General features: G+C 38.5%; 1 protein-coding gene across 2 annotated transcripts; it reads right to left on the bottom strand.

The window, feature by feature from the left end:
* Positions 1-3,622: 3,622 nt before the first annotated feature.
* LOC121673261 (tyrosyl-DNA phosphodiesterase 1-like) lies at positions 3,623-47,761 on the bottom strand. Of its 2 annotated transcripts, none has more exons than XM_042046423.1 (16): positions 47,638-47,755; positions 46,385-46,935; positions 44,842-44,885; positions 44,146-44,201; positions 42,117-42,213; positions 40,974-41,008; positions 39,793-39,885; positions 38,016-38,186; positions 36,336-36,414; positions 33,320-33,505; positions 32,535-32,583; positions 29,528-29,594; positions 26,629-26,736; positions 25,024-25,126; positions 15,110-15,224; positions 3,623-4,103 (listed from the first exon to the last, which is right to left on the bottom strand). In XM_042046423.1, exons 2-16 carry the CDS (start codon positions 46,929-46,931, stop codon positions 4,030-4,032), a joined length of 1,824 nt encoding a protein of 607 aa, XP_041902357.1. In that variant the 5' UTR covers positions 46,932-46,935; positions 47,638-47,755; the 3' UTR covers positions 3,623-4,029. The 2 variants fall into 2 exon arrangements, 1 of the variants encoding a protein (XP_041902357.1); XR_006019166.1 differs by lacking the exon at positions 3,623-4,103 and adding an exon at positions 17,709-17,861 and having other exon boundaries at positions 15,118-15,224; positions 47,638-47,761.
* Between the last annotated feature and the right edge of the window lie 16,247 nt (positions 47,762-64,008).

Raw genomic sequence — 64,008 nt, 5'->3', positions numbered from 1 at the left:
CGCCCCCCGCCCTCCCCCGCCGCCCGGTGCCCCGGGCCGCCCGCACCATGGCCTCCGGGCAGCCGCGGGCCAGGCCGGGCCGGGCCGGGCCGCGCCCCCGAGGGCAGCTCCCCCCAGCAGAGGCGCGGCCGCCGCCACCGAAGCTCAGCGCCAGCAGCGGGCAGGGCGGGCTGGCGGGGGACGGCTGCCCCGGCGCCTCCAGCCCTCAGAGGGACGGGGGCTGTCCCCCCTTCCCGCCCTCAGATACCCGGCCCCGGGCTGTGGGGCCGAGGAGCGCCCGAGGCAACGGGGCCTCTTAGAGTCACCGGGCGTGAAACCCGTCAGTCGATGATATGCCCCCACTATCAAAGCCATAAAAATTACCGCCCTTTGCCAAAAGAGGGCACCTCCTTCTCCACAGGTCTGGTTATCCACTGCCTTCCCGACAAGGTGTTACATCTCTGTCCTCCAGCGCTTGGCAATTGGGAAAAGGGAAATTGTGTAGGGAAGACAGAAGCAGCTCTCCAGCTGCAATGTGGTTTTAAAATGCGTTATTTGCAGGTTCAAATAGCAGAGCTCTCGATCCAAATCTTCTGGAAATACCACTCTAAGAAGGAAAAGCTAAACTCGGCAATATCTGGTCATTGCTACAGTGCTGAATTCTACTTTTAAATAACTGGGGGCTGGAATTCAGCTCTGCTAAACATATTAGTGTACAAGCACATTCTTTCCAGTGAAAAACAACCTACATATATGTTTCTAGAAAGCAGGTTAATGAGCTATAACATCTACTTCCCCTCCCCCCCAATTTTCTAATAACTGTGTTGCAGTCAAAATGAAATGAGAATGAACATTAACATCTTAGAAATCTCCCTTAATGGCAGATAATTGTACAGTCAGTGTAATAGCCATTGATTGTCTCGCAAGCCTGAAGTATATTTGGGTATTGGTCTGAGCCCCAAGGGTGCATTGTGGGCAGGGCCAGTGTTTGAGAGAGGATCACCACCTGTGTGGCAACAGGCACAGGGAAAAGATAAGTCTTTTTTCCATGTTGCACAGTAAAGCAGCAGCCAGGGATGGATGGGAGTCATGTTTCATTTTTTCCTATTTGTTGTTATTCATAGGTGATACATCACGTTGCAGGTTTTTATTCCCTCTTAATTAGTCTTTAGCACAGACTTCAGCAAGGAAATTAAAATTAGCAGCAATACTGGAAGATGTTAAATAGCCAAAAATAAGAAGATGAGACGCCAGCCAAACTAAGCAGACTCTGTGCCAAGTGCTAAAGGTAACCCACATGCTTCCAATAAAAAAATGCTGGTGTACCTTTAAAATTATTGGCAGTTCCTATCAGAGGAAAAAAAACCAAACCAACCTATACTTCCCTGCTTTGCCAGTCAGAAAGAAGACAGAACTCAATTAGTGCACTCTTAGCCAGCAAAGGCAGCAGAATTAAGTGAGCCTCCACTGTCCACACCAATGGCTCCATCCACCAAACCTGTTCAAGGGTGGCTTGGATTAGCACAGCAGGAAAAAGAGCCTTTAGCTGCTTGCACCCATGACATCATGAATAACATGAATAACATGAATAACATGAATAACAATAACACTACCCGAAGGACTATCCACAGCAAATTATTCAAAGTTATCGAGTTCCTCTTTATTTACATATTGTTTTGTTAGTGTGGAATAGTCATTTTTGTGTTTGTCCTGGGCATAGAGATAGTTATTGCATTAATGCAGGTTAAGATCATCTGGCAGTTTTGAAAGACATGTACTACTGTCACTGATCATCAAAAATTCCAAATTCCCTTATTTGTCAGCTTTGATCTTGGCAGTGATTTAACTGTCTCTTGAGAAAGCAGCTTTTTAAGGATGTGCTCCCTAGTAAAGGATAGAACAAGAGCAAGTTGATATTGACTGGAATCTTGAAAAAGAAAATGAAAATATGGCTTATTCTAAAGAATATTTTCGTGTAAAACAGGCGACCATTCCCACTGCTCTTGGGTGGATAGCTAGAAAAACTGAAGTGTGCAGAGAGCACGAACAGTGTAATCAGTCACACACCCAGAACATTTAAACAAGGTGGAATAAAGAAACGCAATGTGTTCACTGGCATAAGCAAAAAAAAAAAAAAAAAAAAAAAAAAAAAAAAAGTTAAACACATTGCTGACATTTAAATCAACCACACACCAAAGTTAACATCTTGTGAGCTTGAGCCCCAAATGCAATGCCATTACCCTCAGTACAGTCACTTGCACATAATTATCAGGAAACACAGTTTTCCCTACCCTGCAGCACCATGAGCACATAGCTCCCTAATGTCTGTGTGTGCAGGCATTTAGGGACAACAAATTGGTGGTGGTGAGGCTTAGCACAATCGTAAAATAATAGGAAAGAAACAAATCAATGTATTTACCAGTTCTGTTGATAATATTGACTGACAAACCTGTAATTAAGAAAGCTACATCACTGAGTACCCCAATAATGATTACTAGTAAGTGTCTGGTCAGAGTGGAATTATCATTAATGCATCATCAAATTACTTGGAAGACTCATGCAGACGTTTAGTTACTCTCATTGACAATGTCAGTACTTTTTAATTAGAGATCTCATTTGGACATGATTAGCTGGTACACTTAACCAAAACTCCCTGTTTTTCTTTGGTGAAGCTACGGAATGGCTGCAATGTACTCCTGAGCCAACTTTATACATAATGAAACATCCTGATAGAGAACCAAATAAAACAGCCTTCCATTACCTTTCATACTGAACAAAAATTCTTCTGGAACATAATAACCTTGATGCTATCAAACTAATTTGAAAAAAAAAAAAAATACAAAACTTCAGGAACATGAGAAACTGGGCATCTAGAGTAGGCTAAACTTTTCAACATTCCAATTGCTTTGCTAGGAGTTTCAAAGAAATTTCATCTTTGGAAGATTCCTTCTGAATGTGAAGTAGGGAATCATAGAAGTATTTAACATCATTTAGTCCAAACATTAACATAATAGTACCAAATCTACCACTAACCCATATCACTAAGTGTTATATCCACACACATCTTTTAATGCCTCCAGGGATGGTGACTGCACCACTTCCCTGCGCAGTCTGTTCCAATGCCTGACAATCCTCAGTGAAGAATTTTTCCCTAATATCCAATTTAAACCTTCCCTGGCAAAACTTAAGGCTCCTCTTGTCCCCTTGCTTGTTACCTGGGGGAAGAGGCTGATCCCCACCTGGCTATGACCTCCTTGCAGGTAGTTGTAGAGAGCAGCAAGATCTCCACTGAGACTCCTTTTCTCCAGGCTAAACATTCCTAGCTCCTTCAGTTACTGCTCAGAAGACTTGTGCTCCAGACCCTTCACCAGGTCCACTGCCTTTCTCTGGACATGTTCCAGCTCCTCAATGTCTTTCTTGTCATGAGGGGCCCAAAACTGGACACAGCACTTGAGGTGTGGCCTCACCGGCGCCAAGCATGTGGGGATAATCACTGCCCTGGTCCTGCTGGCCACACTATTTTTGATATAAGCAATGTGTTCCATTAATGGGATGCTATTGATTTTATAAAACACTTGGTAGAACACTTGCAAGATACAAGTTCCAACCCAATCTGAAATGTACACATTTAGAAGACAGAACAAAAGGTATTAACAAGATTGCCTTTATTTTTACTTAAATTTTACATATAACAACTTTTATTCCAGCTACTGGAGTCAACTGACAGTCTCAAAAACCAGTAATTTTTAAATTAATTACAGCTAAAAATGCGGAGAGACACTCTGAGAACAGTTCTCATCTTGAAAACCGTATTACAAACCACAGTAAAGAAAAAGCATATAAAAAGGTATTCAAAAATGCAGGTTCACGTGTAATAATACAGTTATAGATTCTCCAAGAATCTCTGCCTTATGAACATTTTAATGTTTCTTTCAACTATAAATCAGCCATTATAGAAGACATTATAGCTTACAGAACAGAAATTAGTTTTTCAAGTAGCATGGCAGGCTCAGTGTCAGCAAGTGGAATGTCACAGAGTACTAGAAACATTTATGATGGAACCCACATATTTCCATGTGTATCAGGGGCATCTGTGTAAGGAATATTCCAAATCCATGGTTGATCTGTAAACCAAAACAAAAACATAGTAATGACAAATTCATTTATCAAATGCAAAATTTGGTTCTCTTCCTCTTTTCCCTTTGGAGGAAGAGGAAGGTCAAAATTCCCACTGGTTTTCATATGAAATCATGTGCAATTTCAGTTTCGTGGAAATTTTTGTTCAGTTTTTTTTAACTGTAAGATACAGAGTGTTCAGAAGGCTTTGCTTTCCCCCCAAATATTATTTTAAATATAGTTATAACCCAACATGCTCCTCTCCAGCTGTATAAGAGTTGTACTTCAGACAATATACAAGTACAGTAATGCAGACAAATTTGGTCTGGCCTAGTGCCAGCAAGTTTTGTGCTGCATCTCTCTTAATCCAATGGAATTATAAATAAGCACTGTAACATATTAATATTTTTCACAGGGACAGTAAGAATTCAGTACCTAAGAATGACACTGCCTGACCTCTGAAAAGTTCAAATTTACCCCTCACTTCTTCAAACATTAAATCTTCAGATGAGCAACAGGTTTGCACCACACAGTTCCCTCCCTCCCACTTCTGAGAATACAGAAGCTCTTCCCGCTCTTGGAAAAAAAAGGCAACACACCAGGAGTTAACTGCTAGCTCTGCAACCTGCTCTATGCTCTTCCTCCTACCATACGTGTGGCAGAAATGCAGCTGTTCTAGGAATCCAAGTTATTATTCTACTTCTCTCAGGCTACTCCTACTGCAATAGAGAAAAAACCCTTCAAACCTTTTTTCATTGAGTTTTCTCAATTAAGAAATTTATATAAATCCAGCCTGCTTCTTCTCTCCATGTACAAAAAGAGCACTGAAGGAATACAGTGACATTAATCTGTACAATGCAGGTACTGTAGGTTCCATATGTTGCAGTGAAACATATCCCACCTATGCAAATGTTTTAAGAAGTGTCTGTTTACAGCAGGAAGCAGGCAATAGGGTAGTTGGTTGTTTTTTTGTTACAGTGGACAGGTGATTTCAAAGCATATAAAAAATAAAAGGCATCAGAAACCAGAAGAAACTATAGCACTTAACTCAGAGTGCACTGCCAAGAAAGCTCTCTAGTTTTCTGGCTCAACTGCAGGATATCTAGACTTTGAGTGATCTCTTAAAAAGAAAAAACATACAGCACCACTACTTCCCTAAGCTTCTTTTACCAGTCTCCTGCTGGAAAGTCATGTGTACCTTTCGTATTTTAGGTGAGTACCTTACCAGATAGTAAACATTAACAGTTAAAAAAATGGGTACAGAATAAAGCAAATGTTGGGGAAAGCACTGAGGATTTCAAACCTACATTCAGATACTGACCTCTATCTATGACATCAGAATAAATCCAGTCCCACTCAAGCACTGGAATCTGTCACTCAAGAGTACATTATGCAAATTCGACCTATTCATTTTCCCTACTTCCCTACCATCTGGCAGTTACTCTGCTTAATTCAGCAAACCATGCCGGCAGAGGAAAACTCAAGATGTACAGAAATAACTTCAGTCATCTCCTTAAAGCATGCTGAGAGGCCTCAATACCTAATTTAGTTTTTTCTAGTTGTGGCTATCTAAGTAAAGGTGTCTCAAGGTAGCTATTAATGTACTTGGAACTTTGTTCCGTTGATGGGATGCTGTTGATTTTATAAAACACCTGATAGTATTTTAATAAGTCATGTGTAGAACTGTTGCTGATGTAAATTATAACTCAATTCTTTTTAAAATGTCAGGTCCAATTTAAGGTTATTCATCATTACCAGCAAGAGAAAGACAATGGCTCTGTACAAATACTGTATGACAGTAGCTGCTTACTGTCGCACACAAAAGTGACTGCCAAACTTCTCAAAGTTAATTCCTTTGATCTTCTTGGGAGGAGGAAATAAAAGCCCCATTAAATAATTTTTTAAGTGTCCTTAACATGCTTACCTTCCACACATTTCAAGATTAGTGCTTCATTTCTGATACCCCAACTTTGTCTTGACTGCACCTCACTGGAGTTAGTGTTATCTACTAAGCTGGCACCACAGCTTTGCTCTTGCCTCATGTACAAGCAGCAAAACTCCAGCACTAGAGTCAGGACTCAGTAAAATAAACGGGGCCATTCCAGTACCACTGCTACTTAAACATTATCTGAAAGCTCAGGTGGGGCACTATTTCTGTTATACTCAGATTTTGAACATTCTCTCACAACTGAATAGACTACCACATTTTACTTAAAGGCAGAGAGGCTCTGGAGAACAAGACAAGTTCTTTTTGAGTTAACACCTGATAATCATTTAAAGAATCCATGCTGACAGGCCACCCCAAACCTTCATGTTCTCAAATATGACAGACGACAGTACAGTCAAAACCAGGAACATGCAATTGAATAGTAAAGTATAAACCACAATGAAAAGCATCTTTGTGATCCACTTCCTACAGTGTCTTTTGCACTCTAAGTGGAGATCTGGATGAGAGCATTCCTGGTTGATTTCTAAATCCAGAGACTGGATTCTTACCTCAAACTTAATTGAAAAAGGTAGCTTCAAAGCAACAAGTATTCACATATATAGAAAGGTTACCAGTAACCAGCATTCTTCAAGTCATTCTACATACACATTCTAACATGGCAAACTCACTCCCCGCTGCACCAATCTGGAAAGCTCTTCCTTAAGCATTTGCAAAAGGTGCACACTACACTTCAGTCTCTCTTGTCCCCTCCCTCTGGATGAGCACGGCATTTGAAAAGGAACTAATCTTGCTCCTCTCAATGCAAAAATCTTAAAGATTTTACTTAAAGATCTCAAGAAGGAGGAAAGGCAGATGGGGAATAGATGTGGGATCTATATTAATAGTCACAAACAAGGCAATGATTTCTGAAGGCCAGGACAATGACCACTTATTTGGGAAATAAAAGAGAAGCACAACCCAGTACTGCAGTTTTAAACACAGGATTTGCTTTGTTTCTCAAAGTGCTGGTGTGATGAGGAAAAAAAAAAAAAAAAAAAAAAGGAAGTATTTTGCACTTAGGATACTTGAGCCCTCCCCCAAACTGTTATAAAAAAACCCCTTGATATACTTATGAACTGAGTTTCAAGTTCCCTCCACAGAACAGATGATTTCCTCAGTCAGTAAACTGTGCAATATCTAAATCACAAATTAAGTCAAATTCCTCAACTACAGCAAACAACCTGTATTGGTAAGAGAGGTAATAGCAATATTGCAACTGAGATGTGATGATGGGAGCTCAATGAGAAGATAATGTTATACAACAAAATCGCAGTACTCATCTAAAAGATTCTACAAGAAGATAAAAATTTGAGTACTATCAAAGGCACAAAGCAATTTTATATATAAAGATATGTTGCTAAGTAAGATAGGCTGTTGTGTGCATGTTTCCCACACACCAGAGTGGGTAATTTTCAGCTTCCCTTCCAAGGAACTCTCAAATTATATTGCTGGTCTGATTCCTGAAGTGGCCACCTAAAAACAGAGGCTAGATAAGAATAAGGGAATAAAGGTAGGTATTTATTTGAAAGGCCTTCAGAGGTACCCCCCTGGGGTGTCCAGAGGCTACTGCCAAAATGGACCCCAAGAGGGAAGACAAGTCATGAGTTCTCCACACTTTTATAAGTCTGGTTCATTTGCATATCAGGGTTAATTCTCCAATTAAAGCATCAGTTAATGATGTAATTTCCCCAAGCTTGCCCCCCTCTCAAAGGCTTTTGGTTTATACTTTTTGGGCCTAGGATGGTCTGAGTATCCTTGGAGAGCAGGCCTGGGGAGGCTTTGTTATGTCTACCTAGCATGAGAGAGCAGAAATTAACAGGCTACAAGAAGCTTCAGAGTTAGACACTAAGCAGTACAGAATTTGAAAAATACAAAAGTTAAAACCTAAGGCATTGGGACTGCAAGTTTCATTTACCTTAGTATCTTAGCTTTGTAATAGTCTTTTCTGTTATGACAGCCTGAATCTGTTGGTTAACTACAGAGGCCTTCAGGAGACTGATGTATCTATACAGTTTATTTATCTAGATATTAAGTAGTACTGTTGGCTACCAGATAATTTTTTTTTATTCTTTAAATGTTTTGCCCTAAAGATACATCTCTGTCCACAAATGGCCTTCTGCTGTTCAGCTGACTATCGGAGGTGATCAACTGCAATTGCTCAAAACAGCAATATGAAAGGAGTCAATAATGTACATGTTGCACACAACAAATGTTATCTGCTAAAAATTAATGAGGGCCTTTGTCATGTCAGAATAGGAGTGATCTTATTCTTTATTTTAAAACTGCCAGATGTAAAATATGCATGTTATTCCCCACAGCAAGGAAACATGCAAGATATGTATATACTGCATAATACAACTCTTTTGTGCTGGTAATTTAAAGCATTTGACAATAGTCTAAAGGAAAAATGCCCAGGTAAAAGTCCTCTATGCAACCTTAACTCTGACCTGTCAGGATGTCATACTGTTACATTTCCTCAGACTTCAACTACAAATCTCTGCACAAGATGGCTCAAATCACATAGAAGTTCCAAAACCAGACTGGGCATCATATATCTACCCTGAAAAAGAATACCCAAACGAAACCACATTTTAAAATTCTTGACCTGACCAACTACTGAAGCAAAATACTGACCATCTGGTGAATTTGCCATGTCATGAGAGTGCTCTTACCTAATAATCTGAAGCACATCTCCCTGAGCCAACCATAAGCTTTGAGCTCAAATAAGTTGGCTAGCAACATGTGGCAAATCAGATCAGACAGTCAAGTGGCTCCTTCTGGTCTTCAAATCTGCAACCTGATCATAACACTACATAGAAGTGGCCAAACTAAATAGTGACTCTATAACTCAAGTTTCTTCTTATGCGAAGTGTTCACTTCTTCACAATCATTATAAACAGCTGGGAGAACAAGTGTACTCAAGTGTTACACTCGGACTCTGGGAGGCTCTCTGAGGACATGTCTGATGTCAAGCTACATTATGAGAGCTTCAAACTCAAACTGCAGGTTTACCAGTCAATAATAATGCTTTTGGTTCGGCTGAGGAAGGAAACTGATACCAACACAGATGAAATTGGTTCCAACCCCAGCTTCCACATCCTGGGATATGAATTACAGTGACAATATACACTTGCTGCTTGAAAAACTGCAAACTAAACTTCTAAACATACTCAGATTTGTATTTACCATTGCTCTGAATGTTAAGTAAGTGAAATATTTTCTGTTCAATCTATTAGAATCATTATAAACAGGACTAGCTTCTAGTTGTCATCTACTAAGAAGAAAGGATATTCTCGAAGACTTTGTACCATATTAAGCACACTGAAAGTACTTAAATTGCTCTAAAAATTCATAGAGGATGCTGCTAGTCTAGTTCTTTCAAACCCTACAAAGTACACAGGTTTCATGCAGCTCTGCAACATTAAGTAGAAAAAAAAGGTGGTCATTGAAAAACATTAATTACTTCCCCAGAAGTCATCTTTCTTAATTTCCTAAAAAATATTTTAACTACTTGACAGAGAAAGTGGAGCATTCTAGAACTTAGAACAAGAAACAAAGGTCAGAGAATGGTAGAGACCACACACAGTGACATTTTCCCAGAACTTATATGACCTCCTAAGGTACAGCAGGTCCCTGTGAGGGAGCCCAGAGTAATAAGGAATTCCTATAGCTTTTCTGGACAAAACACCGATCTCTTCTTTTAAGCACTGTGTCACTAGCACAAAGCAGGATAAATGAAAATTCTTTCAACTCTTTAGGTAACAGTTTAAACACAAATACCTAAACCTACCAGATCTGGAAGCAAATATGCCAGGAAGTCTTTCTTCCTTTTATCCAGCACGATAGTTTATATGTAATAAATGAGATGCAGTGTTAGTATAGTTTCCTGAAATCACTATAAATATTTACCAAATGTAATTTCACCATACTCCCAATTCCCACTCACTGAAAACCAGACAAAATATCAAGCACTGAATATCTGAAGTTACAAGAAAAAGGTCAATTTGCTCTTCCATGCAAGTGTGGCAATGGAACACTGAACAGTGAGCAAGGCCCTTCACAAGGGAGAGAGCTGACCTTGGGAGATATGTTAAAGAACCTTAACAAAATCACAGCTGTCAGAGGTTGAAAACTTCAGCTAGAGAACTAATGAATTGTTAAGTGGACTGTCAATTCCTGCACAATGCTTGAACTTGTATTAAAGATAATTTTCACCTCATTTCCCCACCATTCTTCCAGCATGAGATTTGACAGCTTTAGCCCCCAGTTACCCAGGGTAAAACAGATCTTCCCACTGGAACAGAATGAAATACATCTTAATACATTTTTACAAGTTGTGAGAATCATTCAGGAAAAATCTTCAACAAAGGGCAAAACAACCAAGGCAATTCACAGAACTGGCATGTAGACAGACTAATATGTAGCTTCACTCTAACTTTAGATTCATCGCAACTGAGTTGGAACCTGTCTTATTTTCTTGCATACACATTCATCTTCTATATACTACTAATCAACTAATAGTTTCTTTCTTTGATCTAAATACATACACTTAAGAGAAAATTAAATGAGAAACAACTTTTTAAAAATGCATTTACCCCCCTATTTTATAGGGCTCTCTTCCAGAGGGTTTAAAAGGTTTCAGAGCATTTTGAACTAAGAGCTCAGAAAAAGCTTTTATAAATTCCTGCTTGTAACCCAGTCATAACTCAAGAGCTGCTGATAGATTTATTTTTAGTTCATCCCCTTTTCAATAGTGCTTAAGAATACTAAGTACACAAGATACCTAAATCTAAAATCTGGCAGAATAATACTGCAGAGAAATGTTTCACCTGCTGAGGTCTCCCTAAAAAGGCAGAAAACAGAGCCAATTAAACAGAAATCTCATCACACTTACCTGTAACTAAAAAGTTTAAGTGCAACTCACTAGGAAAAACACCAAATGAAGTAGCCCAAAATAGTGTACTATAATACAACAACAATATATTTTTACAATACATGTAAAGCATAGATTCTCTATTCATTGAGCTAATTGATCATATAATCCATTATTTTCTAGCTATTTTTAGATCCAAACATATTTTTCAAGCATTATCGTGTTTGCTGGTAGCTTTGATTGGGTGGTTGGGTTGTTTTTTGGAGTTTTTTTTAATCATCCTGTGTAGTCAAAATAAGGTGCTTAAAAATATTGCTGGCATGATTCATCTCAGAAGAAACCTTACACACTCCCCATTGCAACTTCAAGTGACTATGCTGCTACCAGCTATGGTTTGAGACTCAGTTAAATTTTACTTTGTTCACTCAGGGAGATCAAATGACTCTGGCTAACAGAAGCAGGTAGAGTTTATCTGTTCATATATTGTACAACATATCACCGTGCAACCCTGAAATACAGCTGAAAACTAAACAAAAACAATGGCAAAATTTTAAATATGTGCCACACAGATAATACATTATAATTTCCCTACAGGTGACATCTTAAAACACATCAATGAATCCTTCAGTGAATACAGCTTAGCCTATGACTACGTTTCAGTGAGGGACAATCCATCTCTCAAGGAGAGAAAACCAGTACAAACCCAGGAAGTTATCTGTCTCACAATGATCTCAACTTACACTCCTTAGAAATCTTTGGAAGAACAACCAGAAGAAAAATCTTCTTGACTGTGTCTCCAAGAGACCCAATTTTTCTGTTTTGCCTAAAACTTAAGTTTTAGAATGAAACCTACTGACTAATGAGGCAAACCAGGCAAAGTAGGACAAGACTTTATCTTTTTCCTCCCTGTTATATTGGTGCAAGAAAAGTAGGGCAGAGGCCAAATTATTTCATTACTGTTGAACTTAATGGACTTTAAAAGATTGTGGATCAACCTCATGAATTATTGTGGCTGAAACCAGACAAATTATTTACATCATTTGCTGGTAAATTTATCATTGTATGTCCTGAGATATATTTTGTTACTTTTCAAGATGCATTTATTTCACTGTAACTGTTTCCATGCTGAATTTCTGTCCAATGTGATAAACACCAATTAATATGACAAAGTCTTTGTGACAGAATAACAAAGAATCTCTGCAATTAAATTATTTCCACAAACTAGGAAACTTTTCTTTCATTTTGTTACATTATATAATAATAGCGTTCCATAAGCATATCTGATCTATGATTAGAATTTGTACAAGTACAGGAAAAAACAATTTATTTTTTTGAATTTTGTAATCTTCTAAGTAGAACTCTGCATGGCAAATGCATGGCCCTGCTCAGGACCATCTCTTCACTATTCTACCCACTTCTCCTTCCTCCTGCCCCTAGTAGGATTTTTCTGATTATATGAAAGTGACATGTACTTTGTTTTCCCATGGTTAGAGAATCTAAGTTCATGGAAAATCCCCCAGAGCCTTTTCTCCTTCAATTATAAGGATCAGTCAATATGGTTTCTTTGGGGAAAGGCTATTACTTGCATTTTTGCTTCTCAAGACTATTAAAATACATCTATTTATATCACTCTCCAGAGAGTTGGGAGTTGACAACTGTATTGTTAAAGACAGATTACTTTATGAGCCCATCCCTCAACATGGGATTTCTTTAAACATCTTTTCCACCAGGAGGCTGCTGAACTGAAACAGAATATTCAGGGAAGAGACATGAAACGGCACAAGCAGCTAACTTCACTTCCACTGCCAAAGCCTAGACAAACCTGAATTCTGACATCTGTGCATATCCCAGCAGAAAGCTAGGACCCAAAACCAGAACTACAGTCAAACCAGTTCTCTAGAGAAGTAAGTTTTCCATGCAGAAAGTGAAAAAAGTTATTTGGAAAAGAGTCTTTACAGTTAGTTGAAATAGGCATAAAACTCACTAACGCAATAGGTTACATGTTGGAATTACAGCAAGGACAACATTAACTACACCAGTACATTTTTGCACATGGAAGATATGAAACTTTTGAGAATACACATACATGGATTCTGCTAATCTGTGCTTTAAAATTTCCAAAAATTTAAGTATGACCACTCAGAAAAACCTTCCTAAACCCATCAGTTTGAGCAGTAGTTAACAAGCAGAGAGTGCATACATATCCCAGAGCACAACAGTTAGTTGATCCAGTTGTAGTATATTCTTACCCTGTAGTTAGCTCAAAAGCCCAGCACAGTCCCTTCATGTCAGCTCCCCACAGCTCCCTGACATGACAGTAACAGTACTCAAACAGCGTGTTTTATACTGAATAAAACAACATAACAGTTCGCATTATCATTTCTACACTGGACAACTATTTTTTCCCTGGGAAAACTGAAACCACTTAAGAGGTCTTCTAGATAAGTAGTAAGCTCTTAGTGCAGAACAATCTTTCCAAGTTACAGAAGCTACAGAGCACACATCATATTGAGGAGGTGAATGCCTGACAGTGTAGCTGTTGATGTATTTAAGGTTTGGATTTGTATGACCATGGGTCTACTGATGAGAAGCCAGGCTTGTTGGAAGCTGAAGGGATTCACCTAAGTGGGGCATGAGCCTCCTTGCCAACAAGCTGGCCAGAACTTTAAGCAAAGGCTTCAGTCTAGACTTAGTAGTGGAAGAGGATGGAGTTTTGAGCAACATGTAAGAGCCAAGGGCTGCTGCTGCATTAGGAACCAACAGGAAAATACCTGTGAAATGCTGCAAAGCAATTAGGGCTTGCTCCTCTAAAAAAGTGACATGGTCAATGGCTCAGCTGATGTGGCTCTACAGGAATGCACACAGCATGGATAACACACAGGTGCTAGGCACCACTGTACAGCTAGAAAGATCTAATCAGTATCACTGAAACTTAGTGGCCTGAATCACATGACACTACAGACAATAGCCATAAGCTGTCCAGAAGGAAAGAAGACGGAGGGCTTTCCTCTCTACAGAGAAAAGTGGATTGACTACACAGAGCTGTGAAAAGTGAATGAGTGAAAGTGTACAGGTGAAAAACAGACGTCAAGCCAACAGAGGAAACCTCATGGTTGGTATTTACTACAGATCACCTAATGACAAATATGCTGGTGAAGCCATCTTATTTCAACTACAGGAAGAAGCATCAAGCTCATAGTCCGATCCTGCAGCAGAGCTTCAATCACCCTGTGCCTTCACTTTTATTTACTGCATAAGATGCTATTATAAAGTCTGTTGACTCCTTAGCTTTTAAATGTTCTTTCTCTCCACATCATTTGTTAGTTCAAAGATTCACTCAAACATCTGAGTTTCTATAAACTATCTGTGTTCCCATATCAAGCTCTGCGCTAGATGCTGTCTTTCTTAGACCAAGGCTTCTCAAAAAGGACGCTAGTTACAATCTTCTGACATTAGTTTTAATAACAAAAATATAAAACTTTTCTCTTCCCAAATACTGCAGACTGCACACCAATATTATCCTCAATATATTTTTATATTTTTCAGCCATCATCACCACCCCACAGCCACACTTACTTATCACTTTCCTTATTTGCATGTTCTAGAGATAATCTCAGAAACCGAGACAGTTGAGATTTTGTACACCTCTTCAAGTGTTATGAAATACAGAATGGATCAAAAGCAACCCTTCTTTCTTCTCATTTACAGCAATTCTTTCACATTTGCATGATAGTATTTCTTTCACATTCCACTTCCAGAGGATTGTTTTTAGCTCATGCCTACTGTCTTCCAAACATTCCCTTTTCAACACTCCTTCCCCTATTAGCTCTGCAAAAAACCATTTTGATTCCATAACAAATATCTATTTTCCTAATGCATATAAGAATCACAGAAGAGAAATAAAAACTAGCATTGAAGTTATTGATCCAAAACTTAAACAATAAAGAAAAAAATTAAAATAAAGAACCTTACAGTTGCTTTCTTTGAAGTCACAAGCAGAATGTGCAACTGGTATCACATCGCATATAATCACACCACAAAAAAAGTTAAAATAAATCCTTGGAACACAGCAGTATTCAACTGACTCAGAGTTACTCAACTAGCTTGCTTTATGTAGAATACAAGCCTACTTTTCTTCTGAAGTCACACCTTACCTTTGCTTCCATACTGTTCTGGTGGCAGGTCATAAGGTACAGGAAAATACGTTGCTGAATCTTTCCCTCCTGGAAGCTTTTTCCTTCCTACATGAAAGTAACCTCTGTCCAATCCCTATGAAAGAAGGGAAACATACAGAAGAAAAGACTTACTAGTTTTTCGGGAAAAAGACAAACTTAATCTACAATAGATGTTTTCTCAGTGAATTATTTTAATGAACAAAACCTTTTGCCTCCTTTACTGAGATTAGATGCTTCCTGAAGCCACCTTTGTCTTAAAAACTCAGCTTCTCTTACTTCTGCTATTTCAGCTCTTCTCTTTTTATTACATCCATTGGCTTGGCCCCACATGTGGGTCCATATTGGTTATGTTCTGCCTTCTCAGGCCCTTGCACATATGCCAACTTATTTGCATGTTCACTAGGTAAACACCAAAGGTGTTTAACATTTAACTAAAGTGAAAAGCTTTCTCTTTGCTGCTTAGTTTCATCCTGACCACATTAATTGGATACTCAGTATGTTTCATGAACTAAACTAGAAATCCCTTTGTGTTATAGAAGCAAGTCTTCAAACCTGTGCTTCCCAGACATCTTGGGTAACATTATCCACAGACACAAAAAAATTTAACGAAGATTTGAAACTGCTTGCATAAAAGCTTCAAAGACTACACTTATATTAGAATGACAGTATTACTGTCAAACAAGGTTAAGGACTATAAAAAGAAAAAATGCAATACAGTGCAAAGGCAGAGATTTGAAGTAATTCAAGTAACTTGGGCAGACGGTATTGCTTAGCCACTTCTCCAGAGAAATTGGATCCCAACTGTAGCGAGTTACACAAAAGCAAAATCTTAGTTCTGCGATTTCAAATAGCTTACTGTCAATCAATCACAGTTTGATTAGAACAGGCTAGAAATTTAAAGGCTATCAAGTTTTTTTATTTATTTATAAGACATTACTGACAATTATATCTCCTTTTAAAATCATATAATAGTATGGGTTGGAAGGAACCTTCAAAAGTCATCTAGTTCAACCCCTGTGCACTGGGCAGGGACATCTTTCACTAGCAGCAGGCTGTCAGAGCCCCATCCAACCTGACCCTGAATGTTCCCAGGGATGGGGCATCTACCATCCCTCAGGGCAACCTATGCCAATGTTTCACTATCCTCACAGTAAAGAACTTCTTCCTTAGATCGAGTCTAAATCTACCCTCTTCTAGTTTAGAGCCATTGCCCCTCATCCTGTCCCTACAGTTCCTATTAAAAAGTCTGTCCCCATCTTTCTTATAAGCCCCCTTTAGGTACCGAAAGGCTGCAATAAAATTTCCTTGGAGCCTTCTCTTCTCCAGGCTGAACAACCCCAGCTCTTTCTGTCTTTCCTCATAGGAGAGGTGCTCCAGCTGTGACCATTTCTGTGTCTCTTCTCTGGACTCAGTCCAGCAGGTCCTTCCTGTGCTGAGGACCCTAGAGCTGGGGTCCTCAGCACAGAGCTGGATGCAGCACTGCAGGTGGGGTTTCACCAGAGCAGAGGGGCAGAATGCCCTCCCTCATCCTGCTGCCCACACTGCTTAGGATGCAGCCCAGGACACAATTGGCTTCCTGGCCTGTGAGCGCACACTGCCAGCTCATGTCCAAATATTAACTTATACTTTGTTCAAGCTCTATGGTCCACCAGTCTGAGTTTTACTGCATTACTGTTTTGTGATAGTACAAGCAAGCATCTTAATTACCACTAAAAATCCTGTGGTATTCAAACACACATACTTGTCTGAATTGAGAGTCCCATCTATATACAATATTTCAAGTCTTTCTTCACTGAAGTTTTACGCCATCAAATGTTATCATTTTAAGTTGGAGATAGCAACATCCACATGACCACACAAAGCATGGGCATCAATGCAGCCTTGTACCTTTTTCTTTAATAGTCAAGAAGAATAGTAACCTAGAAAAAGGAGAGCTGCCAAAGAATGTCAGATAGCAGTTCTAGCAAGTTAGCTCAAGAATCTCCTTTAGAATATAGATGCTTCTTTCGTCTGATGACCCAAAGTATGAGCAAACTACAGGTTATAATGTAAGAAACACTGTATTATTTCAAGGACTAGGCAAAAGCCACTGCCTTTTAAATGAAAGAACAGAGGAAACAAACAAACAAGGTCCATGCTGAAGGACTGCATGAATGAAAATCCAGTTTGGACTTCCCTTTCTTACACCATTTAAGTCAGATATTTTGATAGGTCTTCATTAAAACCAGGCTACAGCATTTTGTGGAGCTTAGCCTTGAGGTAAAAAGTAACACATTCAAAACAAATCACTGTAAATATACAAGATTATTTTTAAAAGCTCATAAACATCTAAGGGTTTGAAGATGACTGAAAAAAATTCGTAATTACTTAGACAAAACACAACAATCAAGTCGTATAGCCTTACTTCCAACAAATTTGAATCACTCAGGGATTGGTAGAAATTTCATTTAAAATGCAAATAACCATACTTCTGTTTGCAGTAGAAAGAACGTGAAATATGCCACGGATTCTATAGCTCACAAACAACAGGAACTGTGTAAGTGGTGGTGGTGCCAAGAGATTTTTTTTCATAACTCACAGTAGTCAGGCTGCAGTTGGTGGGAGGGTCTGGGTGGTATGTATTCCTAGATAGTACTCACAAGATGACATTTAAATTGTCAGTATGCATGTGACATGTATGAGGCTTGATCGCCCAGACATCCCGTGAGCTTCTTTTGTCTTCTACATAAACCTATGGGAAGAAATGTGGAAGGGGCAGAGAAGGTTTCTCTGCTGTATTGTGAGATGGTTCTTATTCTTACAACAAACTTCATATGCCTGATCAACAGCACCAAATTACAAAGCTGCTGCCTGGCACCACTTGAGTTGGACAGTTGTGAAACCCTTGCTATCAAAAAGCACAGTGCAGAACATAACCTACTTCAGCTAGTAATATTTTTGTTTCTGCTTAATTTCTTCTACACTCCGTGCCCTGGTATTACTTCAGCATCTTTCTTTTCAAGTATTTTGCTTCCTTCTCTCATTCTACAACTTTGCTTTTCTCTGTCTTGTTCTTCCTCAGTACTTAGCAATTTTCCTCTCCTCTGAGAGCCTTATTTCCACTCTGATGCTGTCCTCCAATGCTGCTTGACTCCACCAGTTCATCCCAAAATTGTTTTATTTGTCTGTCAGAATTTAACCTATAGAGATCTTCCATTCAGGAAATATTCATCTAAGACAAGACATTTAGTTTTCCTCAAAACACCCTGGAGTAAGAGTCTAGTTTGTGGAACGCATTCTTTAACAAGGCTCTCTGAGGAGATTCACATGCTTTTAAAAATAACTCATGTGTCTATCTTCACACAGAAATTGAAGTTAAGTCACACACTTTGTTTTGAGCATTTCCTGAATGTTGACAGCTCTCATTGCTGTTTCCAAAAAAACAAACCAGCAGGATCTTGCCTAAAATAATTTTGTCTGACTTGTAAATTTTCCTCAGCCATATTCTATTCTTGCAGAATTTTTCCCTCTGCAGTTTTATTTGCTCTTTGACTGCTGCTTACAGCAATACATTTTGAAATGTTAATAGATACATATCTCAATGGGGAAAGAATTTTCTTTTTGTACTTATAAAACTTTAGGTGCCAATAGGGGTTCTATTAGTGCCTTAGCATCATCATACATTGAAAAAGCAGTCATTGGGAAGAAAAATAGGAAAAGGAAGTTTAACAGCTTTTAAAATACTGCCTTCCAGTTTTTGAGGGTTTTTTGCCCCCAACACAAAGCAGATCACAGGCTATAAAAAAAGAGATCACATAACATAAAGGTAAGAATTGCTAGCCCTACTGAAGTGGGAATTAAGACTAATATCATTAGAGCATTTTAATCCTACTGAAGTAACTTCTAACATGAGACAACTGATCGTTCCACTGGATGCTACAGGACTACTGTTTCCAATGCCAGTAAACAGAAAAATAGTCCACTCTTAGGCAAAACTATTTAAAAACCTGCTAGTTTGCGCAGCAAAGAATTAAGGATGCACACAAACTTTACAGCAGCCATGCTCATCCGGCCAGCAGAATACACAGCAAAATCCTTCCTCAACACTGGGCACAATTACTCAAAAGAGAGCTTTATTCAACTGTACCAGAGGATTTTTTTTTTTTTTTTGCTAAGAAGCCCACAGTGATAAATTCAGGTATCTAAACCCAAAGTTTCTTGGTTTGGGAAGTATGTGTCTGGCTGTCTTAACACTGGAATTTGAAAACCTTGTGGCAGTTCTGTGAACACTTAAAGCAAGGCTTAACATCCTGAAGTCTACATATAAAATCTTAGTTTACTTACATTGTATCAGCTTTCCCTCTCCCATTCTATTTCTATGGGATGAAAGACTTCATCCAAAACTAGAGAAACCAAAGAAAAAGGTGGTACTACATTGCCTTGGAGTTAACGTTACAGTGAAAGAGCTTAACTGACTTGATTTTGGTTTTGCTCAAAGTTGAGCTATGACTGAAGGTGCCTGATTCAGTTATTTGAACACAGCAAAAATTTAAGCAGTTCAGTTCTGAAAAATCACATATATAATGCCTGGTTGCTCTCTAATCCAGATTCAGTTCATACACCCAGCCCCACAGTCAACTACGAAACAGTACTTCACTGCAGTGAGTATTCACCATCAAATACCGCACTTCAGAATCTGAAATACTGTTGTTAGTTGTCTGGGTTTGATTATCTAGTTATAATTGTAGGATTTGACAGCACTAGGTAGGACATTATGGGTAAGTTCTCAGTTTAATAGTATCTGTTATATTTCTCTGAGCTTGTATTTCTGAAAGCTGACTGGGCTAGAACCATATTCAATGAACCTTTAAAAAGCTTTAAGTATTCCACAAATTTTTGTACTATTTTACAGGTCAAGCTCAATTTATCTTAGCATCTTATCAGACACAGAAGCAGTGAGGAAGAACTATTTATTTAAAAGGCTTTCCATTAGTCACTTCCAAGATTTTTCAAACAAACTAATTACTGGAACATGCATCCCAGAACTCCATGCTTTTTGGTCACTGCGTTCTCATTACATGTTTTATCTGCTAAAGATGTACTTTATTTCAGCCTTTGGAAAGGAATCCCCAGCAGCTGAAAGAGCAAGTTGAAAAAGAGATAGTGTAGATGTAGGAGGTGAGAAACAGAGATGGAGATGGAAAGGGAAATGTAGTTCAAACACAGGACAATCTACCCTATAAACATTATTTTTTACTCAATAGAAGCTTGTGATCTAATGCCGGCATCAGCTGATTTTTCCCTAAACACTAAAACTGTAAACGATAACAGCTGCTGCTATGTTGAGAACAACGATTCAACATATTTCTGAGAGTCTGTATTAGCACACCAGGCCAAGACCCAACCTCAAAGCATAATTTTGGAAGCATTTTTTTTAAAAAGACAAAAACTGGCAGTCAGCTGATAGCAAGTGAGGAACGATCCACTTCCAAATTTGTATTCAGCAGAAAATAGAAGGCACAAACTGCAGAGCTAGAGGAGTTCTTAAGATAAGTGACATTAAGCGTGTGCTGTGCAAGTACACCAGGGTAATGTGGCCAAGTAGTCAAAGATGCTGGATTAAGGCTCCAATCTCTTCTGGGACATGGGTTCGACTCCCATCACTGCTAGGGATATTTTAATGGTTGGACTATATGATCTTAAAGGTCTTTTTCCAGCCTAAATAATTCTGTGATTCTCTGATGCTAAGTCTTAACTTCTACCACGATAAGTGTCATGAACTTTGTGATAAAACTGCATGAAATAATCTACGGAAACAGAACTACCAGGAAATGGCACTATTAAATCAGCATTCTGATAGCTAGAGCATAGTTCCTCGGAGCCTAGGAAAGCTCAGTTATGTTTCAAAGCACTTCATCTAGTTTATACTTTGCGTAACTTTAGCTGTAAACCAACTTTTCTGTTTCTAAAAATTTTAGTCTGTTCCCAGTTCCCTGTTATCTTCACTTAAAACTACTTTGCCACATAGCATTCTAAAACCACAATGAACCAGTGTGACAAGCACACTAAGTTATCAAAGAAGCACTTTTTATGCAGAGTTAACTGCAGGGCATATGCGTAAGAAATTCATAAACTCAGCAGTGCAACTTGAATATCAGATGAGTGCATGTACATAAACCCAGTATCGGTATTAGATTTATCTGACTACCTCCTTGTTACCAAAAGAAAAGCAGCTGTAGTGTCTCTCCCTGCTTTGCTCCCACCTTCACCGTATCACGTGACTGATCAGGCGACTTGTTTTCTTCCGGTTGCCAGTCTTCACAATTAATTATCAATATGCAGGAAATTGGGAGAAAAAGAGCTAAGTATTCTCTTCCAAAATACATACTGTCATATATTCTTGCAAGTTTTAAATGAGTTTCAATTAAGTTGTGTTCTGAGAGGTCTGAAACTCAAACATAAGACTATCTTGTGCACACTGACAGGTTTTAGTACAGCCATCTGCATAGGAGCTTTCTATAATTCACAAAAATAAGAGTGGTGCGGGCTGTAGAGAGAAAGCATTGTATTTACACAATGGTTAACTAACCTGTTACACACCACTTTGTAAAAAATACAGCAGGCCAAACAGACTCAGTGAGGAGAACCTTGAGAACATCATTGTGTAAAAAGTTTTATACCTGGACCTCTTTCTCCAGAATCATCTTTGCATTTTAAGTACAACCTTTGTCCCTCCACTCACCACCCTCCCAACCCAAATGATACAGAGGAAAAAAAATTGAGAAAAGAAGTAAAAGTGATCAAAAAATCTCCACCCTAGGAAGAACTGAGCAGGATAACAACTCTTAAATCTAGAAACAGATAAAAGTCTCTGGGAAGAGAGGTATGAAAAGGATGATTAGAGATCACATGGTTATTGCATCTTTCAGTGCAAGAAGAGAAAACTTTCAAATGAGTAACTTTCAGAACACTGCTTCATGTGACATTATTAAGTTGTGGAACTCAGCCAGAGCAGACTGTGACTGCCAAAAGCTTACAGACATCTAAGAGAAGACAAGAGACGCTCACATAATAAGCCTGTAAGTTATGAAATATGCAGGGATAAACTACTACATAAATGTCTGGCCATCACACTTTTCCATGAGCATCTGCTTTTGACCACTGAGTTTTGAGATGTTCCTTTGATATGATAAAGCCTTCTACTCCCCCAACAATGGCTACTTTAAAGTAACTAGTGTGACAAAAAGGGAAAGAACAGGAAGCTCGGCTCTACTTCATACTGCACAATATGTTTTTCTTACCCAGATCTGAGCCGTTTATTCCTATTTTCCATCCAAAACTTCACAGACCAGCATTCTCCATAAACTCTGGTTTCAAAACCAGGCCAAAAGAAGGCTACCTCAATATGATTTCCCCAAATTGGAGCCATATGGATTTCAAGAGCGGACTGTTAGGAAGATAACAACTGTCTGGACAGACACAGCCAGGAAGCTGTGGTCAAGGGTTCTATATCCAGGTGGAGGCTGGTGACAAGTGATGTCCCTCAGTGCTCTGTCTTGGGACTGGTGCTCTTCAGCACCTTCATCAATGACACAGACAGCAGGACTGAGGGCTCCCTCAGCAAGCTCATCAACGACACCAAGCAGAGTGGTGCAGTTGACACACCTGAAGGACGCAATGCCATCCACAAGAAGCTGGACAAGAAACAGGCCCACAAGGACCTCATAAGCTTCTACAAAATAAGAGGAAGGTGCTGTACCCAGGTCAGAGCAATCCCAGACATGAGCACAGACTGCAAGAAATCACTGAGAGCAGCCCCTGTAGAGCTGCTTGGGGGGTACAGACTTGGGGGTACAGACGTGACCTGGCAATGTGCACCTGCAGCCCAGAAAGCCAATTGTGTCCTGGGCTGCATCCAAAGCAGTGCGGACAGTGGGGTGAGGGAGGGGATTCTGCCCCTCTGCTCTGCTGAGACCTCACCTGCAGTGCTGCATCCAGCTCTGGGGTCCTCACCATGGACCTGTTAGAGCAAGCCCACAGAAGGGCCACAAAGATCACAGAGCTGGAGCACCTCTCCTACAAAGACATGCTGAGAGAGTTGGGATTGTTCAGCCTGGAAAAGGAAAAGCTCCTCATTTCAGCCTTCCAGGAAGTTTAGAAAAAAGTGCATAGAGAAAATCCTGTGTAGAATGCAAGATTCAGGACAGAATGCAAGCCAAATGTTTCTCCCTGGGATTTGGAGGAGGGGGTAGTAGTGGGAGGTGGGAAGAGATTTTGTTTCGATGGGGTTTTTTAAGTGAAAAGTTTGCAGATTGGTACGATCTAAAACAGGTATGGTCCTTCTTGGCAAAAAAACCTAACTCAAATATTCCTGATTTTCTACCCATTTGAAGAATGTTTCCCGAAATTAATAATGCACAGAAAAGCCAGAGTTAGAACAAGAAAATTCAAATTACACTACATGACCGTGTAATTTGGTGATCAGCTATATTTATACAAAACCCATCATTTACTAGGTACAAATACACCAGTAGCATAAATTCTTTGCTTGGCAACACCTGGAGATAACCAACTGGAAGTTGGAGTAGCCAACTTCCAAGAATATTAATTTATCCCTTTGAGGTCAGTTGCTGTTAAAAGTCAAATTTTTGCACAATTTTGTTTGCCCAATGCTTCATTACTCTGTTTTTAATAGTTGTTTACACAAAATGGTATTTCTTTTTTTTAGAGCTCATTGATATAAAAAACAATGCTTCCTACTACAAGAAGCTGTAGAATTTTTCTTGTTTCACTCTCCGATAAACATGTTTTCTTCCACATAAACCATGCTGGAGAATAACATCTCTAAGGTTCACAATACCAGAGACCTCACTACTATGCAAACTCATAAATGTCAAGAGTGAGATACAGGAGTTCTTTAGCTGCAGTCAGAAACCATCAATCTTAATATGCAATCTCAGGAGACTACAATTATCCAGTTACGGTAGGCAAATATTTTTACAATGTTATTTTTACAATGTCATAATATTAGTAAATATTCATTTGGGACTACATTACTAATCAGCAGAAATGACAACATTATGTGATCATCTGTGAACGTTGTCTAGGAAATAAGTATTCTTCATCAGCAAAATATTTCTAAGGACTTTTAGCATACAAATACTTTTTCAGAGAAACTTGCAATTTCTTCCCTGGAAAGAAGAAATTTCACACAGGAAGAAGATAGAATGGTTTGTGATCATGGACTAACTGCTGTTGAGAATATTTTGGTACTATCAGGCTCACCAGAAAGAAGGAGGAATCAGCCATGTAACAAAAACCTCACATCTCCTCCCATCAGGTGATAGATGTAAGTATGACAAAACCCTACCTAAACAAAGAAGGAAAGATTTTTCTTAAATACAATGTACAATTAAGGACTTTCTACCACAGGATTTTGTAGAGGGCTAAAAACCAGCAAGTGTAGTTCAATAGGGAACTTGATGTGTTGAGACAGTCACATGACTGCAAACGCATTTCAGAGAATGAGCAAGAACAGCAATTGGTGCAGCATTGCTTATGAATTGTTTCTCAAGTTACAACACAAACACCTTACTTCAATGTGAATATACGCTCACAGCCTAGTTTTAAAAAGCACAAAAGGAGAGATTTGATCAGCCTTTCCAGTAACACGTAGAGTATACGTTACAATTTTAAAATAATATTGCCTGACAAAAGTCACAGCAATACCAAATCCATACCTCCTGTGTAGGAAAACAAGACTCTACAAATACTTCACATGCACTCCATTTCCTGTTAACTTTCCAATCTCAAAATACAGAACCTACTGATTGGATTATTAGTCATGCATGTATTCATAAGTATTGGCAGATTTTCATCATATCCCAGGATTTGTGCTTGAACTATGAACTTACAAATGCTGAAGGCAAGAAAAGAACTCCAAGTTCATAGGAACGGATCATCAGTTGGCTGCCATTTTTCTCCAGAGCTCCCCAAGCTGCTTTAGATAGATTGGCACTGAGAAGAGAAACAAAGCATACTAGCAAGGCACAATCTTCAGGACAGAAAATGTTTAAATTCAATCAGAATAGCCTTCTCACAAAAAGTGACTTGGGTGTTATTCCCTTATTGCTATTTTAACAGCACAGTGGGAGCAACAGAGACAATATGCAGAAAGGCATTCATACAACACATGTGGATAATTAAACAAGCCTATTTCTGTCATACAGATCTACAAGACAAATTCAGCCTTTTGAATCTTCTCGCACATTTCAGAAAGGAATTTGGTGCTGGTAAATAGCTTCAATTTGATGACTTAAGAAGATTAAAGGCTAGCTCAATTATGACTAGTTACAATACATTTAGTACAGAGTGGGTTTGCATTTTACATTTTAGTACAGAGTGTTAAATGGTATCCTTTGCTCTTGGCATTTTGTTCTTTGATCTATTTATGAAAACAAATACTTATCAAAGAGGTATTTTTGTTTCAATTTGCTATTCAGCACCATGCTGTAGTTAATCTTTCATCAGTATCTGCTACAAAGTAGATGAATTTGGGAGTCAAAAAATATGCAATTATGTTGTCAAAACCTACTTCTACAGCACAATACAAAACTTACACATGTTTTAATTGATGGACATAGCAGATGCTGTTTGGTAACAGCAAATGGTAGAACAGAAGAAACATGAGAAGAAAATAAAGCAACCATGAATTTCTGTGTTAGGTGGAGTGAGCACCACATTTAAATGACTTAAAACCCTTCAAAAGCACTTTAATCACTACCACTATTGCAGGCAACAGTATCAATGAGTGATGAAATTTAAAGAGACCAAATATAAAGAAAAAAAAAATTAAAGTAACTGAGCATTTAAGAGTAAGGACACAAAGACCATAATCTATAGAATATACGATTGCATAAAAATCAGTTTTATCAAAACTGAAACATATCTGTATTTTTCCATTCACAACAAGGCATTCTCCCTTAAAGTCAAGAAATTTCTTGCTTCCTCTTTTGGCTTCTTTAACAACTAAACAATAGAAATATAAAGCTTATACTTCAAGGCAGACTGCTAAACAACTCAATCTGACAAAAGATGAGATTCCGAATTCTAGGTATCTGTAAGTTTTGTAACAGTAGGGCAGCCCAAGGATAACTTTGGCTTAACCCATACCAATTTTTGTAGAAACCAGCACATTCATACCATACCACAGCATGTCTTAAAGAAACTTAACCCAGGATTTAAAAATATTTATCACCTTAGTTGGTGTTGAACTCCAAAACTGGCAGTCACAACTCAGACAAGATTTTAGTGCATTTACCAGCAATTCCTGACATAACCATTTCAATCTGCAGCCTCAAAAGGCAATGCAAAGGAGAAACATTAAATATGGACAAAAATTCATATAGCTAATTGAAGTATTATGAGGGTTAGGGCAGTAACTCACCTGTTACTGCAGCTGACAAAAACCCCACATATATAAAGTTCTTAAGTGAGAGCTGTATTGGTTAGCTGTTTACCTTGTTACTAAGAACCATGCAATCTTCTGGAAGTCAGGAGAGAGTCTCATGTATGTCTTAATGTGAGGTATAGCATGAGTTCGACCCGTGACCTCTGCTGACCATTTGCTAGAAAAACAAAAGGAATTATTTTCATATATGGTTTTACTTTGAGTTCTGAAAAATACTCTTCATACTACGCTGCCATAATTTCAGTAACACTACTTATTATACAGTCACACTCAATACTTATTTCTCCTAGAGAAGATCTTAAAATACCACATTTAACTGAACTGTTAATCCCAAATTTCAATTCTACTAGTAGTCAGAAGAGCAGGGGTTTTTTTTCTGTACAACCAATCCAGAGAGATATTCTCCTCAGTGTGTCATGCTCTCCTAACAAGTTTTTTCCATTCCTCCGTTCCAGATAGCACTCAAGAAGCTAAGTCTAAACTTCTGGCCAATATATCTTCTTTGAAGACTATTAATGGTTATGACTAAAACTGAATTTGGCACCAAACTAAACCTCGCTGAATTCCCCAAGTTTATTACAATTTATTATCCATGACACAGAGGCAGGGAGATTGTTAGATTGGTAGATTGTTGCTGCTACTCTTCCCCTTTCTGTGCCCCTAAGCCACTGAGAAACTTGAGAGCTTAAGAGAATAGAGGTCATTCTATGCATATATAAAAAACTTGTTTAAAATAATAAGCCATTGCTGGATTAATTCAGCATCAATGTTACAGAACTAAACTGTAAACAAGCAGTAAATATATGGATGTAACTGAAGGTATGCAGTCATGGCATTAAAAAGCACTTCTTGTTCAAACACAATACTTTATCTACTATGAAAGCTGATCAAATATTCTGAAAGTAGCAATTAACAGAAATTATTAAGCATTGCAAACCTGTCCTCGTCAATTAGTAATACTTGAAGGAAAAACCAGCAATAATACCAGAGAGAAAACTCTGCAAATTACACTGTTCACACAGTAGCTAATCTAACACAGCAGTCTAGTAATCATTTGCTACAATCAGAAAAGTAAAATCAATATTAAGTTTAGTCACATTATTCTTTTGAGAAATTACAGTTCAGAGCTGCATTATAGGTTAAATACACTCAACTGGCGTAAGAGAGAAAAACAGCCCACAGACACTATGAAAATTACATACCTGGGACAGACATCCTGCCTCTTCATGGGAGAGGCTACAGGACACCATTTTTCAACTCCATTAATCTCTCCCTACTTGCAAAAAGGAATTATTCCTTCTCCTTTACTGTAAACATAAAAGCCTTGTGGTTTTTTGTTTTTTCCTTTCAGCTCTGGTAGAATCCCTAGTTTCCTTCTGGTTTCATACTATTTTCCAGTATGAAGAGGAATTTTCTAAATTCCTCTAATCCCTCCACTGCCCACAGATTTGCATTATAGCAAGTCTTTAAAACAGCTCATCTTGTATTTACATCTATTGAAACCTGCTGTTTTCTGTGTGTCCCAGGTTCCATGGGTAAGAAGCTGCTGTCTGGCTGCTGCCCTATGGTAAGAGTTTGCATGCAGGCTCTCCTCAAGGGCTACTACCCTGCATTATTGCAGGGTAAGGACCTGCATCTGGGTAGTTACTACAGAGCAATTGTGCAGGGCCACTGCCATCTGCAGCCAATTTAACAGATGAACTTGAAACAGCCCTTTTGCTGCCAGAGCAGGACCCTGTATGCCCAATAAGACAGGTACATGGGCATTCTCATTGAAAAGGAATAAATCAATGAATTATATCATTCTTAAGTAACATTCTGTGTACTAAGTAAGAGACTAACTGAAAAAGGGTTACATCTTTTTTCTAGTAAGATTCTCACGAGGCATATGACTACAGAAACTGAATTAAGACTGCACAAGCACTCCCAGATTTATGATTTTCTTGCTTTTTGCATCATGACTGAACAATCCTGAAAGCTTCAAGTTGATTGCAGCTTTCTTCCTTTGCTGAATATGCTCAGAGCACACAGTTTAAAGGCAGGAGACAAAGTCTCATATGCTTTCTGCCTGAGCTCCATTCCTTAGACATTGACCAGCAAGGCTCACAACAGCCATCGCCTTCACTCCAGAATGGAGATGATCTCTGCAACTAGCAATTCTATTTCAGTCCCCTGAATACATACCCACCTGAACACAATCTTACTTAGTAAATATTCTTACCAGAGCAACCTCTGCCTGGAAGAGTTAAAAGTTTCTGATGAAAGGAATGGGAAGTTGTGGTCTTGTAAGAGGTTACAAGTTTTATAATTTTTTTTTGATCTTCGCAAAACAACTTTTCCCATTGTTCTCCAAACACATCTAAGTTTCTAAAGATTCAGCCTGAGGGAAACATCTGGCATGGAATGTGTCAGACTGTTAGAATTTGGCACAACCAGTAGCATGTAGAAATAGAAGTTCTTAATAGAAAATGTCAGGCATCTTTAACAAAAGATATTGCCATAAGGGACCAAGAATTTTTGCAGCTGGACTGCTGCACTTAGAAGAAAAAAATAAAGCAACCACCAAAAAAAGCCTTCCTAATCCTGTTGTGGTTCAGCTGAAATCCTATTAATAAAGAGGCACAAGTAGGGAAAGTGAAATACAACTCTAAGTTAAAAAAAAGGAGTAACATTATTCCAGTTCAGAGAAGAAACCTTAAATAAAAGTTTACAGAAACCTAAATCCAGTAGCAACGTTATCCCATATAATTTTTATAGATAAACAGCATGTTCTACTGTTGGACATAAGATGCAGCAGATAAGGAACTAAAGGCCTTTATTTTAAGGAGTTTAAGAATATCATACTTTTAACCGCTTCAACTTATTTGCTGTTAACACTCAAACATTACAGCACTGTAACTTTAAACACACAGTCCGAAAAAAACCCCAAAGAATTGAGTTCTACTTACTGAAAATAGGAATGCAACCACAGCTGTTTCTGTGCTGTCTGTATACTGTAGGGAAGTGAGCCACCAGCTTAAGAAAAAAAACAGAACATGTACATTTATTTTTTGAAAGACATTCTAAAAGCAGCAGGCATCTTGAGGAATAAGCTATGTGGGCTACCTTCATGAGTTACTTTCAGGAAATTATGAAATGCTCCAGTAGTATAAAATGGTATATACTTGCTGGTGTTTTTTCCATTCTTATAATTTAGCAAGTTCCTAAACACTACACAGCATATTTACACTAGGAAAAAGAGGAACTATACAGGGAGAATTATGGGTAGTTTTTTTATATGATACTATTTGACATCAACAGATTGGAATCATTACCCGTACAAACTATAAAGAGGAAATAAAACAAGCAGGTTTCAGGAGTAAGAACAAACGTACCAAACCCCAAACAACGTTATTTTAAAAAGCAAGTACTTCTATGATGAAATTGTATTTGTATTGATTTGGCCATTGGCTAATGCACCTTGTGATTTCTTGAAATGGATTTAACAAAGAAGAATCAGCCAGGCATACTGAATTATATTAGTGTTGTGTAGTAAAAGCATGATGCAAAGCCTACTCTATTCAACATGTCCTAGAAGATGCCATAAGAACCCATTACAAAAGCTTTACTGCTCTCAGGAATGCACTAACTGCTGTTCATTTGCACAAACACAGAATTGTGTAATTCACCAAGTTATTTCACAATGTGAAAGAAATTACAGTAAGAAGTCACTGGGCTGTACATAACCAGAAGTATTTAAAGACATGCTAACTTAATTCTGTGAACCACAGATACCTATAAATTCTCTGGCTGCAATTTCTACATATGTCCAAACACTAATCAGAAGAAAGACAAAGACTGCTGAAAACATTCATGCTAGCTCCATGTTCAAAATCCACCAGCGTTAGAATTCAAAAACTACTCTCCTGCATAGGAGCATAGGCATCCAGCTTGGAATAGGAACACTTTTAATGATTCAGCAAAGCCAAAGAATCACTGAAGTTTCTTGAAAGAACCCTCTGGAAATCATCTAGAACAATTTCGTGCTCAAAGCAGGGCTGAACAGAGCACACAGTACAACACTGTTCAGTACAGTATCCTGTCAGGTTTTGAGTATGTTCAAAAACAGAGACTCTACACCCTATGAGCAACCTATTCCATTTAAACATCAGAAAACAATTTTGCTATAAGGGTAAGTTGAGATACAGGAGATTCCCATGTACATCCAATGCCTTTTGTTCTTTCTCTGGTCACCACACAAAGCATCTGCCTCTACTTCGCCTCTTCCTATAATTTACATTTATACACACTGGTAAGATTTCCCAGGAAAGCATTCTTCTCCAAGTTCCAAGAATTATGCAGCTCTCTCAGCCTCTCCTTGTATGACACATGGTCCAATCCCTTATTCATCTTTGTGGCTTTTTGCAGTACTTGGTTCAGTATGTCCATATCTGTATTGTACTGTGAAGTCAACAACTAGACACAGCACTCCAGAAGCAGTCTTACCAGTGCTAAACAGAGAGGATAGGTCACTTCCTGGCAATGTACTTCCTAACACAGCCCAGGATTCAGCTGGCCTGCTTGCTACAAGGGTGCATTGCTGGCTCATCTTCAGCTTAGTGACCATCAGCACTACCTGGTCTTTTTCTGCAAAGCTGTTCACCCCTGGTTAGCCCCCAGTATGCGCTCATGCCTGGGGCTGCTCTTGCCCCAGCACAGTACTTTGCACTGCCCTCTGTCGCACTGCATGAGGTTGCTGTCTGCCCATTTCTCCAGCCTGCACAGTCCCTCTGACTGGCTGCACAATCACCCAATACATCAACTACTCCTCCTCAGCTTGCATTATCTGGAAACTCCCTACAGGTGTACTCTGCCCTACCACCAGGTCACTGATGAAGACATTAATGCATGACCCCAGTACCAGTGCTTGGCACACGCCACCACTAGTGGCTGACCTCCTGCAGGCCTTTGTGTCAATGCTCACAGCCTCTGAGGCCTGGCAGCTCAGCCAGTTTCCAATCTACCCCACTTTCCACTCAATCCAGCCTGGACTTCATCACATCATTGTAATGATGTTAGAGAAGACAGAGCTGAAAGACAAAGTTAAGCTAAACGACATCTAGGGGCACTCCTCATGCATCAAGCCACTTATCATAGAAGGACATCAGGTTAATGAGGCATAATTTCTTCTTTAAAAATCTATGCTGACTACTCTGAGTCACCTTCTTTGTCTGCCACATGTTTGAAAATTGTTTCCAGGATTCCTTGTTCCATCACCTTCCCAGGGATCAAAGTGAGGCTGGCAGGCCTATAGGGCCCCAGATCCACCTTCTTACCCTTCCTAAAGATAGGAAAGAATTCTCTTCTTTCAATACTCCTGGAATCTCTTCCAATTGCCTTGACCTTTTGAAGACTTGCTTTTGAGTAACAGAAGCTTCCTTGTATGAGAACACTACAGTACCAATTCCTGTTTCAGGCAGGTTGAGGCCATGCTTTTACAAATATAGTAACTTCATGAAAAGAAACATGTGAATACTGAACAAACAGTCGTATATTACAATATTAAAAAAAAAAGACCAATAAAACCTTAGCCTCCATTGTATCTGATGTGCAGAATGACACTGAAATCAAAACAGAAGAACTTGACACATTCAAACCTGAATTTTCTGCCAAAATGAAATGATGGCTGGAGTAAGAGCAGTGGGCAAGAACTGTTGCTTTTCTATACAGTGACATATGAACATGGCTAGGACAGACAAACGTTACATACCAATGCCCACAAAGCCCTTTCTATTCAATTACAATAGGACAGCTGGGGTCAGAGCTCTAGCAAAAGTAATAGGATTGTACTGGCACCCATTCTATCACATTCTCAGAAAGATGACAACTTCACGTTAAATGAACATCAACCACTAAAGTGATTTTGCAGGACATTATGACCACAAAAAGCAAATAAATGGGAATTCATCTGCTTACCAGGATAGCCTTCTAGACTTTGCCTCACATTGTTCACAGTAGGATAAACCTTCATGGAGGTAGAACGAAAAATAACTTTAGTAACACTGCTCTAAATAGGCTGTCAATTTTCAAACACACACCTTTAAAGGAAACTTGAGAAAAAAATAAGTATTAAAGGCTTCATTTTCCAAAATTAATAAAATTACACTGCAGCTTACAACTACATTTGTGCCAGTAACAAAGAAAGTCTAGTATTTTTACCACTCTTACAGAGCTAACCAAAATTAGCTAGCAAGTCTCAAGTAAAACTTCCAAGTAGCCAAAGCTAGTTCTTAACCTTACTTTATGAGATTTTAGTCTCACACCTCAAATATGAGATGAGTATGCAGGGGCAATTAGCACATGGTAAAAGCATCGTTTGACCATCATTTTTCCCTGATTTAACAAGCTCCTTCCACAAACTTTTCTGCTCCTCCCCTTAATTGTGCTAATAACCAAAGGTATTAATGACTAAGGATTCAGTTACATCTTAGAAGAAAAAACAGCTGCATCTACAAAACCTGATGGAAGACAAGCTATAGAATGAGAAGATAAATTTTGATGAGATGATACATAATCTACTGTCATGAAGATGGAAATTATGGTACATTTTTATAGCAAATCATACACAAGTGTCATATATATGGTATCATGATAAAAACTCCATTACTGTCTTCCAAAAGTTAAAAGCAAACCAATGACTAAGATTTCCAAAACAAATGAATAAGTGTTAAATGAAGGTCACTACCATTTAAAAGACATACCAAATGAATTGGGACATCACATTTACGGAAAGTTGTCACACTGCTGCCTGCAGCCACCAGGCTCTCCTGGAACTCAGAGCACAGCCATTTGGAGCCATCAGCTCCCATTGAACCGATGCTTGAGAACTGTCCAACAAGCGGCCAGGATTCCTGTGCTGGTATTGACAAAGCATGCTCCTTCAAAAGCTAGTGAGAGGAATTAAAGCACTGTTAAACTTCAACAGGCAAGGCATACCTTAATTAGTTTGATATCACTTTTGATATAATAAATCCTCTATAATTCACTTTTGATAATGAAAGATCAACATTCATACTACATATTTAACTTTGTCACTAAAAAAAAAAATAAAAAATTAGGCTTTCCAAATAAACTCACTTCAAGAAAAGATTAAACATCAAGTTTTATCCAAAAGCACCAAAGCCCACCATTAAATAATGGGTGAAAAGAATGTTAGCAGCTCTAAAACCATGAAACATTAGCTTCAGAAGTCACAATAAATTAAACAACCACATATTTTTTATATTTGGTGGTTTTTGGCCATAAAATTCCTCTTGTATCCTAAAGCCACGACACCCAGCTACAATTTATGCCTACAATAAGAGGGGAAAAAAGAACAATTGAAGAGGAAACTGAAATGATCCTTTTAGAGGAATTCTTCAGCTGTGAATGGAACTTAAAGCCACATTAAAAACAGATGGATATAGACAGATATTAAATTGCATGTAGTTGCCACCTTTATGCCACTCTAGATCAAACACACAATCTAATGGCTTCAGTCATCAATATAGCATCATCAGGTCTATCTGCATTGTCACTAAAAAACTTTTAAAATCACAGAAATATCTGCCACAAGACTATCTTTCTCCCTTACAGGCTTTTTCTGTTTTATTTTTTTTTTCATTCTGTGTCTAACTATGCAAAAAACATCAGACAACATGTACCAGAAAGGACAAGCTCTTAATGAGCAAAGGGATATCTGTAAGAGTAACCTAATGTTGAAAAGCAATGTGATACATAAATATTCTGTATGTCACAGAAGTTTGCCACAGACAGCAGTAGAACTCCATGTAAAATTCATGACAGTATATGAAATAATGCCACTTCAGCAGGAGGTGCAGGTCAAAAATTCTCCAATTACGAGAAGCATTTAATAGAGGACATGAAATACCTCATCAAATTCTGAAAAAAAAAAAACCAACCAAAAAACCAGACCCAAACAAGAAGGGTCCCTAAAAACTTAATATATGCAATCTTGAAGATTTACCATTATGGCTTACCTAAACAAACCTAAGACCTCTAGAGGCAATAGAGTTCAACCATTAACGTAACACTTCATATTCACCCCTAAACCATGTCCCTAAGTCCCACATCTACACATCTGTTAAGTATCTTCAAGGAAGGTGACTCTACCACTTCCCTGGGCAGCTTGTTCCACTGCTTCATAGACTTTGAAGGAATTTTTCTTAATATCCCAACTATACCTCCCCAGGCACAACCTGAGGCCATTTCCTCTTGTCCTATCACTTGTTACCTGGGAGAAGAGACCAATCCCCACTCAGCTACAACCTCCTTTCAAGTAGCTGTAGAGAGCAGTAAAAGGTGTTCCTGAGCCTTTTTTTCCTCCAGGCTTAACACCTCCAACTCCCTGAGCTGCTCCTCATCAGAACCATGCTTCAGACCCTTCCCCAGGTCTGTTGCCCTTCTGGACACAACACCTGAGGTGTGGCCTCACCGGTGCTGAGTACAGGGAGAAAATCACTGCCCTTATCCTGCTGGCCACATTACTGCTGACACAGAATGCCAGGATGCTACTGGCCTTCTTGGCCACACGCTGGCTCATGTCCAGCTGTTGTCAACCAGCACCTCCAGATCCTTTTCCACTGGGCAGCTTTCCAGCCACTCTGCCCCCAGGCTGTAGTGCTGCATGGGGTTGCTGTGACTCAAGTGCAGCACCCAGCACATGGTCTTGTTGAACCTCATACTTCACTCATTCAGTCTTCACTCACTGATCCAGCCTGTCCAGATCCCTCTGTAGAGCCTTCCAACCCCCCAGCAGATCGATACTCCCCCCCAGCTTGGTGGGCTCAATAAGGAGCCCTGGGGAACCCACTTGTAACTGTCTGCCAGCAGGATGTAACTCCATTCACCACCACTCTCTGAGATCAGCCATCCAGCTGATTTCCTACCCATCAATGAGTCCACCCATCTAGGCCAGGAGGAGAATTCTATATGAAACAGTGTCCAAGCTTTTACTAAAGTTCAGGTAGACAATATCCACAGCCTCTCCCTCACCCACTAGGCTGTCACAGGAGATCAGGTTAGCCGAACAGGACCTCCCTTTCATACTCATGCTGACTGGGCCTAATGACCTGGTTATCCTGTACATTCAGGATGATCTGCTTCGTAACATTCCCTGGCACCAAGGTCAGACTTACAGGCATGTAGCTCCCTGTATCTTCCTTCCAACCCTTCTCATAAATGGGTGTCAGATTTGCCAACCTCCAGTCAACTGGGACCTTCCAGCTCCCTCAGTGGATCCCATTTGGTCCCATGGACTTGTGTACACTTCAGTGTTGCAGCAGGTCGTTGCCCAGTTCCCCTTGGGTTATGGGGTTTTCATTCCACTCCCTGTCCCTGTCTTCCAGCTTGGGGAGCTGGACACATGGAGAACAGGTCCTGCTATTAAAGACAGAGGCAAAGAAGGCATCAAGCACCTCAGCCTTTGCCTCAAGCTTTCTCACTATGTCTCCCCCTGCAACCAATAAATGATGGAGCTTCTCATTAGTCTCCTTTTGTTGCTAAAGTACTTATAGAAACATTTTAAACTGTCTTTTTAATCAGTAGACAGAGTAAGTTCTAAGTTGCAAGCTTATATATGTTATTGATAACTTTAACTGTAACAATGTATTAAAAGACTGAGGACAGATGGAAAAATCGGAAGGAACTGAAGAATGCTCTCCAAAATTCTATTTACATTTGAAAGGATATTAACAAAAAAGGTTACAGTTTTGATACCTTTCTGAGCCTAAGATGACCCCACTTTTCTTTATCACTGCCTTGATATCGTCCAGGGGTAGAACCAAGCAGATACACTCTAAAAAAAGAAAAAAACAACAGAATTTTGTAGATCTGGAGTGCTTTGGTTTGTAAAGTAGCAAGGTATTTAAGTAAAACTTAGCAGCAAGATTGAACACGCAAGTGCAACCAGAAATATTTAATCTCTCTCATGGGTTTACAATACAAAGAAAACTAGATTTTCAGCTGTAAAATTTATTAACAGCATCCTATATGGCTGTCATGCACCATCAGGCTGTTCTACAGCCGAGACAAGAACTACATCTTTTTCAGTGTACAAAAATGCAGAAGACAGATGATGTTAGCAATACACACAAATAGCTCGTTTGGCACATAACTGGGCATGTGATTTGGAGTAAAGCCAATCTATTGCTACAACCAAATCAGCCGATTCAGGTATGAGTTTCCATTTGGGCAGCTGATAGTTCAGATGCAAAGTACAGCTTTTTCAACAGTCCTCCTAATAACGGGTTTAGTAACATATTTGATTTTGCCCTGAAAACAGGAAAGAGACCTGCTCAAAGTCACAACAAACAGACACTTTAAGAAGCTGTTCCCTACTGCATGCATCTTATGGCTAACTTTATACACGACTGAACATCCCCTACAGTACATCAAATGGCCAGGAACCGATCCTTATGCTAACAAGTGACTCTTTCCTAGCCCATGCATAAATGCCTATCAGCTAGGGCTCAACTCATCTGTTAAGGCTCATGTTGATGATCAATGCAATCACAGCAGCAGCTCAGGCTGTTAGCTCACCTGATTATATAAAGTACATACCTTTTTTACCCTCTCCAATCTTTTAGGACTCCATGTAAAGCTAAAAGCACCTTTTTATGTGTAAACTAGACAACATTTCAGTCTCTGTTTTCCACCACAGTATATGACCATTTCCAGATTTTCTTTTCAACAACTTTTGGTCAGATCATAAAACAGCAATTAAGTTGTCAGGGAGAATTACAATTTCTGAGGTAAATGCTCATATTTAAGTGGAACTACTTATTAGAAGTAAATTAAGCATCCTGAATTATTTTTAAGTAGTATCAGCAATGTGATAGTAGAGAAGACTATTCCAAGACCAGTTAGACACAACGCTGCCTACCAAAACCAATCCATACCTGTTATAGGCAAAAATAATATAGATATGTGGATTCAACTTTGCCTTATGAATACAACAGCCTATTTTGAATAAAATCCCCATTCCAGTAAGCTTTGTTTATATGATCACTCTTACATGACAAACCCAATACAACACAGTTTTTTCCACTGGTAATTTTACTGGAGTAAATACTTGAGCCAGACTGAAATGAAATCAATGAAATCAAGTCCTTATTACTTTACAGCTACTTTCTGAAAAGTTACTGCTGGTGCACCCTTCTTTCTTCTTTTAAAATGCATGCTTGTAGGACTAGAAGTTGGCCAACTTGACAATCTACATAAGATAGATTTTTAAAAACCGCAAAAAGTTTGTCATGTTTGAACACTTAAGTCTGAAACAAGATTAGCCTACAAAACAAGCACAAGGTCTAACAGATCCTAACACAGATATTTAATTTTTAGAAAAAATTAAAAACAACCCACACATGCAAGTTATAAAACCCACAAGATTATATATACCTTGTCTCTGATAAATCATGTTCTTGAATCAGATTTATCCATTCCTTGAGTGCAGGAGAACTGTAAGCTGTCAAGTAACTTATTAAGTCAGATTTAAAATTAGTTGCAGATTCACCAGCAGAACCAGATGTTCCCTTAGGTAGCCTTGGATATAAAGGGCTTAGCCATATTCTTAAAAGAAGAAAAAGAAAAAAAAAATATCAGCCATATAAACAAGGACTCCACACATTAATAACACATGGGTTTAGTACGAGAGTAAAGCACATCTGAAGGTCATCGTGATACTAACTATAGATGTCTTGTCTTTACATCTACAGACTTGGCTCATACTTGAAATCATAAAACTAACACTTTCAAATGAAAATAGCATTCTCATCATTTATCCACACATACACTTACAGCTTTCACCACTGCTAAACTGGTCAGGTTCAGACTTACCAACCACCAGTCCTTTCATCAACATTTTCTATAGCAACAGAACACTGCAATGTGTTCTGCTGAACTACTGCTTTGTGCAACTGCATAGAAAACCACCAATTAACACATCTGAAAGGTTTATGTAGTTTGAAGAGCAGTGCACAATGATATGTCACCTCTCAAGAACCTCCATCAGAGTAAAATGGGATGGGCACTATGCAGGGAAAACATCAGGCATTTCTTTTCAGTCACACATTATTGTAGCCATGGGGGCCAAAGATTCTGCATTATCAACTTTACAATGTGTTGATACTATCCTTTGAAATTCAGAAGCACCATATTGTGATACTGCATAACACTGCAGTATGCAAAAGCTAAAAAAGAAAAATATTTCTCATGTTTGACAAGTAGGGGAACTTGTTAAGTATCCCACTAGCTATTTTCATGCCTTCTTAGCTTTCTAAAAAGCTAACTGCCATAAAATACTAAAGCCATAAGATCTCATAAGATCTAAAGGCAAAAAAAAATCAGTGACTATTTTTGCCACTCAAAGAGCTTGTCTCAGACAAGCAAAGTCTCAAAATTCTGCCATATTTAATGGCAGCAAAATGGATGTCAAAGTAACAGTAACTTCTGAGAAGCAACTTTCCATTAGTTTGAAGAAATTTTATACCCTGATTTATTGTGGTCATCTAACTAAAAAATTGCTCCCATAAAAATAGCCAAAACACTGAAGAGGTTGAGGACCCTTATATTAACACGCCACTTAATCCTGTTTTTTGTGCTCCCAACAAAATTATGTCCCAAGGTGGTCATTAAGTTTAAAAACTTCTTCCAAGAAATAAAACAGAAAAAAATTCCTTCTCAGGAAAGGATACTGGGCAAATACTAGGTCATCTACTATATTACAGAACCAACAGTGCCCAACACTTATCAGACTACAGTCTAGATACAGTCACGACAAAACCAGATCATTTGCACATCCACATTATTCTTGCAGTATTTAAGATAATTTTTAAATAGCTGTTTCAGATCTATATATATGGTACTTAATAGCTAAGAAGTTTTTTCATAAAGAGACAGCACAGCACAATAAAATTTTGTATCAGTCAGACTGATTTTAAGCTATCAGCCAGCTGGGAACATGGTTTTGTTTACAGGAGAAAGCAAGTAGAGCTCAGACTTAGCTACCAGCATTCTAAGCTCAATTTTTAAAATTTTTTTTTTTTTTTTTGCAAAGCTCTATTTTAGGAGCATAAGGCTTGCAATACTAGATCACCTGACCTAGTATCCCATCTCCAGCAGTAGCAAACACCTATGGAAAGTATTAAACATACACCTGCTAGAGATCGTTGCTTACCCCTGAGTTTTCTGGTGCCAATCTTCAGCAATAAGATTGGATGTATGTATCACAACTCGAAGACCTTCTTCATATAACAACAACATCATTTTCCTTTAAAAAAAGATACATAAGTCTTCATCTATTTCAAGTGCAATGAGAGCAGGAGATAAATAAGCAACTCATTAAAAAGCCCCAAGGTAATTATTTTCAAAATCTATTGTGTATCATGCAAGCATTTATACTTCAATTCATGTGCATGCCAAGCTCACATGGCAGTCATTAGACTATTCCCATTTATTTAATTCCAGAGTACAGCTTAACATCTTATGCAACTAATTACCCACAGCAAAATGAATGCATGCAGAACACTTCCTGTATCTGCACAGATCTTCATATAAACTTATCTCTTTGCAGGTAGTTAGAAAAAGAATTAAGGAACACTGAAAGGCCTTTACTTATAGCTGAATTTATTAAAACCTAGTTACCTCCCCTTAAACTGACTTTCACTTTAAAAGAAGGTATGTATGTAGCTAACCATTGAGACGGCAAAAAAGCTATTTATTCATAACTCTTAACTCAAGCTACAGCACAAAGGAATTTTAGAACTAGTAACTGAGATAAACATGTATATCTGTATTTTTTGTAACAAAACTGCTCAAATTCCCCTATCCAAGTTTTCATTAGCTGTGTAAAGACAGCATATCCATGTGATCCCAAAGGATGAGATCTGACGCCCAAACTGAACCAAAAGATCTCTGCTAAAATGTAAGATTAAATCTGTTCTTATCTGTAGCTTTCTACCTACAAAATTCACTCTGTGACACTTCTATAATATCCAATTCAAGCTTTTTCTTTGAGATGACCCCCAAATTTGCTAATTTCCAGATCCTCCACAGAAACTGAAAAACACAACCAGTAAATCAGTGTTGTGTCTGCCCTGCCTATGTCTGATCAAGTCTGCATTACAGTTTTGGTATTAAGGCATGAGTTAAGAGCCAGGATCTGCAGTGCACCTGTCTCAGACCAGTTCAACTGTTTAACTTGCACAGCTTGTATCTACTCAATAGCTAATTTGTCTCATTAAATTAGAACAATCCTGTCATCCCTAAATATAAGATGTTTATGGAAACTTTAAGACTCAACAATTTCTGTGAAATCCAGTTTTGCTGCAGACCTTTCTGCTTCATAGTGTTACTTACGTATGGTGAGTTCCAAATGCAATATCCAGTTTAGCCTACAAAATTCAAAAGTTGATCATTAAAAATTGCTATTGTGCATTGCTTCTTAATTTTGTTTCATTTCACTGCTCTCTAGTGGACAGACCACAAAAACACATTATCTTCTTTCTCAATACTTCTAATGCACTCGCCACTTTCTACCAGCTAGACTTTAAATGGTAATGCAACTCTTGCTGGAACTGTTCCACAATTTGTATCTCTTACTAGCAGCATTTTCAGAAATAATCAGCAGAAAATAACGCAAGGCTCCTGCTGGACACCAAGCTGAACAGAAGCCAGCAATGTGCCCTTGCATGAAAGACAACTACCAGGGTCCTGGCCTGCATTAGAAGGAATGCTGCCAGCAGGTCAAGGGAGGTGAACCTTCCCCACTGCTGAACACCAGCGAGATCACACCTGCAGTACTGGGTCCACCAATTCAACAGGAAACTCAGGATTACCAGACTGCTTCAGAGAGAACAAAATTCCAAGATCATTCTCCTCCTAACAAAGAGCACAAACTCCCCATGATCATTAATATACTTCACCTGCCAAAATCTTGATATACTGGCAAGTTGCCATAGCCACATCCCTCCCCCAGGATGAAGCCAATTACTTCACTACTTAAGGACAGCAAAACAATGAACATAACATCAGAGATAAAATGGCACATGCCAGGAAGAGTGCTCACAGCAATTTTAACAGTATTACTGAGATTATTTGTATCAGCGTTTTCTTGTATAAAACATATTTGGAAAATAATAATTCTTTGATGAGACTTAAGATTGTAGTGACACTAGGAGTAAGTTCTGTGCTTTACACAAAAATAATGTTTCCTTTTCAGCCACTGTAAGAACTTGAGTGTAACATGTTAGTGGAGAAGGTGAGCAGCTCTTCCATGAGCCCTGTGACATTTTCAAGGGCAGCTGTTCTGTACAAACTTTTGTGGGTGAAGCCTGCCATAATCACATCCAACCAGGATCACTGCTACCATGTTCCTATGGCCCTGGCATGGATATTCCTCAAAGTATAACAAAAAACTTCCCACATAAGGTGTTTCTTTTCATCAGTACGAAGACTTTGATGGCTTAACTTCAACCAAAAGATGATACAAATGTTAATTACCTGACAAAAGCTAATATTCTCATAAGGCCGTGCTTGTGCCATTAGTTCAGCTTTAGATTCTCTCTTCTCACCATGAACTATCAGCAACGGCTTCTTCCTTAAACAAAAGGAGATTACTATTAAAACATCAAGTAAATCAGCAATCAGTCTAAACCATTCCTTCACATAGCTATGACATCTGGCCCCTAAATCTCATAGCCCAGCAGAAAGATGGCACTGAAATCAATATGCCTTATTAACTAACTCAAAATAGCAGTAACTACAATAGAACCTCTAAGGTAAAGACACTGGAAAACAGGAAGTGTGTAGTAAAGCAGACACCAAAATAGAAACTCCTAATACAAGATCATGAATGAAACTTGTCCCTATGGCTAGAAACAGACAAATGTAAGCTCTCAAAAGCATTGATACACACAATGTGGATCTAAGACAATTTAGTAATTATTACCTTACAGAGAAGATGTGATAGGGAAAAGGGGAGAGCTAGGTCTATTCTGGCAGTAATTTGGTGTTCACTTCCTAGAACTAAACTTCTGGTCCTGCCAACCAGATCAATCCGTAGGAAGGTGTGTTGCCTCCCTGGCGTCCAGGTAAAAGACGCCACCAAGAAAATTCCCACCTGGCTCAGCACACTGATTATCATGGGTTTTTCAAGCAAGTAGCAACAAAATCCCGTAAGACTGCAGACAAAGAAGAGGGATGTCAGGGCCTTGGAACAACTGGTCAAGACATCTGGAGCACAAGTTATATTCTCTCCTGCCAGTTAAAGGGAATGATGGCAGAAGATTGGGATAAACGCAACAAGTACAAGCAGCTAAAGACATAACCACAAGACAGGGCTATGAGGCATCCCTTTGCACCCTCAAAGGCATATTGGCACGCTCAAATACTTCTATAAAGCACCTGTATACCATAGAACAGGGAACGAACAGGAAGAACTGGAGATCTGTGAGCAGTCACAGGATTTTGATCTCACTGCAGTTACAGAGACATGGCGGGATAGCTCACACAACTGGAATATTGTCATGAAGGGCTACATGCGGTTTAGGAAAGACAGGAAGGTGCAGCAGTGGAGTTGCCCTCTACATGAGGCAACATTTGGAACATATCAATCAGGACACTATGAGTTAAGGATAAATGAGCAGACAAGTAAGGGTGACACTGTTGTGGATGCTTGCTGCAGGCCATCTGATCAGGAGGACTAAGTGGGTGAGGACTTCTACAAGCAGCAGTTCAAGCAGCCTCAGAGCCACAGGTCCCAGTTCTTGTCGGGGACTAACTACCCTGACATGTTGGAGAAGCAACACAGCAAAGCATGAACAGTCCAAGAAGTTCCTCGAGAGCATTGATGACAGCTTTCTGACATATGTAGTGGAGGATCCCGCAAGGAATGGTGTGCTGCTCAACCCAAAGTGGTCCCTTCCAGCCTTATCCACTGTAATTCTGTGAACTCTGGTTCTACTGCACTTCCAGTAAAATGAAAGGAACAAAAAAAAAAAAAGGCAGCACAGTATACACTCACTTACTCTGCAGGAGTTTGCAATTGTCAGAAAAGAATTTCAAGCAAACAAGAACTGCTTTTATGACAATACCCACTAACTTACTACATCCTATCAATGAAATCATCCCGATCCTTTTCATACAGTTTTCTTGTGCCCTTCCTTTCTCTTGCAATATCTGGCTCTTGACTCAGTAAAATGTATAGCAAAAAGCTTCTTGTTTCATCTTTACAGGTCATCTACTGCCCTGTCATTGTGGCCCAAAATGGGACCTCCTCAGTGTTAACTAATAAAAATCAGAGACCAGCTATCCTGAACTCTGACCATTTAATAGTCTTGAAGAGTCAAGAAATCAGAGAACTACAACTGTGGAATAAGAGTAGAAAGAAAACTAAGAGTCTATGCATATCCAATTAGTAACAATCATCTGCTACAGCAAACAAGTGTTTATCATTCACTTATAACAGGACCTTGTATGAACAGAAATGATCTGGAAATTGCGTAATTTCACCTTTGTAAAATAAACATACCTGAATTCCTGCGGGTACTGTCTTACAAGCCATCCCACATCAATACAGTAATTAAACTTGCATAGAAAAGAAAACAGACTCATTAAAAAGCAAAAAAATTTGCTAGATCAATGAACTACATCAAGTAAAGTCATCACACCTTACTGCTTCAATCATATACAGCATATTCTAAAAACAGGTGTATTTTTGACTTTTACATCCTTCCTTTCTTTTCTCTTAACAATTCAAGAATGAATTTAAGTTTCTTAAAAGTGTGCATTAGTGCTCATAAAATTTACCATCCAGGAAAAAAAAAAAAAGAATCACATGCACATAATGTAAAAGCTTAGGTTCAAGGATCATCTCTTTGCCACGTGTTTATACCAAAAATGGTAGCAAAAGCTTCTAGGCAATAACAAAGATATCATTCCTAGATTGCAAGGTGTTTTTTCTTTAAAAAAACATAATTTATATAAGCATAAGTACACACTTTTCAGTTGCACATTCCTCAAAACCAAGAGAAAGTAGTCTTATAATTGCCTGAATTCTACAGCAGAACACAGGATGATTTTTGTATTTCAGTAAATTGTTCAACACTTGAAAACATTCAAGGTTCCCTGCTAATATCAGCTATGTGGCACAAGCATGGATTATCAAGTTTAAGGTTAATAAAGTGAAACAAGCAAGTGAAATCAGTTCGGCAAATAGGAAACTCACCTGGGCAGAAGATACGAGAGTTCCAAAAAGAGGAGACAAAATATCTATTAAAAATATTAAAGCACAAATAAATAAAAAAAGTTCAAGTAAACATTTTGCATCTCGAACAGTTTGATAGCTGCCACAGCACAACGGCCAGATTGTTCATAGACTTGGTGTAACAGAGGCTTTCACAAGTTTACTGTTCCAGGTATTCAAGTCACTGATTCGCCTGTGAATCACTTAGGATCCCATGCTTATAAAAAGTATTAATCTTCTCAAAGCAAAAACAGGTTTCAAAAGCTGATTAGGAAAAAGTCCAACATCATATTGAGAAAGGGACATTAAACTACTCTCTCCCCTAGCAACTGGACTTGAAGAACAGTGGCAGGGTAGCAGCAATAAGGGCATAGTTAATGCTTATCTATCTGTTGCAGACTGATTGTAGGATATGTGAATCCATAATTCAATCATAGTGACACAGGAAACTAAGCCAACTGGGAATTTATAACCTCAATAACTGAAGCACAGCACCGACTTGAAAACACGCCCAACAAGTAACTTCTAGGATGCGCAAAGTATCTAATACCTTAGCTCTACAGAAATCTGGTTTAGCACGTAAACAAACAAAAAACACTGCCTGTCCACCAGCTCAACTAATTACCTAGCAGGACTTCCAAGAGAGGGCAGGCCAAAAGCCACAAATTCACAAAGCATATAAAAACATACTGCAGTAAAGCAACTGAAATCTCTGACACCAGCTGTGCTCATAGGCATGTGGAGGAAAAGTTACAACTTAATTGTATAGCTCTTAAGTAATTTGTTCTCCCTCAAAGAACTACAATTTTTTTCTGCCTTATTTTATTGTATTTCTATACACAATTCTCTTATGAATACTTGTTTCTGATTCTGTCTTTTAATGTGTAGGATTTTATTTCTAACCACAGGGAAGTTTACAGCTGCACAAAGCTCTTCCCCCTTACATCAAACAACAACTACAGAGCATTCCTGAAGCATCGGTATTGCACACCGAAGACTTCACCCCATCTTGATTGATGGGCAGCTCTCTCCCAGCTGAATTTAAACGGACCCATGAATCCCAGACACAGAACTTCAGAAGTACTGCATCAAGTAATAGTGAACTACTAGATGCAAACCACTCAGCAGCACGAAGGCAAGTGCAAATAACTACTCAGGCAGTTATGCACCCAAGAATAGCACCCTTTTAAGTGCCACAAAGACAAGCAGTTTTCTCCAGATTAGCTCACAGGGAAAGCAGCAATAAGAAGCAGCATGACTTGCCTTGGCTAAACACACATTAGATTTCTGCAGTCTAACTCAAGTTACAACAAAATATTAGCAATTAATGCTTTATACACTATACTTCTGAAAGAGAAAGGTCCAGATAACAGAACCAATTTCTACAAACCTGTATATTTAGAATATGAAACCTCAGCGAAACCAAGAAATACATGCATTTAAAAATACCCACAAACTAAAAAAAAAAAAAAAAATTCTCTTGCTTTCTCCCAAAAGCCTACTTCTGTAGAAGCCACTTGTTCACCTTTTATGTGCAGGGCTCCAGAATTATGGCTTTGTTCGATTCCACTGACTTTAGTGAGAAAAAACCTGAAAGGATTCCCTCCATTCACCAAATCCCAGATATCTTGGGCTTCACTGGATGTTTCATTATACTCCTCTTCTTTCAGATTCTCTGAGAGTTTGTCATCTTTGCAAAGACTCAAAGGATGCTCTTTGGGTGCATCGTATTTTTCTTCTTTCACTGTTTCTCTGTGGGCATGCTTTTGCTCATCTTCAGGCTCTTCATCACTACTAGAAAGACACCAACCTGAGCCTTCTTGGCTTAGTCTCTGTTTTACTGCTGGAGGTGTTTCTGTAGAAAGACTTTTATCAGTGAGCTTCAGGGGAGAAGCTTTTCTCTTGTGAGCAGCTTTCCTAGCTTCAGAGCACGGGTACTGTGGTCCACTTGTCATACCACATGCAGCACCCGATACGGAAGATGTACATGGTTTTTCACTGTCAGAATTTTCCTCGGCGCTTTCATCACTGCTAGATACTGTCCATTTACCGTGTGCACCCTCCTGAAGCATGTTCCTAGGGATGAAAAAACAAAACACCAAACAAAAATTGTATGTTTTTGCTATGCTCAAGTCCGTCTCCCTTCCTAGTTCCCATTTCTTTATTACTAAGGAACCATGCTTTGGTATTTGGCAGAATCTCCAGGAAAATTCCATAGTGTACAAGGCTCGTTTCTGAGCCCAGGAAACAAAGAAACACGTGCAATGGGGGCAACCATCAACTGGGAAGCAGCTAACGTGAAAACCTGCGCATGGAAAACGGGCTAGGCTAGGGGCACCGATGGGAAAGCATTCTAAAAATGTGATTTGCGCGATGCAGGTATTTCCCTACGACTGAGCGATCCAGCGCGCTCTACTGAGAGGATTCAGGAGCTCAGGGCCGAGCCGGGGCGGCGCTTCCTGGCAGCCTCGGCGGGAACACTCCGGGACCGCGGCCTCCCTCCGTCACCCCCATGCCCCTCCGCCGCGCCTCCCCCTAAATCGCGGCAGCAGAACCCGGCCGCCGCCGCCCCCACCGCCGCCGCCGAGGGCCGTGCGACCGCGGCTCCCGCCGCCGCCCCACACAGGAGGCATCACCCACGGCCGGGGGAGGCGCCGCGCGGGCCACGGCACCCAAGAGCCCCGGCGGCCGCCCCCGGCCCTGCAGCCCGGCGGGCCGCACGCCGCTCGGCCCCACCGCCCGCCCTGCCCGCCGCGCTCCGCGGCCAGCACCGCTCACTCATTCAGTGACTCGCAGTCGGTCCAGCGCCGCAGCAGCGCCCGCGATGGGGAGCGAGAGCAGGCCCAGGCCCGGGCTCAGGCCCGCCTTCCTCCCGCGCGGCCCCTCCCCTCGAGCGGGTGGCGCGCGGCCGCCGTGAGGCGGTCAGGCGGCTCCAGGGGCTGCGGCTGCCAAGGAGGCGCTCAGTGAGCGGAGTTTTTCCAACGGGCCTTTGTTTGACCTTAATATTTATCATGGGCAGGTGCGGTATTTGCGTAATGGCTCGTTCGGCGCGGTGTTAATTGCTGTGCCTGAAGTGCCCCGCTAATGAGATAACTGCGTGAGGATTTCGGGAAGGAGTGGGAGGAAAGAAGGTGTAAAAGTAATCAAAGGAGGAGCGCGGCCCGCATCAAAGCACAGTTTGGCTTCTGCAGTGAACTGAGCGCTCGGTTCTCGTTACTCTAAATTTATTGTAAGCTTATGGCTGCAGTTAACAAATTCTGTAAGTGCCAGCACGCAATAAAATTGGCAGGCAGTAAAATTGGAAAAGCATTACTAAAAATTTAGTTGGTTTGTGTAATTTTCTTAGTGCTTGTCCACAGAGTTGTGTATAATGCTTTTTCCTGAAATGCTCTGTGAATATACCGTTCACTAAGATACTGTGTTATCAACTCTTGCTGAAGGTCTTCTGTGGGAAAAGCTCTTAGAAAGGTTAGATGGTTTTGTATGTTATGTGCATAGTTTCCTTCTCTAAGTATAGGCTCTGGAAACACTTCTTTTCTAGAAGTACTTCAGAAAATTTGATGGTTTCTGACTACGCTGGCATTGCACTCTGTCCTCATAGTTCCTGCCAATGTACTGACTTAACTGAAAATTAAAGCTACCTGGTGTTTTGCAGGAAAATATTTACAGTCTTGTAGAAGCAAATTTAATGTCATTTGTTTTCTGGAAGTTTGTACTGTGTATTCTAAGTTTGCAAAAAGTTTTTTCATCATAAGCACATAAAATGTAGAAGTATGAAAAAATTTAACCTAAAAATCCGGAACTGAATGGACTCGGCCCATTTTTAATTTTACTGGAAGAGAGTAGATGAATAGAGTTTATTCCACAAGTGCTTATTTTGTTTTTCCTGTAACAGTTAAGCAAAGTAAAAAATCCTAGGTTAGGTTTATTGGTTTTTAACGCATATCACTTTCTTTCTGTAGGTTTTTGAAGCATGCAGTGAAGATAGCAAAGGCTATTTAAGCAGAGAAGACTCTACAGTTGGTCTAGTAATGTTTTTTTGCTAGAAACTCTTAAAGGCATATACTTTTTCATTTATGTTCTGAGGATCCGGCTTATAGATGTCTCATTATTGAGAACACTGTGTAGTGACTGGTCTACACTAATTGGAGTGAATTGCTGAAGGTGTGGTAAACAGAAATACCTACAGATCCTGAAAGTAATTTTCTAATCTGCAGGTATTTATTAAAAAAAAATCAAACTCCTGCCTTTTCTGCTGAAGACTGCGATGAGCAGAAGGATGTATTGTATTTCATATGTGTACAAGACATATGAAGTACATGACTTACTGAGCTTGTTACTGGTTTTTATTAGTGGTAAGTTCAATTTCTTTATTTCAGTGGTTTCAGTAAATGTGAAACTGCTGCATGTCCCAATAATAAACATGTATTATCAAAAATATATCTGGTTTTAGTTTCAAGTAATAATTAGACATTTTTAGCCATGACTTCTCAAATGTAGATCTACAGCTTCACAAAAATCTTAAGAAAGATGAAGAGAAATACTGTGTTCCCACACTCACAGGAAAATACAGAATAAATTCTATAGCTTGATGTAGTTTTGGAAGTCATATTTTTACTCGAGTAAGTACAAGTGAATTAAAAAAGAGTGTGAAGAACACAAAAGATTTCAGAATAAACACAGTGTGTCTGTGAGTCCTTCTCATGGCATTTCAATAAATGAGACCAATCTACTATGAAGTGTATATATAAAGTATAGAAGTGATGAATCATATTTCTTCTCCAGCTTGTGCAATCTTCTTCCCAAGGACCACTTGGGACTAATTATTATTATTTTTTTCATTAAGTACATATTTTACAAAAATTGTCTTGACAAGGTCGTAAACAAAATTGTGTCTATGATAATTTAGAGTAAAACCCACAAAAATATTTTAGTAAACTATGAAAGTGGTAATTTCTGATACATTTCAGCTGTGGGTAAACATTTTCTCAATGAACTATGGCCAGATCTAAAAATGCTTAAGGCTTCTAACATGAGTCCTAACTGCTGAATTATGAATCTGAAAATGCTCAGCTTCTTCCTTATTTATCTTCTCCTAGCTATTTTTACCATTTAAAAATTAAGTGTTCTGTCAAATTCCCTGGATGTTTCTTCCAGCAGGAGTACTCAAAACATGCTTAAGGCATTTAAACAAGAGCAGGTTCTGTGCATGAGTCACTGATGGCATCTCCTTGGAAAGAGAGTAGAAGTAGAGGACTCCTGGGAAGACAGGCAGTGCAGGTTTAGTTATTTCTTCTTGAAAAGGTGCCAAGTCACACCTGCCGTGGCTTTAGGCAGTACCGTGACCACCTGTTAGACCATTTTGTCTGTGCAGCTGCACAAAAATTAATTAAGAAACCTTTGTTCTAGGGCTGATTCTGTCATCTACTGGTTTTGCTAGCTCCTTAAGTGAGCCTAGTTCCAGCAACTGTTGCCCCTTAGCCAATTATTGCTCATTGTGAAGACCCCTACAAGGTCCCTGGGAAGACAGATACTTTTTTTGGTGGCCTTTGCTAGCGTGCGTTAGGTAAGCTTTGTGGCACAGCCACGTGTTTTGCTTTTGCTGATGACGAGGTCCTGTGTATGTTCATTTCAACATGTGTGTGGTTTTTAATCCCGTTCTGAGAAACACGCTTTCTCTGTGCACCAGAGAAGAACCAAATGCAGATGTTGCAATTCTAAGAGTTGATTGTTAGGATCCCGTTCTTGAGCATGTTATTGCGTATATTCATTGAAAATTCTCAAAATCCTAGGCTATAGGAACAGCCCTTGTATTTTTTTGGAAACTACTAAGAGCAGCCCTGGCAAGGAGATTCCTTTCAATTGCTTTTGCAAGATGTAGGGAATAGTGTGCACACATTACTTCTTAAGGTGAAACTGTTTCTTCAACTGCACTACGTACTAACAGATTTTTCAGTAGAAATGGCAATTGCTCAGCATCATCAACTGCAATCAAGCAACTGAATTTTTAGTAAATTGTTGCTGCTTTTTTTTTTTGGTCGTGTTTGCATTTATTCTGTAAATTAGAAGTAATACTAACTTCACCCACTAGATGTCATGAAGGAACACTTCCTTGGAAAGGGTGAACCCTGAGAATTTGAATCATGTTCCTAGTCCACTTGATTTTTCAAAATAATTTGTTATAACAATGCTATATTATTTTAAAAATATTATTTTAGTGTGGTTATTCATAGAAATTTTGAACTTTACTGTATGTTAATGTTTAAAATTAAGCGTTCTGAGGCAAATAACTGGAAAAAATGAAAACAGAGATTAACCTCATTGTTGAACTGATACTGTATGTATATTTGCATATAAATACTGTCTTTTCTGGGAACTAGCAGCGTTGTAGGAATCATGTCTATGTGACTTATTTTTTCTTTCTTTGACAGTTTGGTTCAGTGATCCTCTTTTCCCTGAAATTGTTTGAAGTGATCTAAAATGCCCTTACATTTCAGCAACCGTTCAGCTAACTAGCTGCTAGCATTTAATGTTTCAAATGAAAAGGGGACTGCAGGAATTGTAGTCATGAAAATATGTCATTTCCCAAGCTGAGGTTTCCTTCCTGCTACTGTTAAATTTAGATCTAACCAAAAGCACTCTCTGCACTGTTCCTGGGAGGCCAGGCCCCCAACGTCCAGCATTTTCCTTGACCCAATGCTGTACCTTCACAGGAAAGCAACAGTAGGTCGACAGCTGCTGCTGAACAAGATGCCAACAGCAGGACGCCCTGGCATCCAGAGTAGAGGAGGGCAGTCTGAGCTCAAGGCTTCTTCCAGCTGCTCTCCTGGCACATCTTATCAAAGCTTTCTAAACAGGACTCCCTGGTCTGTTTATATACCTGACACGGTCATGGGGAAAGTGCTGCAGGCCAGGTGGAACATAAAGCCTTAGCTTAACTTCTTGCACCGTGTTTGGCTTGTCCCTTCTCCAGAATGGAGTAAGCTTAGGTTGCTCTGGAATCTGCTTCTGTGTGTCTCCTCTCAGGTGGTTGTCTCAGTGCTGCAGTTATGTGCAGTCTTGTACTCTGATAACACAAATGTAAGAATTTAGACTCATAAGCACTCAGTCATGTCAAAAAACTATATAAATATAGCTCAAAGTGGACCCCTCGGCTTTACTTTGCTATATACTCCCACTCTGTTCCTTATATTGTTCCAAGATGTTTTGCAGGGATCTCTTGGTCACCTCCTAAATCAGTTCTGAAAAATCTTTTTTTTGATTGCTTTCATCATGTAATTTAGCTTATTGCTTTTGTATTACTAATGAATCTTGGTAATACACTAACATTAGTGAATCTTGGAAATCTGCTAATCAACATGTGTCACTCCAGTGTTCCTGTCTGATAAAGTTGTGAGGTAAGAACCTGTTGAAAGACACTAAAGGAAATATATTGTACATAAAATAAGACGGGCTTCAGAAAAACTGTAGAAGCATAAATGATGCAAATATTTTTTGCATTTCCTCCTCATTTTTTTATTCTCTTTTTATTGAAGTTTTTATTTTAGGCAGATTTACCAAATTAATTTTGATCCAGCTAGTCTTCAGTAAATATGGTTTCCAATTGGAATATTAGAACAGAAATTTCTTTCACTGTTTAGAGGAAATAACAGACGTGGGTGCTGATGCTCCAGAAGTTAGATTTGAATATTACAGTTCCTTTGTGTATAAAGAACTCAAATTTGTATAGAGTTAAGCATATTTGTTTAGACATACTGATTTTGAGATTTGGATATTGATTAGGACTCTGTTAGGACTACATATATACATCTATTTTTGGATAAAAAAGGTGGGTTTATTTCAATTAGGATAAAATATTTTCTTACTTAAATACCGAAGATGCTACTGTTGTATAGTATGTACAAATCACGAAGCTGGTGAAGGGTCTGGAGAGTCAGTCATATGAGGAACATCTGAGGGAACTGGGGTTGTTTAGCCTGGAGAAGAGGAAGCTCAGGAAAGACCTTATCACTCTCTACAACCACCTGAAAGGAGGTTGTAGCCAGGTGAGAGTCAGTCTCTTCTCCCAACAACAAGCAAGAGTCCAAGAGGAAATGGCCTCAAGTTGCACCAGAGGAGGTTTAGATGGGATATTAGGAAAAATTCCTTCACCGGAAGGTCTATCAAGCATTGGCACAGGCTGCCTAGGGAGGTGATGATGATCCTGGAGGTATTTAACGTACAGGTAGATGTGGTACTTAGGGCCATGGTTTAGTGGTGAACATGGCAGTGCTGGGTTAACGGTTGGACTAAATGATCTTAGGAGTCTTTTCCAACCTAAATGATGCTTTGATTCTGTAAATGAGCTGATCATGGCTATTAAAGAGATTTCATTTCGTTTTGTAATACTTTTAGTGCTTCTGTGTTACATTTAGCTTGAACTTATTCTTGCCACTCAAAGTGGTATTTCTTAATAGCAACATTATACTGATTAATGGCAGAGAAAAGTATTTAGTAATTTTTAGTGTTCAAGTTGGTAAGCGATGAAAATTTCTATGAGTTTTGTGGTAATGATACACTATTAACTTGGGAAAATACTGGAGTCTTACACCATAATTCAATAAATAAGCTTCTCATTTATATAGTTCTGCTTGGGTTTTGTTGTCCTTGACCTTACCAACTACACCCAAACTTCTGTTTGTGGGGTCATGTGGCAAGTCTTATTGGATAAATTATTCTTACAAAAAATGAAGTTGCAAAAAGCTGAGGTTGCTTTTATCGATAAATTCCCTCTTCCCTTTTGCTACATGGCTCCACAGGTATTTGTATCAATATATTTGGAAGGTGTTATGGAAGCTGATTCTGTTTATTCTAGTGTTGATGCTAGAACACATGCTTGTTAAGCCACACCCTTACTTGTAAATCTTTAATTTTGGCAAGAGATACAATATAAAGATTGTTTGGTTTGGTTTTTTTTTCCAAGAGAAAAACCACATGAATATCTGAACCAAAAATAGTGAACTAAGATACAAAGATAGATGATGGATTTGTTAATGCCTAAAGGCTTTTATAATTTTTAAGATGTCCTTTTTGTGTGTTGACATAGCTTTACAGCCTGTTCTAGTTGCGCATGAGTCGGCAGCTCTCAAGATCAATGAATAGGTGGGACTCTATTATAGGAGTCGTTCTATAAAAGGAAAATTGTGTACTATAATTTTCTGGGCTCTTATGTTACTCTGAAAGAGAAGGAATAAATGGATGGAAAGCTTATACTGCTTTTTATCATTTCACTTCCATAGTTATCCAATTGAATGGAAAGCTGCTCATGCAGGCAAGTTCAGCATGTTTGGGCAACCTCTGTTATTACAGAAATGGTGCATGCACAGAACCTAGCAGTTGAAAGCAGCAAGACTGTGTAATCCTGGAAACTGAGAGGGTAATAGTTCTTAATATATGATTTTCCAAGAAGAATAAGCAAATAGGCACTGGAAATCTGTACACTTGTACACAGATTTTAATTGAGACAGCAGGTGGAGCTGAAGGAGTTGTGCTTTCGAACCACTGCAGAAAGAAGAGGGTATGAATGAATCAAAAGAAAAAGAAGTGCAGAGCATTTGTTATTTTATTAGATGGAGGAAAGATTCCTGTAAGATACAGTCATCTTGCCTTCTCAAGAAACCTAATTTGTTTAAAATGAAAATAAGTCATATATCAGAAATTATGGAAAAAGAGTATTCATCTGTGTTTAAATATTGAGCTGAAGTGGGATCCCTTTTCCAAAAAAACATGCATCTGCAGAATTTTTGTATCAGGAATTTTGCATGTTTTATGAAGAGGCCTCAACTTTTGGGGGTCAGATTTTTGTTTCTTAATTTTTATGTTTTACTTTGATTTTAGAAAAAATGGTCAATTAAGAACTGACAAACAAGATTTACATTTTAATTTCTTCCATTTTCTCTTTATTAGAGAGGTACAATAAATGTACAAGTAAAGACTTTCGTATAGCGTACAGAAGGAATAACCAATTCAGTTTTACACTCAATTTTATTGTGAGTTTCACAGGAATCTACAGCTGAGGTTATACATTATTTCAGACTTTGCTTCTGGGAATGATGCCAGATAGATTGTTTATGCAGTATGGATCTTTATCCATGGCATGCAAATGCTATTGGCTTAGAAAAGTCCAGGTTTCTCTCCAGTGTAAAGAAACGTAAGATGGCAGGTAACAAGAAAAAAATAGAGGTAAACAGAAGCATTATGCCCAAGTATAGAAAATCTGTGAGAAAAATTAAACCATATTGAAATGTTTTCATGATTATGCTCTAACTTTGAAGATTAATATTTCAGTTTTCTTTTTATTTATATAATTAGAACTATTCATAATTAGTAGACCTTAGTCATACATATTTTTAAGGAGAAAAATGAAACTGGCTTTTTTTTCCAGGGAGATTTATTTATATTTTACATTTTTCTAGGTCTATTATTTGAAAAGTTTTTAAATCTCATGAGTGCAAAGAAGGTTGCACAGTTAAACAGTAATGGAACAAGTAAATATTTACAGCTCTTGATACGCAACGTAAGGATTTTTTCTTAATATTTGGAATATTAAATTCTGAAACAATTAAGCAAAACAGAACACCTGAAAGAAATAAAAAGATGAGGTATCCTGGATGCAGCAAAGTCAAATAAAGCCATACTAGACTAATAAAGACAGCGATGATGTTATTATAAATAAAGTCAGGGTCAGTGGACTGCGGCGTTCTAGACTGTAGCTCTGTCTGCAGTAGTAGGAGCTCCTCCAGCTGTTAAAGGAAATCTCTGGCCATTCACCCCACCTATTTGCTGTTACTGCCTCTCATCATGTCTCTATGACTCATATTTCTCCACTCATTTATGCCACAGCTTTTACCAATTTCCTTGGTTGTGGCTATAGATCTTTTTTACTTCTCATGACAGACCAAGGAAAGGAAACCAAAGCAAAAAGGGGTTTTTTTTCTCATTCTTGTTGGGAAATAGGTGTGGAGATTGTTTCTCATTCATGTTAAACAGCAGAGGATGTCCCGTTACCAAACTGAAAAAAGGAAAACTTTGTCAGGAACTTCTGGGCTGATGGACTTTCAGATCCTCTGCCTTTTTCTTCCTCATCTCAGACAGGTCTATGGTCCTTGAAAAGAGGGAAAGTGAAACATATGGCAGATCAGATGTTGGGATGATCTGATAAGCATGCATTCAGCTTTTTGCCATGAACTAAAAGTAGCTTTTGAAGTGTTATTTTTAGTGAGTTATTTCAAAGGGCTTAACTGTTTCAAGCACTGTGCTTTTGTTTGTCTTGCTGTCTGCTGCACACAATCTACAGTAGCCCTGTTTGAGATGCTTTATTTTCCAGATGAATCTGGAAGTGAATTCATAACATAAGTGATTGATCAGCTGGTACTCCTCTGATATAATGCATTCAGCAGGATTAAACTGAGCTAATAATTTGAATAAGTGGATTGTAACATTCATGAAAAAAAAATTTGAAACACCATGTTCAAAGTACCTAAGTTGTCAATGAAAAGGGTAGATTTTAAAAGTAATTTTGCATATCTTATAGTGTATATTTTCAAAGCTTTGCAAATTTGAAATTTTCAATTTGTTTGTTCAGTTTTTCAAAATACCTACTTTTAAAATGAAAAATGAGAGAGTCGTAGATGTTGTAGGTGCATTACTTTTGAACAGTGTTCACAGTGGCAAAAAGGAATAGTCAGTATAAAATCTTTTTTTAGACTGTTCATCTTTCTGTTGTACCCTTTCTAAAACATTTTGCAAAAGCAGTAACTTAGAGTGTATCATCATTTCAGAACGGGGAATTGATTGGCTTACATGCAAACATTGTATTAAGTAGTTTTTAAAAATACCATAATTTATATTATTTTTCTCTTGCCTAATCTTGATCTAAGAGAGAGAGGATTTTTGACTTTTGAAGACTTCAAGAGAGCTTTCAATTCTGTTTCTCCTAAGTTATCTGAAAAAATCGTGTTTGAAGCCATCAGGTAAGATTAACAAATTGATCCATATTCCTGGATAGTAGTCTTTTTGTTGTTTCAGTTAATTGAAATTATTAGATTTTATCATGCAGCTGAAGATAAAAGCTTCAGCACCATTACAGTTTCAGTGCCTTTATTAATAAAGATTATACACAAATTAATGTGTAAATAATGTAATAATTAATATAAATTCTGTAAATAGGATTTATAAAAATAATAACTAAATAATACATATTAACAGGTACAGAAACTAATTTTTTGCCTGTACTGTTTCTTAAGAAGATTAAAACTATTTGCTTTCACATTTTCCTCCTCTAATCAGGAAATCCATATTCAAGAGCTGTCTTGAAAAAATTTAGTTAAACGGTAGTGCATATTACAAGGTAGTAGTGGTGAGATTTCTTGCAAGGTGAGATTGGCTCAGAAGTATGGATGTTGAGCTTTTTTAGGGAAACAGAGCTAAGAGTTTTGTCCTAAGTTGATCTGTACAATTGGATTAAGACTGTATGAAAAGAAAGCCATAAAAAATATTTTGGACATAGATATTTGTCAGAAGCTTCGTGTATTTGTGACACAGAATCTGTATTACGATAGATTTCTGTAAGATACAAAGCATATTTATTTTTCATATTTGTATATGTGTTTCTTGTTCTTCCCTGTTTTTACCACAGAGATCAAAATTAAATTTTGGGACTGAACTTAATTTTAAAATACTTTTTATGTTAGGTAAAATAATGTACGATACATATAAGATCTTTAGAATTTTTAAATGTGAAGACTAATTAAATGTGAGTTCTAAAATTATGTGTGTATTAACAATCAATACAGCACACAGGGATCAGGTCTGTAGAGCAAGAAGTTTATGATGGGGACCCAATATTTGTTTTGAGGGGGTTACTTGGTCTAATTCTAGTCTGGCCAACAGACTGAATGATCCCTAGAAGTTGGAGTCCTTTGTGTGCATGCCGGGAGCATGTCCTTCGGTTTAATTTCATCTGGAAGAAGTGCAGTTTGTATACTGTGAGCACTGTGATGTTCCCCATAGTACAGTCAGTGATGAAGACTGGGGAATTACACTGAAAAAAGCATTCCAAGTCTAAAGTAAAAGATATGTAAATATTGAGACAAGGGTGGAAAAGCTTAATTTGTATATTTCAGAGGTCTCTGATATTGTTAAATGAAAAGGGATTTCTATGTTTATTTATAAAATTTTCTCTTTGGTGGAAATGCTGTCTTCAAACCTTGTCAGCTACTGGTTCCTTTAATTTGGAATGCATTATTGCATGCATTATTTTCTTATACTTTAAGTAAAATGTTGCAGAATAAGCAAAGTCTGTGTCTAGTGTCACAAAGGCAGGAACGGAAGGGAAGTAGGAAGAAAGTTCAAGGCACATTCATAGTACTTCTCTGCTTACCACACGGAGCAGGGAATTTTCTGCTATGGAGTGTAATTCTCAACATATTTTGAGATGTAAAATTGAAAACAAGTGTATTCAAGCTGTGCAGAACACAAGGAAGGAATGAAGAATGAAGGGCCCCACCAGAGTCATTTAGTTTTCAGAGAAAGTAGACTTGATTTTTAGGTATGCAAAATGCTCCTAATAAAGGGCATCCATACATGTTGAACTAATTTTAAAGAACTTGAGGCTTGAAAATGGAATTCTTTTATTTATCATTCATATATATGCATTATTAATATAAAAATAACTTTAAAATGAGCAAGATAATATAGCAAGAAGGAATAATGGATTATTCTAGATTTTTCTTTTAACCTACCTGTAAACAGCTGTTATGCTCAAAATCTTTATATGGCTACAAAGGAGACCCACCTGATACTTAAAAGCCAATATTTATCTTTACTATATACTAAAATATTATTAATTTAATAAGAGAATTATTTTTAGTACAGATTTAATAATTGAAAAAAAAAGAAAGAAAAAAACACTATGCAGCAAAATGTCTCAATGCAGCTAATTATGTTATGCATCTCCTAATAATGTACCCCTTTCTGTGTAGTTACTCTCAATCTTCCTCTGTCCCTCTCAGTCCTGAGGCTGATAGGTTCAGGACAGGCATGGTGGAGTGAATTACCGTTATCCCAACTTCTTCACCAGAAGGAGTGTAATATTAATGCTTTCTTCTCTCTCTAGCATCTACTTTGGGTCATTTAAAAATGTTTGCCCACCCAGTTTACACCTTCTTTCTTCTTAGGTCTGCAAGCCCACATTGCATCCTAATAACTGGATATGGCACATATTTCAGGTATTTGTTCCTTGCTCTGTCACCTATAAAAATACTTTTGTCCAGCTCCTGTGTCTTTATATCTTTAACTGATCATAAGTGAGTTTTTAGTCTTGGTCCTTCAGTGTTAGCCTGTGCCCTGTATCTTAACATCCCATGCCTTTTCTACTCCATGCCATGTCTTTACATCTGCTGTCATGCCAGGCCTGTATTTCTCTACATAAATGTATCATTTTACACAGAAGAAATTCCTGTTACTACTGTCTGTGTAAAGCTGTGTTTATCCTGTATAAAGTTAAGGAGAACAAATAGCCACGTGGTACTTGAAAGAACAGTTAAAGCACGTAAAATCTCCAGGGCAGGTCAAACAAATTCAGACAAAGCCTGATAAGCCTCAGTCCTTACAAACTCACTACAGAGTTTGTGGCCGGTTATTAGCAGTGGCTGTGCTGAAATTACTGAAGTCTCTTGAGAACCGTATCTAATATAATCTCATACTGATAAAATAATATTTAATGTAGATGTTCTTTCTCCTCAGGGGTTGTTTCCTTACAAATGTCAGTATTGTACTGCACACAGCTATTGCTAAAGTTCGGAGAATGTGGGCAAGTTTTCAGTTTATGTTTGATTGTATTAATTGACTGTAATCTTGCCTTAACAGTAGAGTAATATTTATTGTTTCTGATCTAATATTGCAGTCATATTGAACAAAATGATCAAGGGTTTATTATGCACCTGGTGTGCATCTAATTAGAATGCCATTGTACCATAAAAACTCAACATTCTTGACACAGGAGTAGCAGAAGTGCCTGCTAAGGTAAATGGTGTGATGATATGTTCTTTCATGGTGAGGTTCTCTGTAATGGGTAGCACACAGAAGAATTGCTTTATACTAGTGCTGCTGATCTTCATGTAGCTGCATGTATATGAAGTGTGTCAAGTCCTTTGCAATAATAATTTGTGATAAATGGCCGTCTGTAAGTGAACATGTTGTCTTTTAAAATGGGATTCAGATTCTTAAAAAACTATTTTAAAAAACTGTTCGCCTTTTTTGTTATGAATATGAATGACATATTTGAATTACACAATATTATTAGTTACAGATGCTGAAAAAATATTTGTCCTAGCTGTAACATTTGCTCAGAAAAATAGTTTATTTTTATGCTAAAGCCTCAGAGCATGATAATGGAAGTAGTGACAGAAGTAAGCAGAAAACCAACCACGTGTATGTGGATGAATCTATAAACGATGAAAAATGTCTTAAAAACCAAAAGTGGACAGAAAAGTCTCATACAGTTTTTAAAGCTAGCAAGCATAACTCAGATCTTAAGGAAGAAAAGGAGGCACTCATGATCTGCTTTTTATGCTACTGTGCCTTTAGATTGATAGTATCACACAGTAGAGGTATATTAGTATTTTTGTATGTATTGGTACTTTCCATACGAAAAATGACCAAATTGTCTCATATTTCTTTCATGTAATTATCTAGTAATGAGAAAATAACCTGTTTTTTAGAGCCACTCCATGGAAGAAATCTTATGCTCTTTTATGCAAGTTTGATTTATGGACGTGTACTGCAGAGCACAGTGAATATGAGACATTCATCTTCCTATGGCTAGTTGCTATGGAAACGTAGTACACAGTACAATGTCATTCCAGCTCTGGTGATGCCTGCAGTAGTTTATCCCTTTGTTGCTCTTGTTTCTTAAGCAACTGTCTTGCAGCCTTTCATATTATCACACTTCATCACCTATACTAGTCTTTTTTCTTATCTCTTGAGGACCATATCTAATAGAAAAGATCCATTTTTTGTCTACCTGTGCATGTCAGAGTGTTTATTTTTTTTTTTCAGTCATGGGTTAAAAGCTTGTCCCATGCCCACAAATAATATACCATTGCCCTAACATTGGTAAAAGAAGATGCAAACCAGATTGCACATCAGAATGTAAGGGGCCCGTTTCAGCATCTTTATTTACCATTTCCTGTCAGGGACTAGAGTTAAGAACGATTTTCTCTAACCAGTATCCCACCCAAGGAAGACAGAAAGGAAAATTAATCAGACTTTCCTATCTGTCCTTAGCTGGTATTTCTGAAGTGGACAAAAATCCAACAGCTGTCTTAAAGTACCCACTCTGTCTCACCCTTGTGAGGGAGGAATTGGGGAAGAAAAAGGAGATCCTCATACTTTATCTAAAAAAATACTAAGGGTGTTATGGGGAACAAGGGTCAAGTTGAATGTTTTTTATATTGAGAGGCTGTACCCTAAGACAAGTTCTTTTTCAAGGCAGTACCTGTTTCGTAATTCATTGCACAGGGAACCAACACATTGATTAAGGGTGCATGTGTCCCAGGTTCTGCGTAAGTGGGTTGATACTTTGCCAGAAAACATTATGAGCTAACGCCTAAAGATAGGTATGTCTTTTGGGTGGTAGTAGTAGTACTAATGAGTTTTGTTTTGCTTTTCCTATCTCTATCTCTGTTGCCAATTCTGTCATCCAGTTACTTAACAGCATACTTTGCTGTTTGTGGTGGGTTGACCCCAGCCAGTGACTCACTGACTGCCCCCACAATGGGGCGGGGGAGAGAATCAGAAGAGCCAGAGCAGGAAAACTCGTGGGTTGTGATGAGGACACTTTAACAAGTGAAGCAAAGCTGCGCATGCAAGCAAAGCGGAATACAGAATTTATTCACTTCTTCTCATCAGCAGACAGATGTTAGCTGCTTCCTGGAAAGCAGCACAGCTAATAGTCACTTGGGAAGATAAACTCCTTAACTGCAAACTTCCCTTCCTTCCTTGTCCGTTCCCCAGACTTTTAGTGCTAAGTACAATGTCAAAGAATCATAGAATCATTTAGGATGGAAGGAACCTTTAAGGATCATCTAGTCCAACTCCCCTGCCATAGGCAGGGACACCTTCTACTAGACCAGGCTGATCGGAGCCTTCAGCATTTCCAGGTGTGGGACATCCACAACTTCTCTGAGCAGCCTGTTCCAGTGCCTCACAACCCTCACTGTAAAAATTCTTCCTTGCAGCAGATCTAAATCTACCCTCTCTTATTTTAAAACTATCGCCCCTATCCTGTCACTACAGGCCTTGGTGAAAATATCTGTCTTTCTTGTAAGGCCCCTTTATATATTGCAGGGCTGCAAAATGTTCTCCCTGGAGCCTTTTCTGGGCTGAATGGCCCCAACTCTTTCAGCCTTTTTTTTTATTGCAACAATAATGATACTATAAGTGACTTTACAGCCTGAGCAATGAATTTCATATGGTAGGGAACATCCCTTTGGTCAGTTTGAGTAAGCTGTCCCAGCCGTATCCATACCCACCTCCAGCCTACTCACTAGGGGGTCAGAGTGGGAAAAATGAAAACCTGGAGGGTGTGCTAGCAACTGCTCAGCAGTATCCAAAACATATGTATGTTATCAATACTGTTCTAGTCACAGATCCAAAAGACAGAACCACTTATACAACTATGAAGAAAATTCAGTCCATCCCAGCCAGGCCTGTACATTAGTGCAAATTCAAATTATTCATTAGTTCTAACATTTTTCTTGTAAAAAACATCGCTAGCTTAAATCCTGCAGGAACTGGGCATACTGTTCCTATGGAGCAGCAAGCTTTTATAAACCTATGTCACACCCAGTGAAAGCATGGATCTTTTACTATAGATAAATCTGACACCAAATCATCCTAACAAAAATTTAAAATAGAATTTTTAGTGGCTATAACTCAAGTCTATCTGTTATCCCAACCATACAGAAAATTAATTTAAAAATCTGAACTTTTTTGCTTGTCGCTTTTTCTGAAGATGATTTTGCATAAGCACAGGTATGGTTTTTCTTAGGTTTGAAAGCAAAATGTAGCAGGCGAGTGTTATACAATGTGCCACGCACATTTATTCCTTCTAAATAGTTCAACATACATTTTATAATTTGGGCAAAATTACTACATGAAATAAATATTTCAATATTTTGAGTTAGTAATTTAAGTTCATATTTAAATTAAAAATTTGTGCTTTTTCTGTTTTTGAGGGTAGGTCCAAACAAGTATTTTATGTTAGCAAATTTAAATGAGTCACTGGTTCCTACCTCTTAGTTATCACTCCTGCCTTTCACACTGACCTTCTTTCATTGGTCCTTGAGGTTCAGAGTAAATTGTTTTAGCAGAGACCATTCATATTTAACATGAATCCCTTAAATTTTGTATTGCTGCAAGTAGGGATATGCATGTGGTCAGTTGCCATAATACATTCATGGTAATAAAACTTACTAAAATATGCTAATGCCATGGTAAGTGCTTAGCTGGTCATATCCTCAGGATACTTCTTTCAACCTATTTTCTTTCAGATGGGATAAAACTGTGACATATAATAAAACTATTAGGATGTGGCAGCTATAAAATAGACATCAAAGATGAGGGGTTTTTTTATTATGGTTAACATCTGTGGTAATAACAATACACCTGCCAACAGGCCTCAAAGGTGAATCAGTTCTTTTAGCAATAGCTTGTATTTGTTCAGTTAGGTGATGTCTTTAGGGGACTACCCAGACAGATGTTGATGATTTTTTAATTGCATGGGATGATAGAAACTGGAAAAAAAGACTGACCCAGCCAAATTTATTTCAAATAAACCATTAGATGCCATTAGATGACAAAAATTCATGTTCATTTTCATCCAAAGCTGAACCTTTACCCTGAAGGGAAAATTATTACTTAAGCTCTTTCAGAGCATACATTTTGTTAAAAGCAGATTTTTCTCCAGAATTAAGAACAGAAGATTTATTTTCAAAATAAACAGCATCTTCTTTCTGTTTGTGATGTATGCTGATAGACTAAAAATCTGATGTGTTTGGATTTGTTTTGCTGTAATCAATAGAATAGGATAGAGTAATTCAGTTGAAA

This window comes from Corvus kubaryi, unplaced genomic scaffold, assembly GCF_017639235.1.
Source record: "Corvus kubaryi isolate FWS band 111438036 unplaced genomic scaffold, C.kubaryi_AGA036_p1.0 65299, whole genome shotgun sequence".
NCBI lineage: Eukaryota > Metazoa > Chordata > Aves > Passeriformes > Corvidae > Corvus > Corvus kubaryi.
This window is presented reverse-complemented; position numbering and strand designations above follow the sequence as displayed.

Coding starts and splice junctions, on each gene's coding strand:
- LOC121673261 (XM_042046423.1), bottom strand. CDS start 46,931: ATGCTTCAGGAGGGTGCACACGGTAAATGGACAGTATCTAGCAGTGAT. Junction 42,214..44,145: donor CAGTACCCGCAGGAATTCAG/GTATGTTTATTT, acceptor CTTTTGTTTAAG/GAAGAAGCCGTTGCTGATAG. Junction 41,009..42,116: donor AGAATATTAGCTTTTGTCAG/GTAATTAACATT, acceptor TGAATTTTGTAG/GCTAAACTGGATATTGCATT.